This window comes from Rhinatrema bivittatum, chromosome 17, assembly GCF_901001135.1.
Source record: "Rhinatrema bivittatum chromosome 17, aRhiBiv1.1, whole genome shotgun sequence".
Classification (NCBI taxonomy): domain Eukaryota; kingdom Metazoa; phylum Chordata; class Amphibia; order Gymnophiona; family Rhinatrematidae; genus Rhinatrema; species Rhinatrema bivittatum.
In genome coordinates, this window is record NC_042631.1 from 9,442,603 (window position 1) to 9,514,691 (window position 72,089).

Genomic DNA, 72,089 nt, shown 5'->3' on the forward strand with positions numbered 1-72,089 from the left:
ATGTTGTTGTTAGAGCAAATTCAGTTTTTACTTTAACACACACAGCCGCACACATACACATCACACAGGTGTAACTGGTGTGCGCATCTGTTCTGCACAGCCTCAAAGCCTAGAAATAATAAGCAGTCCTTGCTGATTTTAAAAAAATCTCCAAATCTTCATGCGTCCTATTAAAAGAGTAGCATGCTGTGGGGAAAGGCAAAAGGGAAACGCTGGCATAAGCGAAAGCACGGTTGGAAAAACGAAAATCTAGGCAGACAAAAAGGTCACCCTAAGTACTGGGAATAACGCCTTATAAAAGGTGAAAGCCACACGACACCAACCTAACAATACAACCAGACAAGGGGAAGTTGTTTTCTTAACAAGCTAAGGATCTGCTTAGTGAATGCAGAAGTCAGTCTGCTGCACAAAGATGGTGCAATTTGAACTTGTTTGCCATGGCTTCAGCATCAAGTGCCTTCTTCAGTGTGAAGGTTGGCAAGTCCGGGGTGCCACTTCTCTCGGCTATTCTCTTTCTTTCACCCTTGTTTTCAGATCTTGACCATTTTTTTAATGTGATCACCCCAGACAGCTCTCTACTTCCTTCCATCAATAAAGGACAAACATACTCAGCCTTTTTCTCCCACAGATACAAAATGGGAAAACCTTTTAGTGCATCTAGCCCTAACCTAGCTACTTTGCCAACAAAGCCTCTGAGAATGTATCACCAGCAAATCTCATTTTTCCTTTTGGCCACGTGGTGTACCAGGATTCTTCTGTCTCTGGTTATCTCACGCGTTCTTTCGTTTGAGATCAGGTCCTTCCAATTCATCTTTAGAATTATTTCATATTCTACCTCTGAAATGATAGATGCCTTTTCTTGAGCTTTAAATCCAAATTTCTCCTTTAAGAAACTCCTTACAGATCCAAAAGTCATCGTTTTGTAAAGGAATATCAGCAGGCTGTTTTATTTCTGCTCTGTGAAAACAGAGTGCTGGGAAATGTAATTTTTCTATGGCTTTATCCCACCCTCCCTTCCCCACATTCACCCACCTGGTCTCCTGTTTTTCTAATATAGACTTTTGGAAAGTGGAGGCCTGATTTCTTCCAGCTCTACTCGGTTAAAATAGTCTCTCTCCTCGATTAATTCCACCAAATTACCAAGCTGATTCTCCAGTCATGGTCTTACTGATTTTAATCCAAAGTCTCCTATTTGTTTTATCTGTTTGTCTTGTTTGTGTGTTTTGACTAGATTGTAAGCTCCATGGAGCAAGCACAACCTCTCTAATGTCTGTCTGTCTGGTAATGCTATATAAATGATTATTGGTAATAGAAACAGTAATGCTAATTCAAGGAATAGCAGAGTTCTTTGCTAAATATGTTTGGATATTACATGAAATATAAAGATCTTCCTAATTTTCTCCATCTGGAGTTAGGAAGGACTTACAGATACAGTAAAAATAACATGGATTTTTATTATTTATAGCAGAAATGTATTTTCTGCCTAATTCCCAGAACATCTGTTCTAGGCAAATGAAATGAAACATCAAAAACACCCAGAATACTCACAAAAGAATGTTTATTTATTTATGTATTTATTTATTTACATCTTTTTACTATACCAACGTTCAAGACAAAGATTCTTATCACCCCGGTTTACATAGAACCAAATAGGAAAAGTTACAAATAACGAGTATCTTCAGAATCAGTTAGATATAAAATATAGATGAGGGAATAAGTATAACAAGGAGTATGACATAACGTATAACTCAAAACAATGTAGTAGTAAAATGTTATATGATTTAGTAGTAGTAAAATGTAGTAGTAAAATGTAATAATAATTTTGTCATATGTAATATGACAAAATATTTAATTTATTTAATAGCTTTTTTATACAGACGTTCATTTGCACATCACATTGGATTCGGTTGCACATCACATTGGAAATAAATAGAATGTACCAGACATAAATATGCAAATAAGTGCAGCAAAATTGAGAAGTGAATGATTTTATAGCTACAGTTAATTTTTGTGGCTTCAAGAGTGTTAAGTACTTAATCCAATCCAATCCTATTCTACAGCTATATGTGATGGGGGTGAAAGACTGACATGCATGGACTGGGAGAGGGACCTTGGGGTAATAATGTCTGGTGATCTGAAGGCAGTGAAGCAATGTGACAAGGCAATAGCTAAAGCCAGAAGAATACTGGGCTGCATAGAGAGAGGAATAACCAGTAAGAAAAAGGAGGTGGTTATGCCCTTGTACACGTCCTTGGTGAGGCCTCACCTAGAGTACTGTGTTCAGTTCTGCAGCCTGTTTCTCAAAAAGAATAGAGACAGGATGGAGATGGTCCAGGGAAGGGTGACCGAAATGGTGCAGGGTCAGTATTGAAAGACTTACGAGGAGAGGCTGAAGGATCTAAATATATATACCCTGGAAGAGAGGAGGCGCAGGGGACATAGGATACAGACTTCAGATACCTGAGATGTTTTAATGATACACAAACTTCAAACATTTTCCATTGTAAAGAAATCAGTAGAATTAGGGCTCATGAAATGAAACTCCAGGGAGGACGACTTAGAACCATTTCTTCAAGGAGAGTGTGAATGCCCTTCCAGAGGAGGTGGTGAAAATGAAAACAGTCAAAGAATTCAAAGGGGCGTGGGATAAACACTGTGGATCCCTAGAGGCTGGAGGATGGAAATGAAGAAAAGAGTGCATGGGGGTAACTTGCTGGTGTGGCGGTTAATACTCTTAACCAATAAGCTTGATACTTTTGATGCAACTGCACATTGCTCTCCACTTCAATAGCAGGGGGAAAAGGGGATTTGGATTCAGACAACAACCAATGAGGTTCCCCAACTTTTATGGTATGGGGAACTGATAAGCATGGGGGTAACCTGCATGGAGCAGCAAATTACTACCCTTAACCATTAAATCTTGATGCTTTTGACACAACTACAACTTCACTCTCTGCTTTGATAACAGTGGTGGGGAGTGTGGGAGAGGAATTGGATTCAGATGACAACCAACATGGGCCCTGATTTTTATGATCTGGGGTATTAATACACAGACATAAGTGAAAAAGCACAGGACTGCTTCTAAGGCCAAGTCCATAAGCAAAACACGTCAGCACTGTCTGAATTTTCAAGAAGGCTCATTGAGTAATTGCATGGAGTAGCAGTTGCTACCCTTAAGAGAAACAGGGAGGTAACCTGCACAGAGCAGCAGTTACCATAAGAAGCTTGCTGGGCAGGCTGGATGGACCATTTGGTCCTTTTCTACCATCATTACTATTCTACACTGACTTTTTCCATCTCAAGATAGTTATCCCAGAATAAGCAGGCTTATGAAAAAAGGAAAGCTAAATAGTGTCTGCTTCTCATTTACTGTTTATAATAAATGATTATATTTAGTATTAGTATTATATAGTATTAGTTTCCTCAAATGCTATCTAACCACCTAAAGAAATGTTTTCTTCCATAGAAAAAATAAAAAGAACAGTCTCTGTATTTATTATCCATCAATTTTCAGTAGCCTTAGGGAAAACAACTGTGAATATTGATTATGATTAAATAATGATATTGTACCTGTATCAAATGTGCTATTATTTATTTTATTTATTTATTTATTTATTTATTTAAACATTTTTATATACCAGCATTCGTTGTGGACATCATGTCGGTTTACAATAAACAGGTTAAGATTGGAAAATTACATTGTTGGACCCTCTCTGGAGTAATGTCTCCAAATGGGTTAGTTTTATGCCTATCGTGACAGGAATGAACCTCATTCATAAATCATAGGTGATTGTATTTTTAAATGTGTTTGCATGTAAATCACCTTGAGATGACTTTAAACAAGGTGATTCAAAAATTGTCATGAATAATTAAATAAATGTCCCATGTTCCATCTCTACTAGCTATTAAGGATTACAAAACATTCAATTTAATTTTGACCTTCTTTTCACAATTTCTTTTGCCTCTTATCTTTTATAGCTAATTTTATATTTATTTTGTTTGGGGTTTTTTTTAGTTATTTAAAGGTGACTGCTATTACATAATCTAAAGTAGAGTGCCCTAGTGTTTCACAAACCCTTCCCGCTTTTCTTTACAAGGACTGTATTAAATTTAAAAATGTAGATGAAAAAAAATCCCCATTGTTTGTTTCAACTGGATATGGTCCATAGATAAACACGGCTATCTGCCATGAAATATTGTTTGGAGTAATTAATTAAAAACAAAAAGGAAAATTAGAATCTACCCTCTAGTCACTTAATCCTGTAATAAAGAGAATATTTAAATATGTATTTAACTAGATACATTGTGAATACACCTCTTACTTTGTAAAGTTGACTATACTTTTAGAGTTTTTGTAAGTTCATTATAACTTCATTTTAAACGATGCTTATCGTATAATAAATAACCTTGGACTCTGAGGCATTCATTACCAAAGCTATGGTTTATCTGTAAAGTCTCCATCAGGTCTATGCACTCTTTTTTGGGTGATCTAGAGCAAGGCAGATAAACTTGTGAAATGTCAGCCATTTTTTTTAAGCAATTCCTGACCCTACAGGGGCAGTAGGAACAAATCGCGAGATGAACACCCATCGTTTGAGAGTGTGGAAAAGGCTGAATATCATTATGCTTTGGCAATTCACAGCTATCGAACATAATCAGATTATCTTGCATACTATAAAGAGAATCCCACATGAGAGTATTTATCTGGAAGGAAGTGAACGGTAAACATATTCAGAAACAAAGCGATTCGAATCGAAGCTTAAAGGTGACCGTGAAACTGAGCAAGGTCCCCAACCATTGTCTACATAAACCTGATAATTACACCGAATCTGTTTTTCCATGAGGTCTTGAGATGGGTCCATGTTTGAACTTGTAATGGCTTTTTAATTGGGGGGGGGGGGGGGAGGGGTGCAATTATTCGACTGGGAAAGCACTCCTCCTTTTTGGCATTTATCACTCTACAAGCTGTAACTTCCTTTTTTCATTAAACTGTAAATCATTTACTCCAGTTAAAGCAGGCGTGATTGACAGCAGAGAGCGCCCGCAGACAGATCTGCTTCCCATCCCTCCCCCTCGGAGGAAATGCGTGCAAGATGAGGATCCTGGCGACCTTTCGGCTGGCCCGGGGGAAACTGGCCAGGCCTCCTTGATGTTTTAAAGCCAGGATCTTATTCAGTACCTTAGAAGAGCAGTCAAAGCAATTATCCCGCGCAAGCTTCCCGTGAACACATCCTAGTTTTGTCTTTTTGTTTTCCCCCCCCCTCTTCTAATTACAAATATATAAAGAGAAACGTGTTTGCAAGGTCTATGGTTTAACGTCCTAAAAAAAACCAAAACCAGACCCACTTGATTTCCCTTAATCCCTACAGTCATGGTCTTATGGGAATCTTCCTTGCTTGGTGTTTGGAGTTGGTGGGTCCCGCAGGGGGACCGGATCGTGACCGGGCTGAAGGCTCGCAGTCCTGGCCAGGACCGGTTCCTCCTTAGCGGGAGCTTTGCTGAGAGCCGGAGACCCCTCTCCTCTATTAGGCAGGAACTCGGGCAAATTGCTCTGATTATTACTTTAGGGCTACAGGGGGCCTTTGGGGGGCGGTTACGGAGCGTAATTAAAAATATTTGTAGAAAGAGACTGCAGACCACATCTGAAGTCCCCACCCTCTGTTAGAATTAGACCACATCAAAAGAAGGCTGGGAGTTTTTTGGGGTTTTTTTTTCTTCTTCTTCTTTTAAAAAATGGTCCAGCAGACAACTTACAATATAAAGAGTGGGCTTAAGTTTTATTATTTGGATGTCTGAGTGGCTAAAGGACTGAACGTTGATATTCCCTCTTATTATCCTAAATGAGAGGAGGGCTAAGGTAACCCTTTGATATTTCACACACACACAATGTATTTATTTCGATCTCAAATTTGTTTCTCTACATCAAAAAGAGTCTTCTTGTATTCATGGATAAGAAACGTTTAATGGTGAGAACCCCCGTTAGGTGGAAAAGCCGAAGGCAGGAAAGATCTCTGGATGCTGGTGCTGCTAATTAGGAAAATGGTAACCATATAATGTCACCAGGATGGGAGCAATTTCAGCCGAAGTCGTTTGCATGTTCCTCTTGCAGGCAGCGGCTGGAGCCGGGGGGGGGGGGGGCGGAGGGGGGGGGCTTGGTGAACTTTTATTTCTGTGCTTCCTGCTCAGCCCCTTCATGGGGTTGGACTTGAGTCCTTTTCTTGACTTAGCTTTCCAGAGTTAATACTCTCCTCATCTTCAGGACCACAGAGTAGTCCGGCTGCCAAAAGTGGCATTGGGGAACGGGCGAGGGGGGATCAGAAGGTGGCATTGGGGAACGGGCGAGGGGGGATCAGAAGGTGGCATTGGGGAACGGGTGAGGAGGGATCAGAAGGTGGCATTGGGGAAAGGGCAAGGGGGGATCAGAAGGTGGCATTGGGGAACGAGCGAGGGGGGATCAGAAGGTGGCATTGGGGAAAGGGCGAGGGGTGATCAGAAGGTGGCATTGGGGAACGGGCGAGGGGGGATCAGAAGGTGGCATTGGGGAACGGGCGAGGGGGGATCAGAAGGTGGCATTGGGGAACGGGTGAGGAGGGATCAGAAGGTGGCATTGGGGAAAGGGCAAGGGGGGATCAGAAGGTGGCATTGGGGAACGAGCGAGGGGGGATCAGAAGGTGGCACTGGGGAACGGGTGAGGGGGATCAGAAGGTGGCATTGGGGAACGGGTGAGGGGGGATCAGAAGGTGGCATTGGGGAAAGGGTGAGGGGGGATCAGAAGGTGGCACTGGGGAACGGGTGAGGGGGGATCAGAAGGTGGCATTGGGGAACGGGCGAGGAGGGGCCGAGGGGGGATCAGAAGGTGGCATTGGGGAAAGGGCGAGGGGTGATCAGAAGGTGGCATTGGGGAACAGGTGAGGAGGGATCAGAAGGTGGCATTGGGGAACGGGTGAGGGGGGATCAGAAGGTGGCATTGGGGAAAGGGTGAGGGGTGATCAGAAGGTGGCATTGGGGAACGGGCGAGGAGGGATCAGAAGGTGGCATTGGGGAACGGGCAAGGGGGGGATCAGAAGGTGGCATTGGGGAATGGGTGAGGAGGGATCAGAAGGTGGCATTGGGGAAAGGGCGAGGGGGGATCAGAAGGTGGCATTGGGGAACAGGTGAGGAGGGATCAGAAGGTGGCATTGGGGAAAGGGCGAGGGGTGATCAGAAGGTGGCATTGGGGAAAGGGCGAGGGGGGATCAGAAGGTGGCACTGGGGAACGGGTGAGGGGGATCAGAAGGTGGCATTGGGGAACGGGTGAGGGGGGATCAGAAGGTGGAATTGGGGAAAGGGCGAGGGGGGATCAGAAGGTGGCATTGGGGAAAGGGTGAGGGGGGATCAGAAGGTGGCACTGGGGAACGGGTGAGGGGGATCAGAAGGTGGCATTGGGGAAAGGGCGAGGGGGGATCAGAAGGTGGCACTGGGGAACGGGTGAGGGGGGATCAGAAGGTGGCATTGGGGAACTGGCGAGGGGGGATCAGAAGGTGTCATTGGGGAAAGGGCGAGGGGTGATATTTGTTATGCTATAATATCTGTTATCTGTAAAGCCTGTTGCTAATTTGTTTCCCTGTAAACCGAAGTGATGTATAACTATAGGTACCTCGGTATAGAAGAATCTATAAATAAATAAATAAATAGAAGGTGGCAGGCTCATGATGCGATGGGAAACCTGGGTCTGTGGGCTCCGGCGCCCTGCCCAGTGTCCCCTTTCCCAGGACGAGCCCCGTGCAGGTGATCGGATGAGCCTCTCCGGGTTGCGACAGCACCGATAAGGGGGGGTGGGGAGTGCCCATAGCTCCACCTGACCAGAGGTATAGAAGCAGCGCGTTTAAGCTGAGGGTTGAGGGAGGAACTCTCTGCAGCAGCTCTGCCATTCTTTCAGAAAAGGTCGTTTCCCTTCGGTTACTCTCTGAGCAGTAAAAAGCTTCTTTTCTTCTGAGTTCCTTTAAAGTGAAAGAAAATCCGGCAGATACCCATTTTTTTGTTTCCTGTGGAAAGCCGCCCCCATCCCCCAGATATTGATAGTAAACGGGACAGAAATGGTCAAAGTCAATTAGCAGATCTTAGCAAAACGTCAGTTCAAAGGCATTTTTTTTTGTTTTGTTTTGTATTTCAATTGCATTAATACTCATTATCTTCCAAACCTTCCAAAAGCTGCTTTAATAATTAGTGGTCGCTTGCAATGGACATTTAATTAACCGGAGTTGATGTATTTTTCATGTAGAGGCAGTTTGATTTATCGCCTTGAGTCGCTATTGCTAAATAAGCAGAGAGGTTTGGTGCAGCCTTCCGAAGCTGCGTCTCTCCTGCTGCGAGCGCATTCGCTCCCCGTCCAAGGGTTGCAAGATTCAGCGAGGGGAGCTGACCGGGGCTTCAGGGATGCTCCAGCTCCTGTCCTGTCATCACTCACAAGCACAGCCACCAACATTGTCATGGAAGAAGGGAAGGAAAGTCCTCCTCCATTCACATCGCTCTTTTTCTTTTTCCTATTTCCAGGAGACGGCTCTTAGGCTGCCCTCGCTCCTCCCCCGGTTGTTTTTTTTTTATATATCTGCGCCTTTAGAAAAGAAAAAAAAATGTGCATTTTTAAAAGCCACTTCTCAAGCTGTTATTTCGCCCAACATCAGTCACCCCCCCCCCCCCCCCCTCCCTAAGTTGTCACATATTGTGCTGCTGGATTGATAGGAGCGAGGGAGAAGCGACGGACCCCGGGGGAGCGCGAAGTTTCCCCCTCCCCCCTCCCCCTCCGTCTAATTTTCCTGCGCGCATAATTGTTCTTCGGGGATCTCGCACAGGAAGAGCCTCTGCCCTCTGACGGGGCTGCTGCTGCTGCCTCCCTTTGTGATGCGGTTTCCTCGCTCCGAGCCCCCCGTGTGTAACTTTATCCCCCTTCGCTGCACTTTGAGAGCTCACACAAGACCTGATACCTTGTCTGCCTTCTTTTGTATCAACCGGTGGCAGATCGGGGCTATTGTTACAGGGCAGCCCTTTCAGTGCTCGGCCCCTGTCCATCAACCAAATTTCACTGCTCTCCTGACGAAACCCAGTTGATGGAAGGGGGGGAGATGGTGCTGGCGCTAGGGGGGTGGACTCCTCCGCTTTTTCTCGCTCTTCGGAGAGAACCCGATCGCTGCCTCGCCTAATCCAAGCCGCCGGACCTGGGCTCTCTGTCCTGGGGAGGGGAGGAGATCGAGCCAGATCAAGGGTCAGATCGAGCCCGCTAAGGCTGCGCGGGCTTTGCCACGTGGGGGGGGGGGAGAGCTGGCCCCCGAAGCCCTCTCGGATGGGCCCCCCTGGCCCCGTGCGCTCCCACTCCTGATCCGGCCGGGCGGCCCACGCGTGTCGGCCATGCCACGATGCTTGTAGCCGTGCTCCTGGTGCTGAGCTTGCTGGATCCCAGCCGGCAGCAGGCAGCCCGCGCGCCGGCGGCGGCGGCGGCTCCGCGGGTGCCTTGCTCCCGGGGCCAGGCGTGCGACCCCAGGCCGCGCAGGGATGCCGGGGGCCGCGGAGGGGTCTACGAGCACCTGGGGGGCGCCCCGAGGCGCAGGAAGCTCTACTGCGCCACCAAGTACCACCTCCAGATCCACCCCAGCGGCAAGATCAACGGCAGCCTGGAGAAGAGCAGCGCCTTCAGTGAGTATTGCCCGGCGGGAGGAGGCATTTTCCTAGGCAGCTCGCTTTCCAGGCACAATTGCACGTTTTATTTCTCGCTCTCTCTCTCTTTTTGTTTTAATTGCAAGAAAGTTTATTTTCAACATACAACCAAGGCGTCTGCTTTCTGATTTCCAAGTGATTGTGCAAGGGGTCACGATGCTTCTTGGCCCAGGACTTGTCAAAGCTTTCGCCATTGATGTAACTCTCATTAGCAAACAATCCCAGTCCGCGGCTTTATTGGTTTCCAATTATCTGACAGGAGAAAGGCAGGGAGCGAATTGCCCCCAATTGCTTTTGTCAGAAAGTCGCTTAGACAGAAGAAAAAGGTTGCCCCCCCCGGGACAGGGAACGAAAGGGGAAGCTCTTTCCAGGTTCCCTCTGACTTCCTGGAAGCGCAAAGGTGCCCGGACTCCAGGTCCCACCTTTTTGACCCCAGCGAGCTGGACAATAGCCGCTGGCTACTCTGGCCCCAGTGCTGCCTGCTAGCGACCCCACGAATCTGCCACCTCCGTTCCCCTTCCCCGCCGCATCGCAGGTCTCGGTCTCACCCCCCGGTCACTTCCCTCCCCGGACATGCGGCGCGGTGCCGGGAGCTCTCCTTTAACATTTCTGACCTGGACATGGGCTGCCTGCCTGCCTCTTGTCATTTCTCCTGCTCAGGCTCTATACCTACATTGTTTGTTTGTTTAAGGGAAATATGGGACTCATTATTTTCTCCCTGAAAAGGCAAATTTTAACATAGGAGATCACATTTGTCATAAAGTGAATGTCAACTTTAAACACATTTCCGTGTGATATGTGTGCCTGGACCTTTACTGGGTCTTCCCTTTTGGGATCTGTCTCCATTTAATGAAGGTGGGCTTTGTAGAAAGCCATCCTCTATCAAGAATTGTCTGCAAACAGCACTTTGTACATGTTAATACATTTATTTTCTACAGTGCAGAAAGCCCGGGCAACCCTTTTTATAGCCCTAATATCTCTAATAGATTTAAGGTTGCAATTTAAAAAAAAACTCTACAAAATCTCTCTCTTTTTTTTAGATTCAAATACTTTTGAAACGTTTAAAGCCTTTCATTTGATGACAAACAAAGATTTGGAAACCTCAATGGTCTGAAGTCGATTGAGGAAAACCACTATTTCCTAGAGGAAACCCCACTTAATCAAAGCCTTTTCAAGATAGCTTGCAGGGTTCATTGAACGACAAAAGCCGTGATTATTCTAAACAGCTGTACCGTAGTTAGTCTAAGCGTTCAAGGAAGTGAGAAGAGCTACTTCGGCCAAAAATCTGGTGACCCAGTCCAGTTTATCATGCACTTCTCAAATAGCTCCAAACAACAGCAACTGATCCTTAACTTGCAGCCCAGTAAATACTTTCAAGTTACCCTCCGGCTCTTCATAAGTACGGAGCCGGAGGAAAGGTTTGTAAAAGCAAGGAAGCACCAGTCACCTTCAATGCTAACGCGATCCCTGCCAGCGATGCGGTGCAAGGCTGGGTATCTGGATGAACCCCACAGGACTCTCTTGCCTTGGCTGCTGGCACTGCCCTGGTTTATCCTATCCCTGAGGCTCCCTTTCCAGCAGGGTGCGTGGTTCGGCGGAGAAGTCATTCGCAGCCCTGAGCCGTAGCTCTGTCCGAGGAGGCACGGCCCGGGTTTAAAAAAAAAAAAAAAAAAAAAGTCAGGCGCTCCCGTGTCCATGAAGGTCCATAAAAAGGTGGTTAGAATGGATTTCAACCTTTCTGTCTATCTAGGGAGTGGAACAGGGCAGCGCCGTCTCCAATCCGACAGCACATGCATCGCTTTAGGCACTATTTTGAGCGCTTCTTGCACACCCCTGACATTTTCTTGTGCACTGAATGCCGTGGCTTTATCTGGCTGTCACAGCAGAATTAAGTCCATAACTTCTGTTTTTTTTTTTAACTAAAAGAACTGCAAACGGGCGCGCAGTGCAGCTCTTTCAAACGTTTTCCTTTTGTGTTTCTGTAGGTATACTGGAGATCACAGCCGTGGACGTGGGGATTGTTGCCATCAAAGGTCTCTTCTCCGGCAGGTACCTGGCTATGAACCGGAGGGGGAGACTTTATGCCTCAGTAAGTTCTGCCTTCCCCGTGAGGCAAAATACCCTCTGCGCGCTCAAGGTTGAAAGGAAGCGGTGCAGCGAAGAAGCGCAAGAGTTCTAGGTCACGTGGGTTTCACTGGCACACAACCTTCTAACCTGGTCTTAAGCATGGCCCGTTTATAGCAGGAGGAAACGAAGGCAAGAGAAGACCAGACAGGCTTTCTGTGCTAGGGTGTAGGAGGGTGGGGGGGGGGGGGGGGTTCTGATGGAATTTACTGGAAAGGGGATCCTTAAACAGCCCCTATAACCGCACAACAGTACCACGAGCAGACTAGGTTATCTGATGCTTTTTACTGCACCGTCAGGTTAATTTGATGACTTAAGCCATTGGCACCTTTACAAGGGATCTTGCCAGACGTGGTGCCTTCATATGTAAAAGAGGAAAGGCGCTTTCTGGAGGTCTCAAAGCCCGGGTCAGAAAACCTGTGGCATTACATCACCTTGTTTGTTGATCGTAATCAAGATCAGTAAGGTCAATTCTTTTCTTGTGAAAAGAATCCCCGATCTGGAATTTCAATTCCAGAATTAGCACTCAGAGGTAAAAAAAAAAAGAAAGCAATCGAGATATTAAAGAAAAGCTTGTCTGAAAATTGTCATCAAGTAGACAGTGTGCTGGACCATTGTTCAGAGGCTAAAAACAGGATCGCACAGCTGGCAAGCAAAGATTTGTAACTGCAGGATTAAAGGGTAAATTGCACACCGACTCATTTCCGATTCGTGCATTGGTCAAAAGCGATCCCCCAGGCTTCTGGCAACGTGGTTTTGCCAGGTGGAGGTGGGGGTGAGAGTCCTGTGCCCTCCGGTGCTGAACTGGGGGCGAGGAGCTCATTATCAGGTGGCTGCACGTCTGCTCCATTTCCCTCTAGGACTCTGAAAACGAGATGCTATTCGGGCTACTTCCGTAATTTCATTTTATTCTTGTCCATAAGGTATCGTGCTCTTACTTTGTGACGGTATCGGAATAGTCCCGTCCTGTGAAGGTGGCCGCACAAGCCAAGCACATTTCCTTCCACAGGACTGAGGGCACAGAATGGTTTCTATAGACACAGAAGTAGGGGAAGGGAAGAGCGGGTGTTCCGCGTTACTTAACCAAACTTTTGCCCAATTCAACTCCCGGGCACACCTTATGTTAGATTAAAGACTCCCCAGTTGTATTTATATTTCCCTGTTGCACTTTTGCTTACGGCTATAGGTTTGTTTGTTTTTTTCTTTGGGGGGGGGTCAGCTGATCAGAGGAATTGCACGTTCAATTTTTCACTAAAAGTACCATCTCTGTTTCTATTGCGAGCTAACCAGCCCCGTTCCTTTAATTAAAAAACTAAAACAGAACAGAGGTCCTATTTGCCAAAGACATAGAAAAGGGGAAACAGAATTCAAGCCACGGAGGCCATAAGATCGTATTCAGGAGTTTTCTGGAGGAGCACATAGCAAAATGGAAACTGTCCGAAACATTTTAGCATTCTCCACCGGCAGGATGCAGCTCCCTTTACCAAGGTTCACAATCTTTTAAGGACTTCACCTCAAATCTTTACATCTTCTTACCAGTAACTTGTTAAAATGATAATATGAGCACCAACTAAAAAGCAAAAACAAATATCTTAGTGGCCAGTAACTCCCAAGCCTATTTTACAGCAGGGAAGTGAGTCTAGGCTTGACATGTAAGATGTGCGTATTCACACGTATAAAATATAAACCGGCTGATGCAATACCATGGGCTCGCTGCGGCGCACAGCTCCACGCATGATTGGCTGCACGTTTTGGACATGCGTCCATAACCCTCAATGCCAAACAGGGGCTAGCACATCCAAAACCTGCGTCCAATCGCGCGCGCGCGTAGGTAACAGCGCTCATCACTTGTAAATGCCCCGAGCAGGCATTACTTTCGGAGGAGCCCACAAAGCACTGCTTTCCTGTGCTTCCTCTGACTTAATATCCTAGCAATATTAAGTTGGAGGAACTAAAAAAATTAGAAATATTCCCCCCCCCCCCCCCAAAAAAAAAAAAATTAAAAAAAAAAGGGTGCCAGCGATCAGGTTAGGAAAAGGGATGCTAAATTAATGAGTGTCCATTTTCAAATTGGATGCTCGTAAAATTGAGCGTCGGTTTTCCTAACCGGCTGACAGCCACCTCTCCTGGGCGCCCGCTGCCAAGGAGGTGCTAGGGCCATGCAATTTCCCCTAGTGCCTCCTTTTTACCATGGCACCCAATTTTAAAATTAAATCGGGTGCCCAGGAGAGGTGGATCGGCATGCATTAAGGGAGTGGGCGCTCAATCATGAGCGATATTGCGACGGCCTGTCTGTTGTTAAAATCTGCAAGTTATTTTATCTAGTTTCATATGCCACAAAAGTAGAAAAGAGTAACATATTCTATATATTTACGTAATGTGAAATCCATTGGGGTCTATGATCTAAAACTTGTGCTAAAATACTTTTAGCTTGCACTCACTAAAAATTGTTCATATGCATGTTAGAAATGGGCTTACTGGCTGGACTGGTGGCTCCGATGGTGAGTGCTGCACACTGCCGTGCAGATGGGCCCCAGTTTAGGCTCGGGGCTGGGGATACTGCAGAGATAAGTTGCACCTCTCCCAGGGGGAGGAAATCATGGGCACTGCTTAAGGCTGACACTCAGTGGCCAGATTCAGGACCACGACCGCAGGGTTCTTGAAGGGGCCCTGATGGATGGGCCTCTGACCCAGGACTGGGCTAAATGTAAGTTGGGGGAGAATACAGAAACCCCTAGGTAATTGTAAATGAAGGATCATGAGACTATGTCCCCGCCCTGGTTCTGACTGAGCTGGAAGCTCAAAAACGCAAGAGAAAACTGGCTTAGTGTGCAATGTACTACGATAATGAGATGCAGTGTGTGTACATGCTAAAAGGTACACCCTAAATTTAGCATGAACAGAATCTGCATCTTGAAATCCTCTCCTGGGCATTTTACATTGACCTGAAGCCCCATGATCCAACCACCCCAGCTTCACACACACAGACACCTCCTTCCCTATCATTTCAGAGGCCCTCCCATCTTCACCAGCAGGAGGGATGTGAGAAATCTGCTGGCGCCACGGCACACACAGCTGGGGGATGCCACCTTTCGCTGCTTCAGCACTATCACAGCATGACACACGGTGAACTTCCATTAGGTGACCCCATCCATTAGTTTGATGCAGTGCCAGCAGAAGGGCTCTTACGTCCCTCCTGCCAATGACGATAGAAAACATTCCAGAGACTCGGGAAGGAGGTGGAGGGTTGGGCGAGTGGGGCAGAGGGGGAGGGAGGGGTGAGAACACCCTTGAGACAAAGCCTTCCCCCACTATTGAATGTTAGCATGTCAGCTCTGCAGGCACACTAACATTTAAGACCCAATCTGCATGGGTACTAATTTATTGGCCCAGTGGACCCTGCGCTAATTGAAATGAAGGATAGTGTGCAGGGTCATTATGACTTCAATTTGCAACTTATTTTGGCTATTTGCATGTGTGGGCATGCACTATGTTTGGTGTGCACACACTAATGCATTGCATTTGGGTTTAGTGTATTGTTTGCAGTTTTGCCTGCATGCTAAGCTTTGGTGCACCGGCCCCATGGTATTTAATAAAGCAATCTACTTAATTAAAGGTGAAGGAATGGGAAGGATTTTATATGTCTGGAAAGTAAAGCGTACCAAAGCATGCACTGTACCAAGCTTTCCCTTACCAAAATTCTGTAATCCTGTGATCAGGGGTGTCCTCTGAATGCTTTTCTTTTTGTTTGTTTCATCTGTTTAAAATGAAGCAAACAGAGAAATAAACAAGAAGAAAACAAAGTGAAAAAATGTTGGGTCTGCCCTATCTCTTCCCCTCCGCCACTACTACTAAAGCTTCCCCATAGTGACCCCTGGATCTCCGTCCAACTATTTACCCATTCCACGAGCCTAAGGGGCTGGAGCGATCCCCATTTGTTTCTGCCCCGCTAGATCTTCATTTCAAAATGGTGCTGGCGGGTGCCATTCCACTGCTGTATTCAGGTACAAGATTCTGGGCTTTCTGGCACCCACTGCTGCCCTTTTGACTCACAGAAAGGGTAAGTGGTTGGGGGAGGGGAGGGGAGGTCCAGGGGAGTGTAGGGGGGCTTTGACAGTGACAACCATTGAAAACACAATTGAAAACAAATACAATTTTGTTTGGTTTTCAAAACAAAATGAAACAAAAGCACTGCAACTGGATACCAATCCACTCAGTTTTTCAGGATATCCCTAATGAATAAATATGAGATAGATTTGCATACAATTGAATTGATAACCATGCTGACAGTATATTTTGAAATGCAGTCACTGTTTGCAAATCATATAATGTCTCTAGGCAAAGCATAGGCTTATATTTAGTTAGGATAAAGAAAGCTCAGGAATGATACCTCTTGTATTCATGTTCAATTTCTTCCTCTTCTATTTCTCTTTTGTGTGTTGCATCCTCTTTTGCCCTGGTAGAAGTTGTACTATCTTAGGGGCCGATGCAATACAGTGTGTTCAGCAGAGCGCACTGTATAATCCACAGTTGGACGCGGGTTGTATAGGCGCTAATTAATCCCCTTATGCAATAAGGGGACTAGCGCCTCCACAACGCGCGTCCAACGTGGAGTGAATCTAATAGCGCTCATCACATGCATGTGATTGAGGCTATTAGTCATTCACTCCCGATGCAAAAAAAAAAAAAAGGCATTAATAGCTGAGCGCTCTTAAAACTATTGTTGCAATATTAAGTAGGAGGAAAAACAAAACAAAATAAAGTTAAAAAAAAAACACACCAGCAGTTGGGTGCAGGAAACGGATGCTCAACCCCATGGCAGTGGTTCATTTAGGAAAACCGACACTGATAAACTCGGCGTCGGTTTTCCTAACTGGCGGATGGCCGATGCTGATCGAGTTTTCGTTAGCAAGGAGGCGCTAGGGGTGCTTGAGTGCCCCTAGTGCCTTCTTGCTAACGTGACCCTCTAATTTAAATATTGCTTGGCGCCCCCAACGGGGGCACCTGGGGGCGCATTAAGAAAGCGGGTTCTGTCTGTCCAGCGCCCGCTTTCTGCGCATATTTATTGCATCAGCCCCTTCGTCAGGTTGTCTGTGGGAGCTCAGAAAGACAGCAGGAGAGATTCGGAGAACTTCTGCTGACTGTGGGCCAATAGCTTAAAGAGTTTTACCCATTCTGCATGCATGGGAAAATGCTTAGCTACCTGCCTCCCTTGGAGAGGGATGTGATGCTTGACTTCTCTTCTCTTGCAGGACTCCTACAATGCTGAATGCGAGTTTGTAGAGAGAATCCATGAGCTAGGTTACAACACTTATGCTTCCCGTCTGTACCGGACTATACCTAGCGGAGCTGGCACCAAACGCAAAGCCAGCGCAGAAAGACTTTGGTATGTCTCCATCAATGGAAAGGGCCGACCCAGGAGAGGGTTCAAAACCCGTAGGACACAGAAATCCTCACTCTTCCTGCCCAGGGTGCTGGATAACAAGGACCACGAATTGGTGCGGCTGTTCCAAACGAACGTGAGATACAGAGAGAGCATCCTGAATCCTTCCAATCAGCGACGGAAGCGAAGACACTAGGATGGAGAATGGATACTAAAGTGCTACTAGAATCTAACAACTGTGATATAAAAGTGGAGATTTTTTATATATTTATATATATAATTTCTTTCCATCAACATTCTGTCGAAACTATTTACTTTTAGATGTTTTAGAATTATGAGGTTAAAAAATCATCTACCATATAACAAAGGTACGTTGAAATGTAAAGTACACTGATATTATTTTGTCAATGATGTTAAATTTGCTTGGAATTGGACTCTTGACTGGATGCACACTCTTCCTCTTGCCCGCCCCCCAGTCCTCAGTTTTAATCTCGTGTTGCCCGGATGCAGAGCACTTTCATAACAAGTCATGCTCTTTCCTAGTGGAGAGCTCAGCTCCTGCAAATTCCACTTCCAATGGACTTGGGCGTGCTCACAGCCAGCCCAGAGTGTACCTTTACTTGTATTTATTTTAATTTTGATGTTTCATTTCTGTTTTGGTATGCCAGTACCAATTCCAGTTCTTCCTTTTTGATACAGTTGAAATGAACAAATTGACCTGATCGCATTTCATCAAGTATTTTAGAATTTCATTAAAACCATGAAGAGAGTAGGATGATCCTTGAGTTGTTATCTTGTGAGGTACAGGAAATGCAGGAACTCTATAAGAGCCTCCAGAAAATGAAAGCTACTGGGCACAGACACTGGCAGAGTGAACCTGGACTTCTAATCATCAGATTTTATACATAATAATCCAGATTACTCTAGAATAGTATCTGTATGTAAGGCGTGTATGATTGTCATCTTAAATTTGCTATCTTGTTTGCTAATGAATCTAGCAAGATCACATAACTATATGTAAAAATCTAAATTTACTAAAACTGCTGAGCCATATCATTGAGGTAAAACAAATACTAAGGGCAAAAAAATACAAACAGGTTCTCTAATATTCAATATAACCCAACAACCAATGAGAACCCAAGAGCCATATCATTAGCCTACTATCTACAGATATTTGGATGGCCCATGCTTTTTCTTATTCTGCAAAAAAAAAAAAAAAAAAGATATTTGAGCCAACTGGAGGAGGGGTGCACAGCTTTGACACACCAGAGACTTATTCCTGTCACATAGGCAGAGGAATCACCCCAAAGATTTAATATTCACTCATAACTCTTTCCTCCAACCTTTTATCCTCTTGTCCCAGTCTAAAATTCTCAGACAGTAACTTTGATATTGGCGCATGGGCACACTTGTTTGCACGTATGCCAGCTTGCACCAAAGGATGAGACCATTTAATATCATACGTGCATATATGTGCACATGGCCTAAAATAGGCTGCATGTGCATACATCTGCGCCCAATTTTATATGGACATGTGCCCAAATACCACCTCTATCATATAAGTGGGGGGATATTAGTAGACTCGTGTGCCAACGCAATTACCCGTTTCCCCAGTTCATTCCCAATTTGCCCAGATAAAGAATAGGTCTCCCTAACTCACATAGCTAATTAGCCTTCCTTTTACTCTGTTAGCCACTACCCTTAAAACCCTGCTGACTATCCTAACCTTTTTAATTTTAGGACTTACATGCCAATCATAGCAGAAGTAAAGTTACGCAGTAGGGACTCCGGTGCGTACTTGTGCGCCTAAGTATTTACGTGCTGGCTTCATTGAGATATCCAGGAACACACATGCCCACGCTCTGTTCCTTTTCTAGAAAAAAATGTTTATGCATGCACCGGGAGATATGCGCGTACGCGGGTGCTTTTTAAAATCCACGCAACGCCTGCCCGCCCAACTTCTGCATATATCTCCTGGCTTTGACGCACACCAGGCTTTTAAAATTCACCCCTCAGTGTCTATAGCCAGCAAGTTAGGTGGCTCCAGGCAAAATACAATTACTGCCACCTGCAGCAAAAGTAAATCCCTCTGCTGTTAACTGCACAGCATAGATCCAGTGAAACCTCAACTTAATTCTTATCTTCTGCTCATCCTCCACACTTATCTCTCCATTCCCCACCAATGTTTCCTCCACATTCCTCTTTGATCCTCTTTGCTTCCCCACCCTGCCACGCTCCATTAATGTTCCTTCTTTCTATGCTCCTCCATCATCACGTATATTTGTCCCATATTCCACCCTCACACTACCCACTTTCACCAAATCCATGCACACGTTCCTCCACGTCCACTTCTGCCAATCCAGACCTTCCTCCCTTTCCCCATCCATCAGGACCACGCAAATCAGACTCACTGCACATATCAGTATCCAAACCCAGAAACACCCACACCTGCTAGTATCTTTTTATTTTTGTTTAATGGTTCTTAGTAGAAGGGGAAATGAGCCTGCCTGTTGTTCTCTTCTTGCCTGGAGCTGCTGGTGATAGGGTTCGACTGCCTCCTGCTCCCATCCTTCTCCTAGAAGTTGGGTACTTTGGACTCCCCATTAAAGGTAAGGTCAGTGATACAGACTCCACCTTCTTTCTAAAGGTCACACTGGTGCTGGATTTGTGTCCAGGAGCTTATGCCTCTTGTCTGTCGTTCTGGAGTACTCACCTCAAAGCAGTTGTTCATTTTTGGACACTTGAAGGACTGAGGCCTCTACTGCTTAAGGATGGAATTAAGATTCCTGGCTGTCCTCTACCATCTCTAGGTCTCTATTTGGAGTTTACCTGGCGGTAGACAATGCTCTTCTTGATGGTGTTAGCACCTGGGTGTCCTGATAGCCCGAGGGCTGACTGATGCTACGACCGCTGCTGAGGATTCTTCACGATAGATCAAGAATGTCTCTCCTGTTGCCCTGGTTGTCTTCTGTTGCAATGGATTCCAGAGAATGCTGAGTCTCTTTCCATGGCTGTAGAATACTGAGATGTTGCTGACATCTTTAAAAAAAAAAGTGTTCTTAGAGAAAGGCAGCATCTTTCATGTGTATTCTTCCTGGGATAGCTGGAAGAGTAGGCATGCGGCAGAGTTCCAGAGATATTAAAGTCTTTCAAAAGAAGGTTGGAGGTTGGTCAATGATTAATCTCCTGTTTGTTCAAGGTAACCTGGCAGCTACCATTAACAACAACCATATATGAAACCACCTCTTTCCTCATTTAAATATTTTCTTTATTGAAGCAATATATAGTGTATCACATCACAACTTTGGTTGATAAGTAGTGGGTGCTACCTTTTTTGTTAGAGTTGATTTACCTTTTCTCACTACATGGATTTTTTTTTTGTATTTTTTTGGAATGAAGATGAAGCAGAAAACTCAGGAAACTATTACAGTAATCCAAGAAGGAGACAAAGATGGCTTGAACAAGAAGACAGCAGGCACTGAAAGAGAAGAAGAAATAAACAAACCTCTAGGTCTCACTATTGAGTCAGAAAAGAAAAGTGGGGTAGAATCTATAGAGAGAAACCTAGGAGCTGGACAGGGGGTGTGGCTAGTCCAGTAATGATGTCACAAATTACCTCATCTTGCAAGAACAGCAGAGATGAGCTCACATGACAGCTGTAACATTTACCAACATCACTGCACATGGGGTATAAAAGACTTGTAGTGGTGTTGCAACTTTCTTTTATGGTATAACTCCAGCAAGCTTAGACTGTCTGGTTAAAAGAAATGAGAAAAAACTATCAGCTTGTCTTCTGAAGGTTGTTTTTGTTTTTCGGGTTTTTTGCTGGCCACTTATACAAGCTGGTCAATACAACCACTGGAATATGTCATTTAGCACTCTTTGTATCTGTGACCCATGTGCCTTTCAATCCACAGAAACAAGTTATTGTATCTGATTGTAAAAGCTGCAAATGCTATTTGAATATTTGGTTGTTAGGCAATCTGGAAGCTATAGATCTAACAATACAGATTTTACATAAATTAAAACACATAAGAGCATTTCAAAATAATGAAGATAAGCAATGTTAAACACAGAAGATGGCAACAAAGAAGGATCACTTGGTCCACCCAGGCTGCACATGTGTGCCTGCCTACTGGGCATCAATATTTGATCCTCTTTCTCCCTTGCGCTGCCAATAAGATCCCTTGATACCTGTTCCAAGCATGCTTGAATTCTGCCAATATCTGTCATTGTTTGGCTTATAGTCATTTTTCCACTGATTATTTTTTGTTATCATAATGGAATTCCCAGGAAAAATAAAATAAAAACTGAAAATGAAGGTCCCTACTTATGGCACAGGCCATCCACCATTTTGATGGCATTCGGAACTGTCTGCACCTTATCAATGCCCTTTTGTAGATGTGGCCTCCAAAAAGTTGACACAGTTCTCCCCAAACATCTATATAGAGGTAATAGTATTAACATAAGAACATAAGGTTTGCCATACTGGGTTAGACCAAAGGTCCATCAAGCTATCCCTGTTTAATTCCAACAGTGTCCGCCAGGTCACAAGTAGGATCTCAAGGGGTAGATAGATTCCATGTTGCTTATCCCAGGGTTGAGCAGTGGATTTCTGCAACTCCACCTTAATAATAGTTTATGGTCTTTTCCTTCAGGAATTTATCCAAACCTTTTTTAAATGTAACTATACTAACAGCTTTCACCACATCCTCTGGGAACAAATTCCAGAGCTTAATTATACACTGAGTAAAAAAAATATTTTCTCTTATTAGTTTTAAATGTATAACTTAGTAACTTCATCATGTGTCCCCTGGTCTTTGTACTTTTTGAAAGTGTAAACAACCAATTCACATTTATTCATTCTACTCCACTCATTATTTTACAGACCTCTATCATATCTCCCCATAGCCGTCTCATCTCCAAGCTGAAGTCCCTTCCTACTAGTGATACCTTTAGGCATTCAAACATGCTCTTAGCCTTCTCCACTTATATTGATTTGCTACCTTGAGATCATTAGAGATGACATCCAGATTCATGATGACCTTTTAATAGGCTTTTGAATCTTTCAGTGAGGCTTGCATTCAAGTCTTCAGTTTCTTTTTGGCAGATCTGAAGGATTTTGAAACTTGAAGAAGCTTAAAGATAGATATATAGATAGATAGGTAGATAGATAGATAGATAAAAAAAGATAATACCATATCAATCTATCTTCTCAGGTCACCTTGAAATATGGAAACTTAATCCTGCAATTCTTAAAGATTCTGCATAATCTGCAACTCTTGAATCTTGACACCAAAGGGTTAAGAAAACCTGGATCACATTTAAGTTTTGCAACCTCTTTGAAATCAATTATCTAAATAAGAACACATGTGGGCAAAAGCACTAGAAATGCCAGATATCCTGATTCCTTCCTCAAAAGAGAAGCAATTTTTCTAGATTTCATCCTCAGGCTAAGCAAACAAGTTGCAAATGGAATAAAAGTATCTGCTAAGCCAAAGGTCACAAGGCTTTCTGGTAGAGTGCCAAAAAGTCATCAGCATCTCCCTAGGAGATGGTGGCGCTCTGCAAGAGGTTCCCCTGCTGACTACTTGTGCTGAGGGGAAGGATGGCCTTGAAATACTCATTGTTGCCATGGGGAATCCTGCTTCCATATGGAACGCCCATCCCCGACTGAAGTAGATGTTGGCACCACAAGCTTTTTGAAAATTCATGGGCCAGTTGTGTTGAACTGGTGCATCATGAGATCATTACAGCTGGCCCACAAATTTTAAAATACTCACAGTGCTAGTGCTTCCATCTGCTAGGGACCAGCTTGCTGGAAAGCATTCATTTCCATGCTATCGAGTGGTGCACATTTATGTATTTATTATTGAAAAATGTTATATACCGCAGTCTACAAACTGTTGCCTGTTGCCATTTACAGTAAAAATATTCATAATAACATAGACATACATAAAAAATAATAGACAATTCTGCATTGACAGTAATTTGGCTTAAATAGCCAACCCCCAGCCACATGTTGGGGTTGTTGATCTCTGAATTAACATGACTTCTAACAATTGTATTTATGTATATATAAGATCCTATAGGTACTCAGGGAAGAACCAAAGAGCAGAATTAGGCACCTGCTGGATGAATTCTAAAAAGCTTCTTCCATGCACCAATTCCAAAAGAGGCAGTCACCAGAGATATGAACTTTCAACAGGACTCCGGAATGCAGAGATACTGGGAAAAGACCTCCTCAAGGCATAGGGTGATCTGAAATCTTCTGAGACCTTACAGATCTTTTAAGAATTGGATTGTACAGATCCTCATATGGCATGTCTCTTATTTGGCCCTTTGTTTCCTTTTTTTGTATAATTTGAAGCCAGTACCAACCAGGTGTCAGGCTCAGGCCGGAAATGTAATGGTCATCAACGCCCATATGAGAACATAAGAACATAAAAAGTTGCCATACTGGGTCAGACCGAGAGTTCATCAAGCCCAGCATCCTGTTTCCAACAGTGGCCAATCCAGGTTACAAGTACTTGGCAAGTACCCAAACATTAAACAGATCCCATGCTACTGATGCCAGTAATAGCAGTGGCTATTCCCTAAGTCAGCTTGATTAACAGCAATTAATGGACTTCTACTCCAAGAACTTATCCAATCCTTTTGTAAACCCAGCTACATTAACAGCACTAACCACATCCTCTGGCAACAAATTCTAGAGCTTAATTGTGCGTTGAGTGAAAAAGAATTTTCTCCGATTAGTCTTAAATGTGCTACTTGCTAACTTCATGGAATGCCCCCTAGTCCTTGTATTATCCAAAAGAGTAAATAACTGTTTCATATTTACCCGTTCAAGTCCTTTCATGATTTTGTAGACCTCTATCATATCTCCCCTCATCTCCAAGCTGAACAGCCCTAAGCTCTTTGGCAATTCCTGATAGGGGAGCTGTTCCATCCCTTTATCATTTTGGTCACCCTTTTCTGTACTTTCTCAAATGCAACTATATCTTTTTGAGATGCGGTGACCAGACTTGCACACATACTCTAGGTGTGGTCACTAAGAATGCAGTGTCCTTGGTCATCTTCTTCTGAAAAGGGGAGGGTAAATTTGTGTGTGGCTTTCTATCCTTACAGGTTGTACTGGTTCTGTTCTTTATAGATTTAGGTTTTTATTAGCCAGCACCCTGCATAGAGGAGAGGAGAGGAGTAACCTAGTGGTTACAGCAGGAGCTATAAACCTGTAAAACCAGAGTTCAAATTCCACTGATGCTCCTTTAGCAAGTCACTTTACTCTCCATTGCCTCAAATACAAACTTAGAGCCAAACCCTCAAGAGCGTATAAAGAATTGGCATTAGGCACACCAGGCCCTGCAAAAGGGGTGAACCAGGGGCATGGTCTGGGTCTGGGTGGAGTGGGAGCCAGGACAGTGCCATTAGCCACTGTCTCGGGGAAGCGTGCACCAGCAGCCGGCCAGCACGCAGAGGTTACTTCTGCTCCGGAGGAGCAGTAAGTAATGAAACAAAAAAAAAAAAAACGGAGGTAGCTAGGAAGGGGTTGGGGAGGAGAGGGGACAGGTTAGGTAGGGGGATAGGGAAGCCCTAGTCGCATCGCTGCATGTTGCCTTTTAAAATCTCCTCTCCCCCCACACACGCAGAGGAGGCCATCCACCTGTACTCGCACGTGTAGACATTAAAATCTGCATGTGGCTTTGAAAATCTGGCCTTGGGCTTTTATTCCTCATAGACCCAGAATGGGAGAAAACCTTTAGTAAATAGAGGCCTTGGATTGTAAGTCCTCAGGGGACAGGGAAATACCTCCAGTACCTGAATGTAACTCACCTTGAGCTACCAATGAAAAGGCCTGAGCTGAAATAAAACGTAATTTGTTACTTCTGGGCAAATGGTGATATCTGCATGCACCTCAGCGCAGGTAAAAGTGCTGGGTGTGCGTTGTTCCACAGCATGTGTCCCTACGTATCAGAACATGAAACGCACAGATTGCAATCTCAGGTCTATGCATTTTATTTTCCAGAAAAACAAATTCTGCCCGCACACAAAACAGCTGGAAGTGCCTACCTGCACTTCGTACCAGTGCCACGTTCCTAAAAGGAAAACCTTCGTTTCCAGACCTGCAGCAAGGTCCCTGGATGCAAAGCACCCATGGACGTCTTCCCGGGGCAGACAGAAAAACTGCCCCTGCAAAAATGTTAAAATCGTGATGGTACATGTCACAGTAATCTGTGAAACCTGTGTGCACTTTCAAAGTAGTCACTGAAGTCTGTGTTCAACGGGAACTTATGAGCGTTACGTTTTTCTGAACGATACTCGCACAGGTCTTTACTCACATAAAGTTGCAGCTCCTGTTGGAGGGGGTAACCTACACGTGTACACTTAACATGCACACTTTTTAAAATCAGAGTATGCGCATAAATGTCAATTCAGTATCTTTCCCCCTCCCCCCCCCCCAATGCCTTTCCTCAGCCCTCATAACAGGATGTGTAAAACTGGGGTATGCACAAACGTTTATGCACAGTGAACCAAGTCAATTTTAAAACAGTCGTTTGCCCACCTAAAACCAGGTGCCACACATGTACATGGTTTTGAAAAGTACCCTCTCCATGTCTAAAGTGCCAGCACTGCACATGGCACTGCACACAATAAAAAGCACCCTAGTACTTGATGAGTTTACAGTTTAAACAGATGGCTGTAGCCTAGGAAAACCTGAGAAGACGTTGACTTTTCTAGTTTGTGTCAGGTTCTGGGCTGCACTGCCGCTCATGGATAATGCATTCCCCGATGTTCTGGTTCGAGCAGTGGCTGAGACCAGGTTACCACTAGAATACCATGTAAGAACATAAGATGCGCCGTGTTGGATCAGACATAGGTCCATCAAGTCCAGAAACCTGTCTCCGAGAATAGCCAAAATGGGTCAGTAGGAAGTACCTAGCATGGCTCTTTCTAAGGGACATGTGTCACTGCCATTGGTTGCTGCAGTCATGGTGATTACATGGATGTTGTGGCAACCTCCGCGGCCATGTTGGCTCTGGTGCACGTGTTTTCACCCAAAACAGCACGTTTACACACGACCCGTGAATGTGCTTTCTCCATTGCCGGACCTGCCTTATGGAATTCTCTTCCAGTTGACTTGAGGCAATCAGATTCAATTAAACTTTTTAGGAAACAAGTTAAAACCTTTTTATTTAATTTAGCTTATTTTTAACAACTTTAAACTGTAAAAATGTTCATTTTGTTTTATTTACAGATTTTACTTATTTTGTGATGTTCTTTTTTGTTTTATTTGTATCTTAGACTGAAGACTTTTATAATTTTATGATTGTGTTTCTATTTTAACTTTGTTTAGTATTGTCAATATCATGATTATGTACGTTTCTTATGTTCATCGCTCAAGCCTTTTTTGTGTTGGGCGATTCACAAATCTAATAAATGTAAATGTAAATTGTTTCAAAGAACAATTCAAGGTTAGATCATAAAACACCACTTACCACATGGGAAAGAGGTTGAATTATCAAATTTGGACATCAGACCTGACATCATGATTCGGATCCCAAGGTCTCTCTAGCTCAGCATCCTGCTGCAACAGTGGCTAGATTAGAAAACAAACAAACAGATAAAATAAAAATAAATAAATAAAAACAGCATAGAACAAATAAAAAAAGCCATTGGTCTCTGAGAAAGGAAAATTAGATTTTCCAATCAGTTCCTATTCCATTTTAGTGAGATTATACCAGTAAGCACAATAACCAATGGCTCGGCTCGGCTCTACAGTCCCTGCCACCAAGTAACAAGTGGTTAATTGAGTGCTTTTCAAATGTAGCAATCCTACATAAATCTTTTCTCATTTTTTTTTTAAAGTGATACTACTGTACTGAACTTTACTAAAATACATAATCATACATAGATTAGAATGACACATGTTGTGTCTTTTTTTTCCATTTTGTTTCAGGTTTTTCTGCTTTTTCATTGTATTGTTATTTTGGGGGGTTTTAGTATATGCCCTAAACTATTTCGTGCATGCTACATTAAATGGTTTAGTGTGTGCTAAGGGAATGTAGCATGCACTAAAACTTGAAAATAACATACAACAAATATGTTTTTATTTTATTTACATTGAACATAATAAATGACAGCAGATGTTTGTCTGAACATGACACAAAATGACACAACATATGTTGCTGATGTTTTCATGTCATTTCCAGATAATTGCACACACTTAATATGTCACATATAGAATTGCACACATGTATGCAGTACATGAGTAGGCGTATATTATAGCTACAATGAAGGACTTAGTTTATATGCAGTAAAATTATAAGACACTGGCTTACAGGTTCGTGATAAAGGGAAGGAAAGGGAATGGAAGGGGCAGGATTGGGGGGTGGGGGGAGAGGAGATGTAGCCACCTCACACATGTATGGCAAGTACTGCAGTGACCTCCTGTGGCCAAGAAAGAAGAAGAATAATAATAACAATAACAATAATAATTTATGAGGCTGATATTCAAAAAAAGCTGCATGCCTAAATTTAAACACCCAAGTTAGGCTCATGAGTTAAGTTCCTATTTTTCATCAAACTTAGCAACCTACATTTTCAGCTAAATATTCACCTAAATTTAGGATCCCAAAACTTAAGGACTTAAATTGAAGCCTGCTATTTATTTGCCTAGATATAAGCTTCTAAATTAGGTACATTAGGTGTCCAGTGCTGAAAGCTCTTCCCCAACATCTCTCAGACCCTGTAGCCACCTATGGCCCAATATTCAAAGATATCCGGTTATCTAAATTATGCAGATATTACTTAACTGGATAAATTCAAAAGGAAATTCAGCTGCATGGCTATACTGTTGAATATAACCAGATAAGTTCTAGTTATACGGATAAGTTATATCTAGGTAACTTTAAACCTGCTCAATAGCAGATCTAACTTATTTGGTTATCTTAACCGGATAAGGACGAATATAGGCACTTATCTGGTTAAGATAATCAGACAATTAGCACCACCCATTGACTATCTGGTTATCTACTTAGCCAGTTAAGTGGTGGCTGCTGAACATAGCTGGACATTCAGTGGCTTGACTTAATCGGTTAAGTCCTACTTATCCAGCTATCTAGAGCTAAACGCACTTTCATTAATGGGCCCCATCTTTTTAAGATCCTAAATTTAGGAGCCCAGTGAAACAAGGATCATAAATTAGGTACTCAGCCATGCTACATTTTCAAAAAGTCCAATTTAGGAGCCTAACCTGAAAAGTTAGGAGCCTAAACCCTTTGGATATCAGCCTCTATATTTATTTTGTGCCCTTCATTCAAACACTGCCCTAAAATGCTGCAAATCTCACACATCAGAAACAACCATGCAGCCACCTCTATGAGAGACGGCTTAACAGTGCCTATTCAATACCTGAACAACATGAAAGCTGTCACATAGTCAATGGCAGTACTAGAGATCATATATCTTGACTTCTGATTTGTAATGAAATGCTCTGATCACTAAACTAAAACTCATCTATACTGCAGATCCCTGAGCACTACCTCATTCTTCTTTTCCTGTCATGCCAACTTTAATCAATCAATATTTGCCTCCATAAACACAATGTTTGAGTCTACTTCAACTCAGCAGCATGCTCAGTCAGTCCAAAGGGCTAGATTAAGCTGGGACTCAAAGTCAGGACTTCCACTTGGCATTGCAAAATGCTAATCATATGGCCACTAAGCCAAGTTAACTCTGTGAAACCATCTGTGTTTATTCTAGCATTGTCTGTTCCTGTAGACCAGTATATGATGTGACCCTGTCACAAGGCAGGGATTCATTTCCAAGGTGCTTCATTATTGCCCAGAATATTTTATGAGCATCCATTGATTTTCTGTTCTGGTATTCAATCATGATGCCTCACTCTGTGCTCTGTATTTTAAACTGTACTGCATAGCACTAGAAAGTGCTGCTGACAAAGGGAATTTAACTTGATTCTTGCCTTGCCGCAGTATGTATCTTGTATCCTTTTATAGTCAATATATCATCTAGCACTATAGAAAGGATCAGTTGTATATCATCTTTGGCATCTCTGTATATAAATACCCCATATACAGTCATGTCACACTGTATTTTATCACTTTAACACACATAAAATATACAAAACACCAGTTTAAAAACCCACCCTCCCAAAATGTTTAAAAACATGAAATACATACAAAACCCCCAGTTTTTCTCTGTATATAAGACATAGGTCATGCATCTCTCATAGGCAGCGATTACCAGTAGTTCTTTGTTTTCATATGGTTTTGAGCAAACGAGACAAGCAAACATACAAAACAACCAATGCAGAAATGGTAGTAGTTTGAGATTTTTGGTATGGTGGCAACTAGGCCATATTTCATGTTCAGAACCACATAACCCCGCTCTCAAAAGCACATGCACTGAAACTGTTTTTGCTCTTATGCTGGTTCATCAAACATTCTATACAATGCGGGTGATGGAGAAAAACTACAGGTGTGACATGATTTAAAATGATCAGATTTGTTTTCAGTTGTCCATAACACTGGTGTCATTATCAAGAGGACAATTATCAGAATTTATAGCATACTTAAGTTTAGACATAAAAGAATTTGAGGGCAAATACTTATGAAATACAAGCACCATCAATGGTTTTGGTGATATAATGGAATTGGAAAAGTATTAGTGATTGACTTCTGTTCCCTTGATACATAGTTTGGGTCAAACTTTTGCACCTTTCTGTTAAGTTTTCAGTAAAAGATATCCCAACTCAGCAAGATATCAGTTTTTCTCTGGCGCCAATACAGCTCTAAGAACTCAGCCTTCATGTGCATAGACTATGTATTGTCCATGTTTGCTGTTTGCATCAGTTTTATTTTTGGCATTGTAACTCAGTGATAAACCAGCATATTTTAGATAAATCAGCATTTTTCTATGTTTACATGAAATATTTCTTTACAGAGAGGGTGGAGGATGCACGGAACAGTCTCCCTATGGAGGTGGTGGTGACAAGGACAGGATCTGAATTCAACTCTATAAGTCTATTCCTCTATAAGTCTATTCCTCTTCCTCAATGTTCCCCTCCCCCCCTGTCTCCCCCCCTCCCCTCCCCACTTCCCCCTAGCCTTTCCCCGGATCCCAGTTATTGCACTAACTCCTCCCATGCGCCTCAGGTGTATTCTAATTGTCAATTTCAGCATCCTATATGTACCCCTCTTCTTATAGTCTGTATCTTCACCTATTTTAATAACATGTTTTCAAGCTCATGTATCACCACCTTTCATGTTATCTAATATCAATTATCCTCCCTGTATCATATGTACTCATTTTGTTTTGCCCGTATATTGTATATCACATCATTTCACCATTAATATCATGATCATGTACGCCTCTATATATCATGTATATCTATTGTCACTTGATTTTACCATGTATATATCATGTATATATCATGTATACAATGTATGTATATACCATGTATATATCCTATATATCCTATATTGTGATTTTATCCTATATTGTTCCTATCAGTTTCTCTCCTTCCCTATCCTTTCTCACTACTGTCCTCTTTCCTCTCTGCTCCCTCTCCCCCCTCCTGTTAATTGTATTTTCGATCTTTTGTTAAACAGTTACAATGTAAACTGGCATGATGTTTCCCACGAATGTCGGTATATAAAAATCAACAAATAAATAAATACATAAATAAATAAAATAAATAAATAAATAAAATAAGAGAGCATGGGACAAGCACAGGGGATCTCTGAGGAGTGATAGGGACTGTAAAGCTGAACACTTGGTGTGGATGTGCAGACCTGATGGGTCATATGGTCTTTTTCTGCAATCACATTTCTCTGATTCTATATTGAAATTTGCAGACATGGAGACAAACATCACCCCTCTCTCCATTCATTGTGTGACCTTGAGCAAGCAAGGATCTCTCTGGGATCAAAACTAAGACAGTGCTGCAATCTTGTAACCATGGGACTTCTTGGAAAGTGTAGACAGAGAATTACTGTCACTTCTCACCTTAGTGCTGTGAAGCTTAAACAGTAGTTGGGATCATGAAACAGGCCACACTTATAGTATTAGATGAACTTAAAAGGAAGAACTATGAACAAGACAAATGATCCTTCACCAAAGTTGTAAGAAGGATATTGCTTCCAGCTGATGAACTTGAAAGACATTGGGAATTTTGTTTAAAAATGGTCTTGCCATACCACTATAACACACCTGAGAGCCAGAGGTTGCTACAATAGAATAAAGAGCCACTCGAATAATAACTGAAATCAGGGCTATGGTGGTTTCATAGAAAAAAAAACAAAAAAATTCCCTATGACCTTCATGAAGACCAGAATTCTTCAAAGGGAGAAAGGAAACGTTTGTTGCAGTGGCAAGGAATGATTCATAGGGAACAAGAAGTGCACAAGGGCTTGAAGTTTAGGGATAACCTATTCCTGTTTTTAGCAAAATATAATTTCCCAATATGCAATGATGGACTTGAAGTACCTACACTATTCAGTGTTACTAAACTCCTTCAAAGCAGGGATTTTCCTGCAGATGCTATAACCAGAATAAAGCAATAAAGTTGTGCAGTATACTTTACTGGCCAATTAATATGAGCCTCAGGTGTGTTGTGAGGGATGAGATCAAAGGGCAAGAAGCTTCAGTCACTTGCGAAGTGTGTTTAATGATGTTAATAAAACAAGCCAAGGAATGCCTCCTTGCCACCAGTGTAGGGATCATCTGGACTTTCTGAAGGAAGATCTGCATTTCCTGTGCAGGCCTGTGTCTCTTCACCAGAAGACGGAAACCACCACATCCGAGCTAAAAAGCACAGAGGTGACTGGCTTAACCAGATGGGCATGAAAGTTGTGCAAGGTTGTCTGTGTCTCATGGTTCCCATCAGGATGAAGCTCCATCAATCAGGTTCTCTCTATTAAACCTCTTGGTCTGAATTTTGCAATAGACAATTGAGATTAAAAAATGGCTGATAGTATTGGCTTAGGATCAAAACATTACTGGGCAACTGTCAGTAGACGGAACAAGTACTTTTGTACCTCAAGGCCTTATAGCTGTTTGTTAAATTGAAACTACTCAAGTAGCTTCTTTTTGGAATTGCCTGCAAGGTAGGTGGGTACAAAGTGCCTGTGTGCTTTGCAGCTGCTCTTGCTACAGGCAGTGGAACAGGAGCAAGACACCGGGCTTGCATTAAAAAATGCATCATTCTTTTTAATTTGCAAAAAAGTGATTACAGTGAGATATAATTGCTATTTCAGAAAGCACATTTTTGCCTAGTTGAGGAGTTTCTTCAACTAGGCAAAAAGAGGATATTTCTGTTATATTCTCTTCCACTCAACCTATCAAAGTGTATTAACTGGTGAGTTTTGCTAATTTTGGAAAGTTTTGGCAATATGATGCTCAAATGAAAGACAGCATTATGTTTATGGGCACAAGGTGGACAGATAAGTCGTTATTGCCTGTTCTAATAATAAAATGCCAATATTTGTAAGAGGAGCTACCTGGCATATTCCTTGTACATCATGCAATAAATCTATCTCATGGAGAGTTTTCTGAAATTAAGAAAATAACTATAAACACATATAGCAGTATAAAATGTATTTTAGTTTATGTGACAGTATAAGACTATCAACAACTTGCAGGGATTGTTTTCCCTCTGCTATTTGAAAGTTTCATGGGTCTGCACCCATGGTAATGTGGAAGCTTACTTATTGTGTGTTGTGATCCTGTCCTACAGAAGAAAGACAGCAATTTATCACCAATTAAAATTATCAGCAGCTAGAGAAAGGGATGGGGAAGGAACGTTACCTGCCTCAGTCATGTAAATGGCAAACAGATTCCTTACACATACATTCAACTTAGGGGATTCCTGACACCATCACTTGTGGGCTGGGTGATAGGAAGAGCAGCTGGCACCACTCTGTCAGTATTCAGGTCCTAGAGAGGGGGATTGTAAAGTATTTTTAAACCCTCCAGTGGCCGGTCCTATATCCTACAGCCTTACAAGATCCTGCTTTCTTCCCTGGCAACAGGATGTGTGCTGGAATGATTAGCCAAGTGAGCTTGTCACAAAACTATGTAGAGCAATTTCATATGAAAGTCACAGACCCCAATGTACTATTCTCACTTAGATCAGCAATCTTCCATTATTGTACAGACAACATTGGTTATTTTGGTTGTCGTATGAGCCGTAGTAATTATTTCTGAGAATCATCTAGTTTTACCTAAAATTACAAATTTACCATGTTACAGCCCTGTCTCTTAACTTATTAATATTTAGGGTTATTTGGAAAACAGTAGAATTTTATAATTTGCAGTTGTGTGACTTTGCCTAGCCTATTGTTCAGTTCTGAGCTCTCCTTCATCCCTTTAGGTACCATATAGCAATAGAAAAGCATAGGAGAATAGCAGGGGAGGGTCTGTAACTTCTTAGCATTTTTTTTCTCCAAGCTCTTGAGGAATATTTAAATATTCTTTTCATGTATTTATACAGCTCAAGTTATTGATAGAATGCATGTGGCATGGGGAGCAGTAGCACAGGCCATCTCAGGAACTAGAAAGTTTCCAGTGCCTCTTAAAGAAGAACTAAACCCAGAAGAAAGATTTGTTCATAGTAAATGATGGCAGAAAAAGACCCAAGTGGTTCATCCATACTTTTTTTTTTTGGTTGGAGGGGGATGGGTGGGTTAGTAACTGCTGCTCCTTCTGCTAAGGGTAACCTCTTATGCATTGGGCTACATATCAGTAGATGTCAGAACCATAGGGATACTACTGTATAAAAGGAAATAGTCTAGGAAGAGCACTAATGACTTCGGGAGTGCCCTTGACCTGTAGTGAGAACATCACTCAAGTAATGGACAAAGGAGCCAGGAATGGGCAGGACTGTGGTTTTCCCCAATGGTCGGATGATGCTCACCAGGTCACATTTTGAGCTTCTAAGATTTAGGAGATGACCGGTAGAGGTGGGCGTTCAGTTTCCAAGTCCGTACTGAGGTTGCATGCCAGAGATCAGGATGCTTGCCGATCATGATGCAGTCACTTGCTCACTGGGAACCGAGCTGAGAACATCAAGCCATACAGCGTTGGTCATTAAAGGACAATAGAAAGCAATACAGTGACCTTTTGTCATTAATGATGTGGGCTAAAAATAAACCAGAGGATGAAAGGCCTATATTTCCTTTGCCAATCATTTAAACACAGTTGCTCCACACAGAATAGAATTTGTATAAGAACAGAAAGATTTGGTGAACACCCTGTTGTGTTTTATGACATAATAGCCCCTCAACTTTTCTATTACTTTCATATAATTTCAAAATGAAAAGAAACAATAGCTTAGACCTTGACCCTGCTTTTCAAATTGCTATGGTAAAGTGCTGAAAAGAATAGGCGCTATCAATTTCATAAACTGCAATCTGTTGAGATTTCAAATGGGTTTACACCAGCATAGCAGAAGCAAAGTATTGTAGCAAAGGAGCATAAAAAAGCAGCTGCATGTCCAAGGAATCCCATTGTCTGCTCGCTGCTGCCCTGCCTTTCAGTCCTTCTCCACATTAAATAACATCTGCAATACAGTATTACAGAAGTACTAAAAACAGGATAACCAATAACCTTCCAGAGTCCCAGAAATAGAGGTACAGATGAAAAGCCTCTCCTACTTGACCCTATTATCTTAATCTCTTTTGAGGTGGGGTTTCTGAGTAAAGATTCCCCTGGCGATCATGAGCATCTCCCAGGTATAACTCTGGAGACATTCTTACCATTTCCAAGACTGATAGGATCTTAGACTGACTCCAGCGAGTCACTGGCAACTAACGTAATACTTTTATTGCTGGGGAGTCATGGTGCTAGCCGCAGCCTCTCTTTCTCTCTCACCACCAACCCTGCAAGGCAGCAGACCCCGCTCTAGCTCCTCCCCCCCTTCACCTCCTACACATGTGCAGCATAAAGCAAACCCACTCCAAATGCAGAATAGGTGACCACAAATTAGAAACAGAAATATGTAGACAAAAATGGAATTTGTTTGCTTTGCTGTCCAGTCTAACTTCACTCACTCCCCTCCTGTTACCTGCAGATAGGAGGGGAGGGGAGCAAGAAGACAGGAGGGACTGGATTAGGGAACAGAGTGGCTCTTCTTTGCTTTGCTCTGTCTACTCCACACTCACCCCTGTTCCCTGCCTGGGGGGGGGGGGGGGAGGAGCTGGAGCAGGAAGTACAGAGTTGTTCTCTGCTGCCTGAGATTGGGGGCATTGGTAAATAGAGGAATCAGGGCAGAGCGAGGTGTGCTCATGCATTGATAATAACGTTTCCTCGCCTGCTATGCCCATACGTGAAAACAGCCCTGCAGATGATGTCCCCTTGGACCTGATGCTTGAGGCAACTGCCCCATTTGCCCTCCCCCTCCCCCCCCCCCCTCCTTCCAGTCCTGGCACTGAAGGAAGACATTAGAAAGAAAGTAACACCTGGGGTGACTTGGGGGTCATTAGCAGAATCATAATTGTGTTGAGGTACAAGGATGTGAAGTGACTGCCCAAGGTCACACAGAGTCATTGGCAGAATCAGGATTAGAACTGTGAAGTAACTTATCCAGGGTCACAGTGTTTACTGTGGAGAGAATCTGAATGCGTATCTCAGGATTTTCCCTAACTTGCATTTCAGTGCTGTAATTACTAGAGAATTAGACCATGCCTTTTTTTTTCTTTTAAATCACTGAATAAAATTATCTCTATAGTGCTTTTTTTTTTCTAAAAAAGAAAGAAAGAAAGAAAGACAGAAATTGCTTATTTATTCACTTTGTCTGTCAACTTACATCAAAAAATGTTTCAGGATAGGCAGATTTACATTAAAAGTAGAAACCAAAATAATGTTTTCCCCTCTATCCCAAAAATGACATAAAAAAAGACCTTTTCCTATTGAACTATGGATTTAGCTCTAGGAAAAACTTGCTCACGAGAATTGCTCAGCAAGATTGTTTTCTAACCACTTAGTCTAAACTAACTGTTTGCATATTCTGGATCCTGACAATAAAAGAGCATCCACATAAAATGTCTGTGGTGAAAGGTTTTAAAGGATCCTTGACGGAATATTTTGGATGTTACTCACATAAGAGCATGTCACAAAGATTTACACTGCTTGGACGTGTTTCTTAATCCCACCAAGGTCAGCTCCTCCTTACCCCTCACTGGGCAGGAGCTGCTGACTTGACATACGTGAATATCAGCATATTCCATGCCATCTCTGTAGTCAAACCCAAGACAGGAAAATACCGCCTTGCATTGGAAACCTCCCAAGTCTGCAGCCAGACACCACAGTGTGTTCAGAAAGGGGTCATTTGCACAGCCTTGATACTGACAGCGCAGCCATGAAAGCAGTGCGGCATCGTCAGGTGGTGGCTGGCAGAGGTGCTCTGGCACCTGAAGTCTGTGCATCTCCATTTGCAGGTGTAGAGCATGGTATTGATATGAAAATGAACAGGGGAGACATTTTTCCACTCCAAATTTACGGCTGCTGAAAAGCAAGGACAAATGTGGTCACTTTAGGGTCAATTTGTTGTAGTCTAAGTGCCAGGTTTAGCCCTGTATTTACTAAAAGTTTCTTCCCATTCTGGGGGAACATGCTTAGGGAGTTGGGCACCTTAACTGGCCTCTGTGAAAACTGATTAAAGCTGACGAGCTAATAAAGTTAGGGACCTAGGTCCGTATTTGACCACTGAACCTAGTTAAGTTAGCCGGGTACATCTATCTTAAAAGCCAGATAGACCTATCCGGCTACCTTTAAATCTGCCTCCGCTCCTCCCCAGATTGCCTACCACCTGCCCAGCTAGATTCTAGCCAGAAAAAAAGAGTTATCTGGCAGGAGTTTAGCTGGATAGGTCATTGAATATCGCAGCTAAATCATTTAGATGCAGAGCTCTTCACATGTGCCCACATACACTGGAATTTTAAATTGTCCCTGCCAGTGTGCATGCACCACTTAAAATAAGTCTAGAGTGTATACGTGTGCTCCTAGTTTTAAGCAATTAGGCGAGGAAACGTTATTATCCTGTCTTTCCTTAGGACTCCTCACCTTTTACATGTGCAAGTGAGCACATTTTTTTTTAATGTGTAAATTTCTTTTATTCATTTTCAACAGTAAATAAACTAACATCAGCTTCACTGGTGTACTCTTCAAGACCCCAAATTGTCTCTACCTCCCCTCACCACCCTTCCCCCAGGTAGCCTATTGCACAGGAGTTATCAATGTATATTACTCTCCTCTCCACATCTGTCAGTGCTAACTTTAGAACAACTATGGAGGTACCTTTATGTTAGCAGTCATTAAGAAATAGGCTCCTTGCTCTATGCTGAAAGGTCTGTAGATATGGATTCCAAATTTGCAGAACAACTTTCTTTTTCCAATAAAGATCTGTCTTATCTACATATTTCTCATATATATACATACACATGTGATGAATTTGATTTCTCCACTGAGTAATCGTCAGAGGGGTATCTCCCAGTCAACAGTGTAGCATCATCTGCTTTGCTTCAGTTTACCTACCGAAAGTCTAACAAATTTCTGCCCAATAGCAATACCAATTAAATTATCCAAAAAAAAAAGCATTTTAAATTGAAATGTTAACAATATCCCACCTAATCCACTGAATATAATTTACTACAGACTTCCAAAATCAGCAGATCATTGGACACCTCCGAAATTGATGGCCTAGAGTTCCAACTGTTGCGTTGCATTTAGTGCAGCTGTCCGACAATGCTATTTTCATGACACACTCCAGTTTTTAAGGAATGTAGTACCGCACGAGAAACGTATTCTGCACCTCTCTCAGAGGCCGATGCCATACAGTGCGCGCTCAGCCTAGCTCACAGGTCAACGCGCAGCTGGACGTGCATTTTGGACACGCTAGGCTATGACCTGATGCAATAAGGGGAATAGTGCGTTCAAATGCATGTGTAGCTAATAGCGCCTCATCACATATAAATGCCATGTAGATGAAGCTGTTGGTTATTACCCCCAATGCAGAAATTCACAGTGAGCCCGACGCGCACTTTTTAGCACAGCAAATTTAACGCCTGCCCCGGAGCTGGCATTAAAGTCTTGCTGTGCATCAAGGGCTCAACTAAAAAGCAGAAATACAGCTGTCTGTCGTTTTGCTTTGTCTGCAGCTATTTTTACTAGTGCATGCAGGTTTTGTTTCTGCCATCTTTTCTGTGACAATATTTTTTTTTTTTAAAGCGATGGAGCGTATATATTCGCTTGTACTGCTGCTTCTAATCCCTTGTCTCACCTAACCAATTCACTTTTTTCTTTCTTTTTTTTTTTAGATTAGGCTATGCGCCTGTAAAGAGAAGTGATTACAACATGCAGGAGCCTCAGAGGGAGCGAGCTAGCTGACATCAAGGCACACGGCTCACCACAATCGTCACTGGACACGGCAGGATAAAACGGATGCTCATATTAAGCGTCCATTTCCCCAACCCCCGCCCGGCCACGTCTCTTGGGCGCCCGATGCTTTGGAGTGCTCGGGATGTACAATTTCTCCTGGCGCATCCTTTCTAGCACGGCGGCTCATTAGATTATTGCATCAGACGCCCGGGAGAGGCGGTGGTGCGCGCGTTGGGAAAACGTTTTACCGCACGTCATATTACATCAGCCCCATCGGTTCTGCATTGCCAGTGACAGACTGTGTTCACGTTAAACATTTCACATAACGGTCTTCAGTCATATCCAGCTCTAGTTCAGTGCTCCAAAAAATAAGCTGCAAAAAATAAGCTCCAAAAAATAAGCTCCAAAAAATGAGCTTATTTTAAAACAAGTGCGCGTGAAGGAAATAACCAGTTTGGCCTATTATAGTCCACCGGTTTGCCCAGTCTGTCTCTAGGTCATCAGCACCCCTTTGGTTCTTCAGCCTGCACAACCCCCCAGTTTACCCAGACCCCTCACCCAGTCAATAATACCTGACCAAGAGCAAATATGCGCAGGTAACAGCCCAATGCGCGCTGCATTCGCCAGATTTAAAATTGGGATTTATGTGCGTATACGCTGGCCCCGCTCTGGAATGCCTCTGATATGCACCAAATCTGCCCCCTTTGTTGATTTGCACGTTCTGTTGCTCACACATGCACATATACGTGTGTACTTTGCTGCTTTTAAAATAAGGGTTGCTCACGCTCGGCCCACATATTCGCATGTATAGGCGAATATGTGGCCGAGGATGGATTTTAAAATCCACCCCTAAAAATAGGCAAATCAGTTAGACTGTTAAGAAAAAGCCACTTTCTCACTAATCACTACTCAGCCTGACTGAGGCCAGCGAGGCATTATTTATAGCATCCAAGCCAGCTCATTTTCAGATAGTGCCTGATACCACCCACCAGACTGAAAAGGACTCACCCAGCAGAGATCGCTCTGCGTGGAGCGCAATGCCAAGTGCCAACCTTCTCCAAGACATCAAAAAGCCACAGAGCATCAAGGCTGTTTTTTTTCCGCTTGGGCCAAAAGCTTGGATGGGTTCTTAGCCTACAGATATGCAATATGGTTTCCCCCAGCCGGCTCATTAATGCTGCCCCCTTCATCCATAATCAATGAATCCCCAAAAGCCTCAGCAAACGTGAATGTCGGGGTAAGATGAAAGGCATCCCTTGGCTCCCTTTTAGAGGAACGGGATGAGACAGTATAACAAGTAGACTGGTAACCAGAGAATGACCAAGATAGAAAAGCACATGTCATATGCAGAGCAGGTAAAACAAAGGCGTGTCTCTTGCCTTAAAAATGTTATTATTTAATTACACAGTGTTTAAATAATTATTCCTTACTATATTGTCCACCCCTCTTTTTTGTTGTAACAAAAGACAGAGAGAGAATTGCCAGCGTGAAAAAGTCCATATGCATTACAAACAGAATGACATTTAGTTCTCTTATTGGACCCGTTCTGGTGTTTAAACACATTTTGATCCATATTATTGATGTCTTTGATATTTGCCCAGTGCTCTATTGTGCCCTGGCGCTTCCATACTCCACTGCTCCCAACATATGTCATCACAGCATGGCCCCGTATAAAGGGGTTTTGATCAGGGCAGACATTTACAAGAATTTTCTATACAGGCACTCACAGAGATCAAATAGGCCGACCAGGATTGTGTGCATAGAGCCGGCCAGGGTGCAACACTACAGAACTCAGTGGACCCTGGACAGGAGGCTCTCCCAGCCACGCCAGGGCCCCCAGTGCTGCCCGCATTCCAGTCCAGCCCCCCTCTAGCAGCCGGTGCCCCCTTGTCATAGAGAATCACCCAGATGTGAACGTGAGAAAGCCTCATCATGCGAGTCTATGGCTGACTGGCTAGAACTTACCTCTTTGCCCAAGTTAAGTTAAAACTTTAATTTTTTTTAAAAGAAGCTTCTGTTTTTGTTAAAAGTAAGAGCTTATAATGAAAAGGGCCCACTCTCTCTGCCTTCCCCATCCATACCAGGATCAAAGTGCTTCAAATGCAATATTGTCCTCCATCTGGCAGAGTTTTAAAACTTTTTAAATGCAACAGTAAGCAGAAGACATCAAATTACTGATGCTTAATTGAAAGACACTGAGCGGTAAATGCACCCACTTTCCATGTCACAAAGTTTGCTTGGAACTTTTAAAATGTAAACAAATATTAAATGATTCTTCTTTTCAGTGCATGAAGTAAGACAGATGCAGCACTTTAACACTTGGGCATCCTGACAGCAGCAGGTCAGCAGCATAACTGCAGTGTCCTTTGGCTCAGTGCAACAAAACACCCCCAGTCTTCCCTGGACTTCAGCCTGCTGTAAATGCAAGGCAACTCCCTGTTCATTTAGTGGTTTATTCCAGTTTGGGTCTATAGCAAAATGACCGCCTAAGGCCCTTCATTTTCACTACCAGCTGTATGCTCACAGACAATATTTAAAGACATTTTCATTTTTATTTGAAACATATATATATATATATATATTCATAGAAGAATAAACCAATGTAAATAGAGTTGAGACAAAGAAGAAAAAAGAAAACATTACAATAAAGAAATATATTCACTGCATTTACATGTCAGTCCACGATTTCAGGGGAACGAGAGTCACAATCTCAATTATCACAAAGTTTCTAAATCAGTAGAGAGGCAAAAATGCCAGCAAAGTAATTTAAATGAGTTAAAAAGTAGATATAATTATAACAGGTACAGCAGAAAAGTTACAGTCAGCCGACCTTTAATTAAAAAATGCAATTAACTGGGATGGCACAAAAAATATACTTACCAGAATGATAATCACACATTTGCATGGGAAATTCAACCTGCAATATTCTAAATAATAAAAATGGTTTCCTTCTTTTTTTGTGTTGCCTTTGCCATGTCTGGAAATACACAAATTTTACAGTCTAGGAACTGGGTATCACAGAGTTTAAAGAACAATCAAAGAATCCAGTCTCTGTCGGGCTCAAGAACCAAGCTAACTAACAGAGTTGCTGGTTTAACAACCTCAACCTCATGCTTTTCCAAGGCTTATGTTAAGTTAAAAATATCAAAGGAGAGTGCAGCCTCAGAAGACTGAGCCCCACCCTCCTTTTTCACAAACAGAGGCAAATAATATACATCTTTAAAATTTCCAACATATATATCTGAAACATCTTAATGGGTGAAACCCTAGACATGTTTGGAAATTGCTATGACACATTCTCTACATTTTCAAGCTTCTGCACTAGTTGACTACTTTCATGGGTCAGAAGGTTTTCTATTTCTGTATTCTTTTCCAAAGAAGTGTCGATCACCACCAAATGCTGGTCTATGTCCAAGACTTTATTTTCAACAGACTGAAATTTTCCTAATGAACTTTGTAATTGGCTAGAAACATTTGTAGTGAAAGAAGATTTTAAAGCTAAAATAGGTTCTGAAAGTACTTCAAAATTGATTACTGGAGGTTTCTGAGAAGCTTTCCCAGGTGGCAAATTGAGCAAAATATTCCCTCCAGGGTTTGATTCCAATAATTCTACAGAAATATTCTCTCAGTCCAGTATCTTTTGTTGAATGCTGGCAGATGCTGGAAGCATTGTCTGCAAATCTGAAATGTCACCATTTCCACTTTGCTGGAAGAAGATGCCAGCAGGCTCCCAATGGAAGTGGGAGTCAGACCTCATCCCTCCATGGGGTGGCCTGGAGCATCCATAGGCATAACTTGAATCCCTGGGCTGAGTGAAAGTTTGCCCTCAGAGAGGGCCGGTGGTTCACCTTCCCTCACCATGCCTTCTAGGAGAGGCTCTCTGGGAGGTGCTAGTATCTGGGTGACAACCCCATCAATTGGCCCGCTAGAGCACAGATGACCCGGAGACAGAGGAACTATCTGGATCTTATCTTTATGCCTTCTGTCCATTTCACCACAATAATAGACCACAAAGAAGAAAAAGAAAAGGCAACATGGACAAGCATGTACAAGTATGGTTTTTAGGCTAGCACCATGTTGCCCCTTCCAGCTGGGATGAGAGCAGACATTTTATCTTAGTAAAAAGCATCTTTAGCTCTTTAATTCACATCTTGAGTTTCTTTAGCTATCATAATCCTGCTTTACTAAAACCAAGAATTGAAATAGCAGACAGATATGACCGAACAGTTTTTAAATCTGAACTTTTTACCTCTGTGTTTCAAGGGGCCAAATGTCTGGAGATTCTGGATTCAGAAAGCTGATATGACTGATTTGTATTTTCTTTTACCTTAGAGCTTGACTGAACAGTGGAAATTAACCTGAACCCCCTTCAAACTGCAATACCGAAATCCATAATCCATGGATGGAATCACAAAACACAAAAAAGAACCAGGGTACACTATATAGGAAGTTCATGTCCCACAATTTGAAGATCACAAAATTCAATTTACATTTTCTGATTGGTCCAAATAGCACTTGAAGAACTAGAAAAAGCTGTATTTTGATCCCTCCGCCCTGTATTCTTCACATATCTGCTTTAAATCAGCCCACAAGTCTTGTCAGTCCATAAACAGGTCATGCAAACCATTCCTCCAAATTATCTGCAAATCACAAACTGTGGTTCATAAATGATAAATTCTACCTAGATCACAGGATGTGACTGCAAAACTTCCAGAGGACCACTAGTCTGGAGATATTTGGATGGAGGTTGGAGTAACTCCAGACCAAAGAATGGAGGATCATTAGTCTGGAGATGGTTGATTGGAGGTTGGAGTAACTCCAGACCAAATAATAGAGGATCAGTAGTCTGGAGATAGTTGGATGGAGGTTGGAGTAACTCCAGACCAAAGAATGGAGGATCACTAGTCTCGAGATGGTTGGTTGGAGGTTGGAGTAACTCCAGACCAAAGAATGGAGGATCACTAGTCTCAGATGGTTGGTTGGAGGTTGGAGTAACTCCAGACCAAAGAATGGAGGATCACTAGTCTCGAGATGGTTGACTGGAGGTTGGAGTAACTCCAGACCAAAGAATGGAGGACCTCCAGTCTCAAGATGGTTGACTGGAGGTTGGAGTAACTCCAGACCAAAAAAGGGTTACAGCCAAGTAGCTTCCATTACTTCCAGTGGGAGCGATGATTTTGGCACATTTTGTATCAGCTTCCTCTTCACTTGTTGGTTGAGTCAGGGGGGAAATCTTTACTCTGCTTTTGTAATTTTAAGTCTTAATTTATAGTATTGTTCTTGGTTTTGTTATTCATGTATGATGATTTGTTTGAGTGCTTTTCATTTTTGTTTTATTTTTGTTGTGATCCACTCTGAGCTGGTATTGTAAATGAGAACAAAAGTCAAATAATAAATAAACACTTTTTGTGCTTATAGAAAAATAGGAAAACAAAATTCAACAATCATCTACTTCTATGGTTTCATGCAGCACCTCAAATAACATTTCTTGGCCCCCTCACCCTAATTTTAAACACTGGATAATTGTTCTCAGGTCAGAGCTACTTCCAAAGGACCAATGTCATTTTTCCCACTAGGGACTATCCTAATCTAAGCGTAGACTTCCTATCTCTCTATCCTTGTTCAGTCACACCTTAAGGCATTCACACTTGTATTATTGCATGCATTCTCTGTTCATGCAAATATACCTGATGATTGGGCTGAGCTGGGTAGGGGATATGGAAATAGAGGGGGGAAACGTGCAGATCATGGCCCCCTTATCCCAATAGAAGCCAGTGCTTCCTCAGCCCAGTTCCAGATGTTGAGGGCACCGGGTAACGCAAATATATTACGCAGTTCAGAATGGGAGCTGGCCTAGAAAGATACTAGAAATAGGGAAGAGAAATATTCATTTTTCCTGAGATTCCCAGGGCCTCAGAGACAACTTTTTAAATGCAGGATGTGATTAATTTTGTCCACTGTCACCAAATAACCTGCTAGAAACAGTTTCTAAGGCTTTTGGTTAGGCTTAAGTTTTGGTTTTGTTCTGATTTCTGCTTATGCTAATACATATTTATTGGAATGCTTGGTTTTATATTTCACTTATTTGATGTACGTTTTGACCTGGTTTTTGTTTTATGTGGCTGAATGTAGTCCCGTCTATTTTGGTTCTATATTTGATGTCTTTGTTTATCTGTAAAATTGTATGTTTATTGTAGTTGTCAGCTGCAAGGCTTTTCCGGACCGGCAGATTAGAACTGTTTGAACGAAATAAGTCCTGTCGGGGAGAGGGGTGAATCAAGCAAGCCCAGAACAATTACATTTGGGACGGTACCAGCGCTTCGAATGCCACAGGAAACTGCTCCTGCCTTTGGTGTCCGACCCATGGAAGCACTGCTTCGCCTTCATAAACCACCGAGAAGAAAGGAAAAGCCGCGAGGGGGGAGAGGGTTACCCTGGGATTTTGCCTACATTGTCGGTTTCTGTAAATTGGGACAGAGGAGCCGACCTGGCCTGGGAGGGAGGAGGGGAACTGGAGCAGGGCTGCTTCTGCCAGGTGATGCCACCTCAGCCCCACAACTGCCCTCTTCTAGCCCCCATTTAGCGACACCCAGCGATTTTCACACCTAGGTGTTTTTTGTCATCCCCCCCCCCCCCCCGGGGCAATTGTGCTCTCTCCTCCCACCTTTCAGCCACAGGGGATCTTGTCAACTTGTTAAAAAGAAAGAAAGAAAGAAAGAAAGAAGTCTGGCTGTAGAGAAGTTTCATTCCCCAGCATCGCTTCTGGTGAAATGGCTCTGAAGTTTGCCCACCTGTGGCTTTCTGAGAACACAAAGACTCAGACTAGGAAGGCACTAGATAGTGCCTAAGAGACATTTTTAGGCAATTCCTGCAGTCAGGGAATTGTAAAGCAAATCTTTTGACAATGTGAAGTTAGGGAAGAGTAATCCGCGCCTTCTACTGGCTGTCGCTGCGCTCCCAGTAAGACAAGGTCCAACTTCCTTTCCTCTTAGAGATATTGCTTTCAAATGTTTTCCATTAAGCAGAGAAAACGACCTTGCATCATCATTTATTCTTTTACAAACGCCCTCGCCTTTTCTTTATTTTACAGGATGCTTTCTTTGCATTGTTAAATGCAGAGTGTTTTTGTTATTTTATTTTATTTTTTTTATTATTTTTTTTAAAGACTTCTTTCATTTTTCCATGTCTGAGCCTCCCATGCAAAATCTAGTTTGGCTTTTAATGAAGGGAATTTTTTAGGACAAAGCAAACTGTAAACCATGTCGCCTGGATACAGCAAAAGACCAAATTCCTCAGATTTCCACAAAGTCAGACATTGTGTTGAAAGCGTGTTGTGCATTCTTGTGATCTGTGTTCTGCATTAGCATGTGTAAGCATTAAAAGCTTTATCTAACCAACGCAAAATGTGACATTTCTTTTAAAGTTGGTCTTTCCTGGTAGGTTAAAAAAAAAAAAAAAAAAGGCAGCCCTCTACAAATTACCCCTCAAGCCATTTGAGCTTGTTTAGCATCAAGGGGTGCTAATTTGACTTGTGTTAAAGTAGACTGAATGCTGCATAGAGCAGTAGGTGGTGATGTAATAGGTACCAAACGGATGGATATAAATATCCTGACGAGGGGTAAAGAGCTATGGCTGAGCTGATATAGTAGATCGGCACTTCAGAGAAGCCTTCTCCAGCTCGTTTGGGATCAAGTTGGAAGCCATTTTCCTTGACTGGATCCCCCTCCCAGCGCACCTCCTCCCCGTAGAAAGAAAGTCTCCATGCAAGCTGGCAGAGGAAACCACCGGACTGAGCGCTGGGTTTCTTTGATCTAAGTATAAAGTGGTATTTTTAGATCCCCTGCACCACGTGTGTCCCCATGTTGATCAGGATGACTCTTCCATCAGCCTTCTTGCCAATCTTGCTCCTGGGACTGGTTTCGGGCTTGGTGAGCTGCTTCCCCTTCGCCTCCCAAAGAAACGAGACCCTGGAATGGCACTGGGAGACCTTCTTCTCTCGGTCGATGGGCAGGATCCCCGGGGAGAGGAGAGAGAGCAGTCGGGACAGCGACTATCTGCTGGGCATCAAGAGGCTGCGGCGTCTCTACTGCAACGTCGGCATCGGGTTTCACATCCAAGTCTTACCAGATGGCCGGATAAACGGGAGCCACAACGAAAATCGATACAGTAAGCTCAAGTTTTGGGTTTTTTTTCTGCCAGTATTTGGGGGTGGGTAGGAATGGGATCTGTGCTCATCTCGAGCCCCAGATCTGGACCTCTTTCAGGTAATGTGACATTCGCTGCGACTATCCTAGACTTCGGTAGGACAGCAGGAGTTTTTGGGAAGTCAATCTACACCCGTTCACCCCCTATTCTGTGCCCGCTGGAACTTTGCTGGGCATCACAAGAACCCAGATCATGTCACTGAGGGATAACGTAAGGTGACGGGAGGCAAGCCCTTTAAGGGCTATTTTCTACATTATTCGTATCATTAAGGTTGTCTTCCTGACAGCAGTGGTGAAAAATAATTAACTACTGATTGAAAGTTCGCCCCTTAAAGAGTTCTGCCAGGGCTGTGTGCATAAAAATAGCATTTTTTAAACCTCAGGAATATGCGTGTACTTTCAGCACGTTTTAACGCTGGGCTTTAGAGGCATTCCAGGCGGCGCTCAGAATTACGCTCGCAAGCGGCTATTTCCTAAGCAGCATCCACGCATAGGTTACCGAACTCGTCCAACACTTTCCCACCTGCTAACTGACTGTAGTGTGCAATTGAAATCCCACTTGTCTTTTGTCTGTAAATGAAGTTTTTTTTTGTTTTTTTTTTAAAGGTCTGGATAAACTGGTGATGCCATATACACGCACAGTTCATAAACCACCTGCCTCCACATTTCATTTTGAGTTATTATGGGTGAATTGTTACAATTATTTTGCACCTAAAATATACAAGCATTTTTTTTTAATGAGAAGAGAACGTATATGTGTTCCTGCATTACATATATATCTGTGTGCTACAACATGCGTGTGTACTTTTTGGGGCAGAAATACATGGTATATTATAACTGTACAGCTCCTGCCGCATGTTATAAAATACCAGCATAAGTTTCTGCTCATCCACTTACATGCGCACCGCAGAGTTTTGAAAGCTCAGCACTAAAAGTGTCTGAGTACAAGACACTTAAAGCCAATGCTTTAGATTAATGTAACATCTCTGTATCCTGCTTTAAATGCTGTCAATGGCAGAAAACCATGCCCTGGGTACACATGTGACAGGCAGAGTGTTCTCCTGGATGTTCATAACCATCCCCTGATTTCTCTCCTACTTTTGTTTTAAATGTTCAGACAAAAATAGGGGGACTGTTTGTCTAGAATAGGATTTCTGGAAATGTGCCTCTGTGCCTGGGGAGGGTCTCTGCCCTGAAGGCAATCTTGCAACCTTTTCTTATTAGGAGGCTCTTATTCAGATGCTTCAAACATTGCTGTTTCATTTTGTAAATTTTTTATTTTTGTATTTCTTTTGCCTGGTTGGTAGAAAGGAATCAGGTGTTTGCATATCTCAACATCTGGGTGCTGGCCGGCTGCTTTTCTTAGGGGCTTTTCCGTGCGACTTGGAATTCCATAGGCGGAAAACAAACCGACAAGGCTAGGTCAGTGCTGGGGGAGAAGCAGCTGTTAGTGACTTAACCCCTTGGCACCCTGTCTCTATCGGATACCCAGCTGAAACAGTAGGATTAGGACTCGGACACAAGGAGGACAAATACTTACCGATTTCACAAACTTCATGTTGCTCTTTTTAACAGCAGCAATAAATCACAGACAGGGGAGGGGGTAGGGTCAGCCAGAGCCATACTGCTTATGGGTAACCATAATGGAGCAAGCAGAAATAATTGTACTGAAATGGGCCGCCTAGCTATAAACTTTTAAAAAGATTGCCTAACAAGCTGGCGTCCTTCTGGTCCTGTTGGAGGAATTAGGTAGGTCAGCCGTGATTCTGCCTGGATGGACCGGAAGTGAAACAGGTTCAGTGTGCCTGTGCATCATTAAAGATGAGAGAATTAGAAGGGAATTTCTGTGCTTTGACTACAGCAGTACACAATGATGCCTCTCCCTTCTCTCCTCCAGGTCTGCTAGAAATCTCCCCTGTGGAAAGAGGTGTGGTGAGCATATTTGGGGTGAGAAGTGCCCTCTTCTTAGCCATGAACAGTAAAGGCAAACTGTACGGCTCTGTAAGTACCAAAAATGAGCTAATGGGCTGGTGGGATGTCTACAGCATCTCCGGGTGACAAGTGCTTGGGTCTTTAAATTGTACAGACCCGGCCGTCAGCCTGAAACTTCTGGGCAGCATTGTCAGTCCTAATCACTGCCTACTTGAATTGCCTTGTCAGTGTTGTTATTGTGCAGGGAAGACAAAAGGGGGGAATGGGGAGTGAGGGGTTTGGTGTTAGAGGGAGTGTGGGGTGGGGGTGGGGGTAGGGGAATGTTTTTTGGGTTTTTTTCAGATCAGTGACTGTGTGTCTTTGATGTTCAGAGCATCCAAAGTGTCTGGAAATCCAGACACTTTGGATTTCCAGCCAGAGCATGCACTTATGTCTTCCTTAGTGCAAAGCCAAAAGTAAACTGCAGAGCACCCATCTGGCATAACAGGCCCAGATATTTCAGTAAACTTTAGATGCAAACTTTCCTTCTCCATCACCCCACCTTCTCATGACTTCCCCACCCCAAAATGATACCCTCTTAACCCCCTCTCCAATCTTCCCACTGCATGCAGGTAGTACCTGTAATTTGCAATACTCTGAACCATAATCTGCTTCTGCGAAAGGTGAACAGATAAATATGATGATCTGCAGTTTGGTAGTTGCCCTGCAACAATATTATCTGAATAGGTGATAACACAATCCTCTACCACTGCTCCTTATCATTTCTAGAGTCATACACAGTGTTCTACAGATTCACATAGGATGCTTCCTAGTATATAAAATGTCTAAATAAATAAAATACTTTTAATCTAGCCAAGACACACAGAGGAGGTAAATCAGAGACATCGAGAAGTGTATTTATTCTAATACTGCCTTCCTAATTCAATGTATCCTTTCCCACTCACTCAAAAAAGCAATTATCAAACCTATTCTATAGAAATGGATCAAATCAAAACAATAATGGACAACTACCACCCATACTCCAGCCTCCCCTTCTTTTCCAAGCTGGAAGAAAAAGTAGTCTATCTCCAATTCCTTAACTACCTTGAAGAATGCCATATCCTACATTGTCACCAATCCAGCTTCAGGAAAGACCATGGAACTGAATCTATTCTACTGGCTATCTCCAATAGAGTCCAATATCATGTTGATGAAGGCTGTGACTCCTTCCTCATCCAATTCTATTTTTCTGCCACCTTTGACAAGGTTGACCACCATCCCCTGATTTGACACTTAATAGTCATTGGCATTGTATGTACTGCCCTTAATTGGTTTTAATCTTTTCTATCAAACAGAACACAATTGATCACTTGGGTCAAGAAATCCTCCAAACCTAGAGTCCTCATGTGTCGAGTGCCCCAAGGTTCAGTCCTTTCCTCAGTCCTTTTCAACATTTACATCCACCTGATCTGTGACCTCAGTCAGACCTTCAACTTTAAGTACCAGCTTTTTGCTCATGACATTCAGCTCAGCCTCAACAATTATCTTGCAGCAGAAGCCCAATAGTTTAACAACCAGAAACTCAAATTGAACCCCTCTGGGTCAGCCACCAAGGTTATCTCTTACAATTAACACTTTACCTGTTGGGTACCCTGTTACATCCCAAGGAATCAGTATAGAAACTCAGCATGAAAGCACACAACTTCAAGGTGGTATAAAACTGATTCATGCACCTCTATCAGAGCTGCAACTATGCAACTACCTTGATAAACATAATCTGACCCCAGTAATCTATGCACTAATCACCAGCAAAATAGACTACTGCAATTCTTTATTCAATGGCATCTCACAATACAGTACAAAATGCCTCCAGCTCCTACAGAGTACAGCCACAAGAATCCTGGTAGGAACGAAACAGCAGACCACATAAACCTACACTACACCAGATGAACCACACTAGCTACCCTGGCACCCAGTTGAAAGTAGAATAAAGATGAAAACATTGTTTTGTCTTCAAATGCGTGAACAAACAAGCCCCAGAATACCTCTCACAACTTCTTTTTTTTCTGGTGCAAGAGAGTCTGGCACAGGCCTCTGCCAGACTATCCTGCACCAGACTTTGGGCTTTCAGCTGTTATGCACCAAAAATGTGGAATATGATACCATTTATCCTACGACTTGAGCCCAACTACCTCACCTTCAGGAAAAAAGTTAATGCATGGCTTTTTAGCCAGACCTTCCAGGCAGAATCATTCTATTTCCCCAATTCGTTCCCATCCCCCCCCCCCCCCCCCTCCCCCCACCCCCCCACCCCCACCCCCCCCCCCCCCCCCCCCCCCCCCCCCCCCCCCCGATAAATAGCCTTCCTTTTACCCTGTTAACATCAACCGTTAAAACCCCACTGTCTAGCCTAGATTTTTTTATGTTATTATTTACCCGCCATCCATAGTAGATGTAAAGTTACATGGCAGGGGATCTTGGAGCACGCTTGTGCATGTAAATACATGCACATTTCATGTTAAAGTCATAAGAACGTAAGATCTGCCATACTGGGTCAGCCTAAGGGTCCATCAAGCCCAGCATCCTGTTTCCAACAGTGGCCAATCCAAGTCACAGTACCTGGCAAGTAACCAAAACATTAAACAGATTTCAAGTTACTATTGCTCATTAATTAATAGCAGTTTATGGATGTTTCCTCTAGGAACTTATCCAAACCTTTTTTTAAACCCAGTTATACTAACTGCCATAACCACATCCGCTCGCAATGAATTCCAGAGCTTAACTATGCACGGAGTGAAAAATAATTTTCTTTGATTTATTTTAAATGAGCTACTTGCTAACTTCATGGAGTGCCCCCTGGTCCTTCTATTATCTGAGAGAGTAAATAACCAATTTACATTAATCTGTTCAAGTCCTTTCATGATTTTATAGACCTCTATCATATCCCCCCCCGCCCTCAGTCGTCTCTTCTCTAAATTGAACAGCCCTAACTTCTTTAGCTTTTCCTCATAGGGGAGCCGTTCCATGCCGCTTATCATTTTGGTCGTCCTTTTCTGCACTTTCTCTAGTGCAACTATATCTTTTTTGAGATGTGATGACCAGAACTGCACACAGTATTCAAGTGCTGTCTCACCGTAGAGCAATACAGAGGCATTATGACATCCACCATTTTATTCGTCATTCCCTTCCTAATAATTCCTAACATTCTGTTTGTTTTTGACTGCCACAGCACCCTGAGCTGGCGATTTCAATGTATCATCCACTATGATGCCTAGATCTTTCCTGTGTCGTAACTCCTTAGTAGAACCTAACATTGTGTAACTCCAGCAAGGGTTATTTTTCCCTATATGCATCACCTTGCACTTGCTCTCATTAAATTTCATCTGCCATTTAGAAGCCCATCTCCAGTCTTACAAGGTCCTCCTACAATTTATAACAATCCGCTTGCAACTGAACTACTCTGCATAATTTTGTGTCATCTGCAAATTTGATCACCTCTCTCATTGTATCTCTTCCCAGATCATTTATAAATATATTAAAAAGCACCAGTCCAAGTACATATCACTAAGGCACTGTTTACCTTTTTCCACTGTGAAAACAGACCATTTAATCCTATACTTTGTTTCCTGTCTTTCATCCAGTTTGCAATCCACAAAAAGACATCACCTCCTATTCCATGACTTTTTAGTTTTCCTAAAAGCCTCTCATGAGGGACTTTGTCAAATGCCTTCAGAAAATCCAAATACACCACATCTACTGATTCACCTTTGTCCACATGTTTATTCACCCCTTCAAAAAAATGTAGGAGATTTTGTGAGGCAAGACTTCCTTTGGGTAAATCTATGCTGGCTGTGTCCCATTAAACCATGTCTGTCTAAATGTTTTATGATTTTATTCTTTATAACAGTTTCCATGATATTTCTTGGCATTAACAATGTCCACACCTGTTGTACACTCTTAACCTTTGTAGCTGCACCTTTCCATTTTTTTCTAACTAATTTTCTCATTTATATCAAAGTTTCCCTTTTGAAAGTTTAGTGCTAGAGCCGTGGATTTACTTATCGTCTGCCTTCCAGTCATTAATTCAAATTTGATCTTGTTATGACCACTATTGTCAAGCGGCCCCACCACAGTTACCTCTCTCACCAATTCCTGCACTCCAGTAAGAATTAGATTTAAATTGCTCCCTGTCTCATCGGTTCCTGAACCAAATGCTCCATAAAACATTCATTTATTCCATCCAGGAACGTTATCTCTCTAGCGTGTCCCGATGATACATTTACCCAGTCAATATTGGGGTAATTGAAATCTCAACCAAACAAGAAAGAGTCAGAGGTTACCCCACAAGGTGAGTATCAACTAATAAACAGAAGGGGAACATACCAAAATAACCTTATCGATAAGGTGAATGATTGAAAAGTCCGGGTGCTCTGCATCTGTGTTAGCAGATGCACCGAGAGGCTTCCTGACACCTTCGCTAAATTTTAGGCTATCCAGTGTGTATATTGTTATTTTGGTATGTTCCCCTTCTGTTTATTAGTTGGTAATGAAAATCTCCCATTACTACTGCACTACCAATTTGGTTAGCTTCCCTAATTTCTCTTAGCATTTCACTGCCTGTCTCATCATTTTGGCCAGGTGGATGGTAGTATACTCCTATCACTATACTCCTCCCCAACACACAAGGGATTTCTACCCATAAAGAATTGATTGTGCATTTAGTCTCTTGCAGGATCTTTGCCCACCAGGACAAACATTTCAAAATGTGCTTTTTGTTTGAATTAACATTCTGCTTTTCAGCTGACAGGGATAAATTGGAAGCTTTTAACTCTGGTCTTTAGTTATAGGCTTATGGACTACTTTTCTTATTAATGGAACCTCACTGTCGGGATGCCCTAACTCTAATGCTTCATTAGTATTGTTTGAAGATACCTCCCTCTAAACCATGCGCTGCTGAGCGACTGTCGGCTTTCCCCTTTGTTCTACTTTAAAAGCTGCTCTATCTCCTTTTTAAAGGTTAGCGTCAGCAGCCTGGTTCCACTCTGGTTAAGATGGAGCCCATCCCTTCAGAAAAGATTCCCCCTTACCCAAAAGGTTCCCCAGTTCCTTATAAAACTGAATCCCTCTTCCCTGCACCATCGTCTCATCCACGCAGTGAGACTCCGGAGCTCTGCCTTCCTCTGAGGACCTGCGCATGGAACAGGGAGCATTTCAGAGCATGCTACCCTGGAGGTTCTGGATTTCAGCTTTCTCCTAAGAGCTCATGCCCCACTCCTTTTTTACAACTTATTTGTGCGTGTGTCGGGAGATTCTTGTGCACATGGGTGGCTTTCAAAATCCACTCAGCGCGCACTGCCCGGACATACTCACATATCTCCCAATTTTGGAACACGTTGGGCTTTTAAAGTTCACCTCCAAATGTATAGCTAATTCAAATGTTACTTTCTGCTAAGTTATTTCAAATGATATCGTCTGTTAAATTAATTCTGTTGTAATCCACTTCAAAGCTATTTATAGTAAAAAGCAAAATATCAAATGTCAATAAATAAAACATGGTTAACACTAACAAGGCTTTAAGCAGGAAGAAACAGGCTTTAAGACATAAAAGTGGCCTCAAAAAGGTGGGTGGTTAGATGGGATTTGAATTTGGCCAGAAAAGGGCCATGAGGCACCAGCTCAGGAAGGCCGCTCCAGGCATAAGGCACAGGGCAGCGCCAGTGGGTGGCAGGGGGTGGTGATGGAGGAGGATGATACAAAGAAGGAAGGTCTTGCAGAGAGAAGAGGAGAGGAGAGGTAATGAGGAGCTGCAGAGCCAAGGCACTTGGTAGGTGAGCAGAAGCAGTGGGCAGGATTTTAAGATGTACGCGCGGGCGTACATTTCTGCGCGCAACCCGGCCACACAAATGTACACCCGATTTTATAACATCTGCGAGCATGTTATAAAATCTGGGGTCGGCGCGCGCAAGGGGGTGCACAGTTGTGCACCTTGTGCGCACCGAGCACTAGGGGAGCCCCGATGGCTTTCCCCGTTCCCTCCGAGGCCGCTCCGAAATTGGAGCGACCTCGGAGGGAACTCTCCTTCCCCCCCCCCAACCTTCCCCTACCTAACCCGCCCCCGACCTTTATTTTACGAGTTGTGCCTGCCTCTGGGCAGGCGTAGGCTGCGCACACCGGCCGAGTGCCAGCGTGCGATCCCCCGCCCTAGCGGCCCTACGGAGGCCTCTGGCCTCACCCCCGCAATCGTTCAGTGTCAGATGTTTCATTATACAGCTGCTTCAGCTGCACATGTATCCATCTGTGATGGCGAATTTGCAGGTTCTTTCATATTTTCCATGAATGTAATAACAGCAGCATAAGTGGCACAGCCATCAGAATGGGGGTGGAAACGGTACGCCAACTTGTCTGTTCAGAAAACACTGCTAGCGAATCGTGATGCTCGGAGGAGGCTTGAGTATCTGTTTCACTCCCTGAACAGAATCCCTGCCACCTAATCCTCAGTGGATGTTGTCCTTCCTTTAAATTGTAGCCTAAAATCCAGAGCCTCCTACCTGACTTCCATGTACTGCAAGCAAAGAATCACATTTTTTTTTTTGACAGACATCATCATCATCATCATCATATGTACAGTGCCCTCCTCTGGTCTGTCACTAGGTTGAGGTGTGCAGCACACTTGACACCTGACACCTTTCAAATACTTTCTATGATTCCTAAAACCTGTTATCTGTACCCTCTTGTTTGATGTAATTTCCAACTTTGGTTCTATGTAACCTGACGTGATATGTACTAGTACAGGAACATCGGTATATAAAAGCCTTAAATAAATAAAACACTGGCATGTTCAAACGCTGCCTTCTGGGAGATTCATATGTACAGTCTTGTAACCAAAATATTTGAATTTCTTTAGTGGACAGACCCCATTATCATAAAGGTGATTTGCCACTTATAACATACTGTATGTGAATTAATTCACTTAAAATATTTTATTTTTCTTATCTTGACATAGGAAGACACAATTTTGTGTCACTATCTCATTACATCAGAGGCCCTAACTCCTTATCTAAACTTACTGAGGCCGATAGTCAGCACTAATTGTCTAGCTACATTCGGACTTAGCCAGATGAATGGTGATACTTAAAAATCACAATTGGCTAATTGCCTCCAAGTTATCCAGATAAGTAGTCAGCCAGATGCAACTTAGCTGGATAAGTTGGAGGCATCCTGTAGGCCTTCTGGGGCAGTGTTAAATTAGCTGGATTAGTTATCCAGCTGCCTCCAATATTCAGAGTTAGCTAGATAAGCTGTTCAGTTATCTCCAGTTGTTCCACAGAGCAGACCTAAACTCTGTCGGATAAACTTATCCAGCTATCTTTAAGATGGTTGAGTAGAGTCAGCAGGGCTACTATGACATTGAACATCATGACCAAGTTAGTTTACCCAACTAATTGCTGGCTGAACAGTAGCTGAAAATCAGAAACCCCCTTTTCTAGACTGATTTTTACAATTTCTCCAGCACTAGAGGGGAATTAATTTTAAATTCTACCATTTCAGTGGCCTTATCCTCTATGGATGTCACAGTGACTGTGTCCGCACTGGACCACGTTGTTAAACCAAGGCCCACCCACATAAAAACAGCCTTAAAATAATGAATGAAAATTTGTCACCAAGAAAAAGTTACATTTTTGTTTTTTTTTGTCTTGTCTTTTCTTAATTCCCAGAAACATTTCAGCCAGGAGTGTAAGTTCAAAGAAGTCCTTCTACCGAACAACTACAATGCCTATGAGTCCGGAGTGTACCCTGGAATGTACGTAGCTCTGAGCAAAAATGGGAAACCGAGAAAAGGGAACAAGGTTTCCCCTACAATGACAGTGACACATTTCCTTCCCCGGATCTGAATGCACTCACCACATTTGCCTTAGCAGAGGAAGACAAAAAAAAACAAAAATGGAAGGAAATCTTGGTGCACTTTTCTTACGGAGTTTTATGCAAGAACAGGTGTAAAATATTTAAATTAATTATTTAAATTTGTATATATTGCTAAGAAAAAATAATTTATAGTTTTGATTTTTTTTTTTAATTTCTCAAGGATGTATTTGGTTTACTTAGAGAGTTTCTGAATTGCTGATTATTTAACATTTTTTTTTAAGTTATCACAGGTGTGCTGCTATAACGTGTTAAAACAGGTGAAATTGGATTCCTGTATTTGATTTGCACTGTTCACTATAGTGTACAGTGTTTGTCAGTCTAGATGTATCTGTTTGTAAAAACAGTTAAGGTCTTAGTCTTTGAAAATAAGCTGTGCAAACTTGCATAATCTCTGACCTTCCCATTTAAGTGAAACAGCATTGGTTTCAGGGATGTGCATTTGTCTGAAATCAAATTTACCACTTTCTTTCAATTAATTTTGAAAATGAAACAAAAGAAAAACGAACAAAATTGTCCTTTTTCATTCGTTTCATTTTTAAAATAAGTTAAGCCTCAGCTGAAAATGCTGGCCCCCCTCCCCCATCCCCCACTCTTATGACCAATTCCCAGATGTCCAGCAATCTGGCTCCCCTCTATCTCCTTACCCCATCCAGGGGTCTTCACGGGCAGGAGTGATCCCCAATCATTCCTGCCCCACTGATTCTGTCTTTCAAAATGATGCCTGCCAATCTGAGGTTGGGATCAACGTGGCCTCTTGGTTGGCTAGCACCATTTTCTTGGGGAGGGAGTGCAATCTTAGAGGAGAATAGTCATATCTGGGGGGGGGACGACTTTTTTTCAGTTTTGCTGGGATGGACCCAGACCCACTTTTTTTTTTTTTTTTTTTTTTAATTTTGCTTATTTTTTTTTTTGTTTCTATTTTTCAATTCGTTTTTTGTTCTTTTATTTTGAAATTCTGAATAAATGAAACGAAATGAATACGAAACTAAATGAAAAAAGCAAACCACAGAACAAAATGTAAAAATGCTCGGTGCACACCCCTAGTTGGTTTACTTGTCGTACAGAAAGTGCAGTCAAAGTACTAGCCCGCAATCTGTTTTTAGACCTGCCTGTGTTGATCTTTGAACTATTCTGCAGTCAATCTTTGTTAGAACCATCAAGCAGAGGAATCCCTTTAAAGCTATAAAAACTTCAGTGCTTCTCTTTATAGATCAATAAGAGCACAAGTGACTTTTCATCAGTTTAAAAACACACCCACACTCACACATATTAGACCCCTGTATACTCGCTTTAAAATTGATCAGAACCAGTGTTAATTTTTAAAGGAAGGCCTGTGAAAACTTGAAGTGTGTGTGCTCATTCTGCACACAGCAAAAAAAAAAAAAAAAATAAATAAATAAAAAGTCATATCACAGAAATTAAGTATAAGATGTTTACAAGCAAAGAAATAGTTTGAACACATTTTTAAACCTAATTTATTACAGAAGTGGAAGGTATTTCTTTCAACCCTTGATCAGCTGAGTTTGAAGAGACTGACCCCATCTTTGTAAAAGTTAATGCAGTGTTTTGAAGGAGAACTATGCTGCTGTTTTCTGTCTCTCATTCCCTTCAAAGTTATTTAATTTCTACCTCACTAATTCTTAAAACCAATCTCTTCACAAAACCTGCAGGTAGCTAAACAATAACCATAGCCTCTTTACAGCTGTAATTCTGGGGTTGAGGGTCTTCGAGTTTTCCACAGATGCAAATGTACTCAAGACAGAGTCCAAAAGTGCCTTACTGAGCCTTGTCACATTTGAGCTATCTTTACCCAGTGATTTACTTTTAGTAAGGATAATCATGGTGAAAATATTTCCAGACAGCTGTGAGACAGCACTCTACGGTATCCAGTAACTCTATATTTTTCTTTATATATTTTCCAAATGCACCCCTTGTCTCTAAAGCTGAGTGAGAAAGCAAAGCTATATGAGGAGCACCAGGGGAGGATCTCAGCCAATAGGGCAAACATTTTGAAAATACGAGCACCGTAAAGTTTTCACAGGGCTGCCTGGAGTTGCAACGGGGAATGCTGAGATGTCTGCTCCAACAACTTAATATTTCCCCAGGGCAATCACCAATCACGCCTCCCTGCCTTCGGTACTCCAAGGACTGTGTTGGTGGTCAGTGGCAGGTCCTGAGACAGCAGCAAGCTCAGCATTCCCAATTTTATTTTTTTTTTTAACATTCCTTTCAAACATTATTTATTCTGTTTCTCATGGTCTTCTCCTAATGTTCTGAACCACTAAGGCTACGCCATAAAATTCAGTGAGATCAAGACCTTGCGTCAGTGCACAGGTTTGGGGGAACCGACTCTTGAAGGGCAGCGAAGGACACACGATGGCTATTCCAGGAGGCATGTTTGCTTGCGGGATACGTAGCTTACGGAGAATCGAATCAATTTCCTTCTATCGATTGCCTGGAATGTCAGAGCTGTCTGCTGCTCTCGAGGACTGGCGTTAGCCCCTTCGGTTTAATTGCAATAGGAAAAAAAACAATCTTCCAGCAACAAACATGGTGCTTCAGGTGCTCTTCCACTATGGGAAGGAGTGCTTAGATATTCCTGGACTTTTTGTGTCTCCACCTCTATCTTCTGAATGCACAGAATAAATCCAAATCTCCTGCAAGACAAAGGAGAAGTGGACTGAGGTGTGAACGAACCAAGCTTTCTTCAAAACTTTAACCCCATTGTCCCTCTGACACCCTTACTGATGGCCATCCCAAAGTAGTTCCTCCTACTGATATTCATGTGATAGTTGAGCTTTCAGCATTTATCAGAATTTGTCTGTAGTTTTATACAGGTACTGTTCAATATTGTGGTGTATGTGCTGTGCACATTTAAAATGTCTAATAAATGATAAATGTTTACAACTGTAAATTGCAATTGAATGTAAATAAAGCCTGGGCGCTGGATTTTGGCAGGAAGGACTATCGCCTTTCCAAAGCAGCTTTGGCCAGGGCTCCAGGGCGCCCGTATTTCTGCAGCTACGACAAAGGCCACAAAACTCTACCCTTTTCGTTGCCCAGCCCCGGAGGAATCGCTGGAGAGCAAGGTCGGGCACAGGCACACACAGATATGCACCTCACCTGCCCTCTCCTCCCCCTCCCCCCATGGAGAGGGAGAGAGGGCCGGTGCTCTGGGCTGTGTCCCCCCTTGGCCACCTGGACCTAAATTTGAATTGTGCTGCAGGGTTGGGTCCATGCAGCTGAAACCACCGGTTGGTTTCTAGGCAGCAGAAGATGGCTGCAGTCCGAGGCACCACTGCGGTGCTCCCATGAGAAGGCTGCGCTGCTGCTGACATGCTGTACTGTTCTGTGGATAAACTGAGGGCTTGCCTTTCTGTTCTGTTAAAAAAAAAAAGGGGGGGGGGGTAGAAAAAATGGACTCTTTGGAGGTAATTTTCAAAGACTGATGTAGGGTTGTGCGTATAAAATTGGCACCTACTCACCGGCGGAGCGCACTGTTAACCCGCGCGCGTTTTCGAAGCGCTAGCTTTACCCCTTATTCAGTAAGGGGTAATAGCGCGTCAAAAACGCGCGTCCAACCCCCCCGAAACTAATAGCGCCCGCAACAAGCAAATGCATGTTGATGGCCCTATTAGTTATTCCCGCGCGATTCAGAAAGTAAAATGTGCAGCCAAGCTGGACATTTTACTTTCAGAAATTAGGGCCTACCCAAAAGGTAGGCGTTAGTTTCTGCTGGCACTGGGAAAGTGCACAGAAAAGCAGTAAAAACTGCTTTTCTGTTCACCCTCTGACTTAATATCATGGCGATATTAAGTCAGAGGTCCCAAAAGTTAAAAATAATTTAAAAAAAAAAAAAAAAAAAGTAAAAGCGGCCCATGGCTTGAAAACCAGATGCTCAATTTTGCCGGCGTCCGGTTTCCGAACCCATGGCTGTTGGCGGGTTTGAGAACCGACGCCGGCAAAATTGAGCGTCGGCTGTCAAACTCGCTGACAGCCGCCGCTCCTGTCAAAAAAGAGGCGCTAGGGACGCGCTAGTGTCCCTAGCGCCTCCTTTTACCATGGGCCCTCATTTGCATGCAGGCCGATACTAAATCGTGCACACAGGAGAGTGGCCTGTGCATGTGCCAGGAGAGTGGATGCTCACTCGCCCGCTTTCCCGTGACTTTTACTGTATCGGCCCGATAAGTAGTCCCTTTGTACAGAAAGTGAATTTTCAGAAGGCTGTGAATGCATGTGCACTGTTGCTGTAGGTAAATATGTGCAGAGAAAGAGGGTACTGCGGCTGTGCTCTGGGGCATGATTTCAAAGTAGGCACACATTTACATATTTTATAAATGGAATGCATGCACACTTTTACACCTGCTAATCAAGTCATGGATATTAAAATCTGACTTCCCTTTTGTCTGCAGTATTTGGGTGTAGGGGGTCTGGAGCAACTGGTAGAGGGTGTGAGTGAACTGGGAATGGTCTGCATCAACTGGTGGGGGTGTTGGTGAACTGATGCTTGGAAGTGCACACACATGCAAGTATTTTCATAAACAAGATAGATGCACACATCAGCCAACATTTTAAAATATCTGCCTCTGTATACACTGAGGTTTACTAAGCACAGATGTTACAATTATTTAACATGTAAACTACATGCACACTATGATTAAATATGTGGATCTGTCCCTGCACTATAAACATGTGCTTGTGCTTTCGGGATGGTGCTATGCAGTATTCTATAACCTGTGTGGGTCCTGCTGAAGGGTTTATAAAGTACAACTGTAGCTTTCGGTGCATCCAAGTATGCACTTCCAAACCATCATGCACTCAGGCATCAAGCCCTAAAAGCATAATTTATCCACTAAATAATATTTGCAAATGCAATTCTTAAAACCACAGAAACCAAAAACCACTGCAGCTGCAGACTGAATTTGAGGATGGAAGCATTTACTCCCCAAAAACCATGGTGTTTTACAAAATGACCTAACACCTCCCACCCACCTTTAAGCTGCTGAGGGTCTGATTTGTACTTCAGAGGTATCTGATTAGCAGCCAGTGTGTGTGAGCTTATGTTAATTGGTTCAAACATCCCTAAATCACTTTCATTAACCTGGAGGAGACAGTGTGAATGAGAGACAGCAAAAGTCAACATGACATGGGGTGAGATGGCAAATGATGAGAATATAGAAGTAGGATTATCTTTAGTAATATTTGACTAATTTATTAAGGGTTGATGTTCTGCTTCTCTCTGCCAACACCAGCCCGGGAGAAGCTAACCTCATTCTATTTCAGAAGATCAGCAGGGTTAGGCTTGGCTACTACCTAGCAGGGAGACCACCAGGGAAGGTGGTGTAGGCCGCAGAAGGCAATAGCAAGCCACTGTAGTATCCTGCCAAGAGGCACTGAAGTGATGGAGCTGGGACCTGTCAACACCCACAAATGGGTAAAAAAAACCAAAAAAAAAGAACATCACATTTCTTCCTGGGCAAAGCAGCTCAGATTAAATATAAGTCCATGCACCAGGTGAAGGATTGGCTGAAGCACATTAACAGAGGTAACTATCATCTCAGCAACATTAAAGATCACAGTCCTGAACTTTGCCAGTATTTCGGTAGTAAAAGTTCCATAACAACACAAGAACTGCCAAACAGGATCAGACCCTAGGTCCATTTGGCCCAGTATCCCAACACTGAGAGCAACAAATGATTACATGTAAAACTGTACACCAAAAACTTTCAGTAATAACAAAATATATAGTTTCATGGGGCTATGAACAATAATCAAATCCCTTTGTTAAGGGATCTGAACCAAGTCATAATCAAATCACACTTACAAGGTGTATTGTTGAGGTTTGCCTCCTTGTCTTTTTAGATTGATCCACTAAAGTTTAAAGTGTAGACAATATTGATATGAAAATAATACATCTTGTACTCGTCTCTTGGGTGCAATGGATATGCCTCTTAGCCAATTGATACAGTAGACAAGGGTGAAAACTGCCAAGTCCAAATCCTTTGAAATTAATATTGAAAACATGTATTGCCTTGGAACCAGATTTTAGATGAGTAAATTCTCTTCAGCAGTTGTAGAGTAGGCCAGCATTTGATCAGATGGCAAACTACAGGAAGCAGCCGCCATAACAGGCCTGTAAACACTCTAGGTCCAATATTCAGATATCTGGCTATCTAAGGAACTTATTTACTAAGCATTTTCTCATAGACACAGAATGGGAGAAAAGCCTTAGTAAATCAGGTCCTAAGTTAGCTGGACATAACTTAAGTGGCTAATTTAGAAGGGATATTAGGCAGCATGGCTATGCCGCTAAATAATCCTGGATAAATTCTAGTCAGCCGGATAAGTTATATCCGGCTAATTTTAGGCCTGCTATCAAGCAGGTCTAACATATTTGCTTAACTTAACAGCTTGATGGTTCTAGGCCTAGGTTTGCACCTGAGGCAATCAAGAGTAAAGTGACTTGACCAAGGTCACACAAGGAGGAGTTCTTAGATTTTCTGAGTTTCAAGTCCGTACTAACGTGTCCACAGATGGTGAGGTCTGGATAACTGGTCCCAGTTTCAGCATCTCAATAAATTTATCTGGATTCTTTGACCTCAGCAGGCCTTCCAAAAGGTGAGTGAAGAACTTGGTTTTAAGTCTGAACCACAATTAAAGTTGAAAAAAAATCAGCTTATGATCTTACCATGGCGTACCCATGATGGTAAGATCGTCAATATGGCCACTCCTAAAATAAATTTCACTCACTCATGTAGATTAAGTCAAGTACTATATATGACCAGCACTGTGTGTTGCGAAATGTATAATCTGTTGAGAACTCAGTGCAGATATGGCAATAGAATATGACAGTAACCTTGAAACAGCCACGAGAGCACACATGTAGGTGCATTTGCCGGCTTGCGTCCATTTCATAACATGCACTCATGGTATAAAATAGGCTAAACCGCGTACACATGCGCGCACAAATGCCACTTGTATCTCATAAATGGGGGATTTTAGTAGACATATGCGCCGACACAATTATCAGTTTTCCCAGTTCACCCAGTTCATTCCCAGTTCACCCAGCAAGGGATAGGACTTCCAAACCTCCTAGGTTTTTTAATAGCCTCTCTTCTCCCCCCCCCCCCCCCCCTTTTGTCCCTGGCCCTTAAAACCCTGCTGACATGCCTAGAAATTTTTATTTTAGGACTTACACACCATCCATAGCAGAAGTAAAGTTACACAGCAGGGTATGCCTGCGCGCTTTTGGGCATATAAGTATTTACTTTCCTTAAAGCATGTTCTTGTCAAACACATCAAGTAATAGTATATATCTGTGGGTTATTGCCCAGCATAGCATGCAAGCAAACTAGAAATAAACATGCATTCTGGGAAGCTCGACCATTTCAGGAAGTCTCTATCCATTCATTTGCAAAATCAGTATAATTCCTAGCAATTGAGTTAGTAACATCAATAGCAAAAACCAACACATATCCCAGCAGGGAAAGATGCTAACCTTCACACATAATTTGTTTCTGCCACCTTGGTGGTGTCCTCGCAGAGACACAGTAGGTGGAGAGCAAACCATGGTTACTCATCGCGTCCAGCCCACAGAGAAACACTTGAGAAGATCCATTAAGGAAAAGCAGTTTCCTTTTCCACAATAGCTTGTTTGCTTCGATGACCGAGCTCTTCCACAAGGAGCTCATGCAACAGACAGCATAATGATTAGCAAAGCTAACAAGACATGTGCAGTGCACTACTTTGAAAAGGTCATAAACAGCCGCACAACAAAAGGAGTTGGACTGAGCTTGTTCACGGGATAAAAAAAAAAAAAAAAGAGTTCAAAGTCTGGGGGGGGTTTACAAAATATGATATTGTACCATTTCACTTTCTCCCTCTGTTCTGTGGGCCTGGTTCATCAAGGTCTTCTTTTCTCCTAGACACAGTAAATCAGGCCCAATGTGGGTCGAGCAGATTCCTTAAAGGGAAGAGTTATGCAGTCCTAGCCCCCTCTTCTAGTATTAAGCTGAGAAGTGCAGGGGTCACACTTGGTCCTGGGGGCTAAGCCCTTGCACAGTCGAACAGCCTCAGGCTGTCGATTCTTCTACAGTGGGGGAAGAGATAGACCCCCAGGTTCCAAAGTGTAAGGGGCCGAATCTCTCAGTGGGTATAACATAGGTGGATTTGGGTGCCGAGATAAATGGTGTGGACACTCTGGGTGGGTGTTCCAGTATAAAAATGTTACTGCTGTAGGTCTTCACCAAAAAAAATCATTTGGCACCATGGTCACATCCATGTCCCCAAGTTTATTTATGTATTTAGTTGTTCCCCCAAGTACCATTGATGAAAGTGCTCCTCGGTACTGGTGCTCTGGCATGGTTGGAACGACAAGCACCCCAAATGTTCTGGGGGGCCTCTTGGATGTGGTGGGATCCCTTTCCACACAATAGCTGAAGTCCAGATGCATCGCAGGTTCTCCAACTCCCAATCCTCTTCTCTTTTCCCAGGGTGGAGACTCCGATGGGCGTCTTCAGATGCCAATAAGCATCTTACTCTCACTTTTCCTCTGCAGATGGTAACTTGGGATCTTTCCCGACTCTTAGGCAAGAAGGGAGTCAGACAATTTCCTCTTGAAAACAAAAAAAAAAGGAAGACACATCCTCTCAAAATACTCCATCACTCAGAACAGAGTCGCCCCTCTCCGCTCCCTGGGTGTGATATGGAACTGTAAAGCTTTTCTTATCCTAATTCTTCCCAGAGGTGGCGGGGGGGGGGGGGGGGGGGGTTCTTCCTTGAGCGAGGAGAAGAGGATCCGGAAAAAATAATATACCAGGAAGTAAAAATCCTCACCAAACTACAAAAACTGGGGCATTGAGGCCAAGTAGGGGAGCAAAGTTAAATCAAGTCAACTTGCGATGCCACAATTCTTCTCCTTCTAACACCAGCTCTGCCTGCTTTTCGGCGACAAGCGTTCAGCAGTCCAGCCAGATTCATGAGGGGGGGGGGGGTGATGGGGGAACTGGTACAATCCTCTCCTATAACTTAGCCCTGGTAGAGATTCCAAGGGGGGGGGGGGGAGGGGGTCTGTACACTGTTTTCAGTTTAAAATGAGTGAACTTTCCATATTCAATTGTTATTACTGAAATCTCATTTGGAAAGTGGGCGCTGGATCCCAGGTTTTCTTCAGGATGTTATACTGAGTATGAGCCATCCCAAGAGGAGGGGAACCAAAAGGGGACAATTAGCCACTTGCTTCAGAAAGAAGGTGGTCTCCCTACTGGGAATAAGTGGGTCTCACGATGGTAGAATAAGGTCTGTCCTACAACACCCCCCACCCCAGTCCCAGGCCTGCAAGAATCTCTGAACAGCCCTGTACTGCATGGCAAGCTCATTACAGGAGCTGCCTTCTCCTGGAGACGTAGGGGCCTCCTGATCCCAGCTGGGCTCACAATCCTATTCCCCTCCCAGCAGGGTCCCGTCCACAGAGCTTTCTTTCCCTGTAGGATTTAAGGTGGACCAGGCTAAATGCCCCATCCTGCACAAGTAAAAAGGAGAAGAACAGGGTCACTTCATCATACCATGGTTTCTGAATTCAGGGCTCAGCCTGGTTTTGTAAGGTCGAGGAGATCAATTATCTCAGAAACACTGCAAGGAGGGTAAAGCAAGCTGGGCAGCCCAGAGTTTCCACAATCCAATTCTGAATTTATCTCTGAACTAAAGACCTGCCTCACTAACGTGCCCCAATACCCTCGATTGGACATGCGTTTTCGACACGCTAGCGTTACCCCTTATTCAGTAAGGGGCCAAAAACACGCCTCCAACCCCCCACAGGAGCATGGCCTGTGCGTGCGGCGGGAGAGCGGGCGTTCAGCCGATCTCCCGCGGACTTTACTGTATCGGCCCGTAAGGCTTCTCTCCCATTCTGTGCCTACGTGAATAAAAGCTAAGTGGCTCAGGCCTTAAATCTAGTATAGTATTTATTTCAGTACATTTTCTATAGGTGGGGGCACTAGAGAGTGCCATAGGAGACGTTTTCGTTCCTTAATTACCACTGATTTTTAAACCAGGCAAACTCCCGGGCGAACCTCAGTGAACAATGCCTGCATGCAGAAATGATGACCTGGGTCTGCAGTTTGTGAATCCCGCCCCAGGCTTCTTTATTAGTTTACCATCACATGTTCATTATCCTGAAATTATGAGATATTCCTCCCACTAAAACAGGCCTAGTTGCTTCATTTGATGTTTAAAAAATTAAGATGGACGAATTCCTAGAGCTTAATGGTATTAGTAAGTGTTCAAGTTTGTCCCAACGCTTTCTTGACAGATGATCAAGTTCAATCCTCTTCAACCTATCCTCCCCCCCACCCCCCCCCGGCAGCCCCTCTCCCCACACCAGGGCTCGGGCACCTGTTTATGGTGCTCCAGAAGACAGCGGTAATCCCAGTGCAACAGTCAATCAGTGCCATGCCACAATTTAAAAAGAAAAGATTCAATAACAATGTCTTCTTAACGCCAAGAAAGTGAGTGGAACAAATCCTCTACTACCTGTCAATTTGACTCTCACAAACTCCAAGCTCAGCTCTGCAATCAGATTATATCCTACAGCATGCCTAGACGACTCCTTTAAAGCGGATTAAAACAAAAGGCAGTCTGGAAGACCTGGATCGGCAGTGGCAGTTGCAGAATGGCTCCCAATTTATTAACTTACATGGCCAGGTGCAGGGGATGCTTTACATTTTCTACCCAAGGCCTTTTCACTGCGAGGCCCTGAGATGCCAGGCAGAACGAGACCGAGAAAAGTCCTGTAAAACTGGACTTCATCCCCGGTTGCTGGTTTGAGTTTTCTTCTCAAGTATCCCTCTTAGCCAGGAGGTCTTGCACAAACTTATCACCTGCCACTACATTAATCTGGATTTGTTTATTGAAGTTCTGCAGAAACCGCTATCTCTACAAAGTGGCCTGCATGCCCTAGCTAACTGGAGAGCCGCTGTGCTAAGTGTTATAACAAAGAAGGAGCATTCCCAACAATCCACAGCAATAAGGGATATCAGAGGTAACAAAGGAGGAGCAGGAATCTTTCGAAAAATCTGGAAGCCCCGTGCCATGCATGACTTCTAGGAAACAGGCATTCTGCAAAACCTGGCGATAGCTTCTCACTTTCGCAGATACAGAAATAAGCACAAAACAGGATTACCAACTAGCCTCTTCATTTAACATAAACTCAATGCAGATTCAAATGTACTGAATTGCCCTTTTATTAAGTTAAGCCTCATCTGCACACGCATTAAACTGAATGGACTTCCTTCACTGTTTCATTAGCCAGTCAACCAAACACTTATACACACAGAAGAAGACATGCAAACAGCCCTGAGTTCTCGCCTAAAGAAGAAGATAAACAGAAAGGTAAAAGCAGGCTCTAAAATTAAATACTGAACAAACAAGTCTACAGATGCTATAACCCAAATTGACCCCTCAGTGACAGAATGTACAAAGGATGCAAGTTTTTCAGATGAGGTATTAAGATAGCAAATACTCCAGATGCACAGTTATCCTTGCCCCAGAGGTTCTCAAACTCATGAGCTTCTCACAACCAACCAGAAAGTTCATTGGTCTCTCCATTTTTGACCCTGTCATAGCTGAGATACGTGGCCCCATTACATTATCCTTTATAAATTATGAATCTCATTCCCTACTCCTGTTGCCCGTTTTTCTTAGAAATGTCAGCTTTTGGCTTGACCTCCTTTTGAAGAGAACCTTCTGGAAAAGAGAAGAGGGACAGGGCTTTTATGGCTTAAGAATATGGGCCTCCCTGGAAGAAGGTGGAGCTTTCCATCCAATGACCATGGTGTCAGTTCAAGGAACAGTCATGACAAGTCTCTTCATAGTATTAGTTAGCTCCATGTTACAGCTTTGATTCTTGAAACCCTTGAATCAGAATCAGCTGGGTTCCCTAGGCAGCCAATGACCTTCCCAAAATAATCTGCTTTGAGACAAAAGCAAAGGTTTACTGTTCTATAAGACAAGGGAGTGAAACCCTCTGAAGAATGTACATGGAATCCCATAGAAGAATCTTTGAGTTAAATTAAGATGTCTCCCAAATCGATACATAGGAAATACAACATGATGACAAGCAACAAAAGTTTACAACATGCAATTTCAGAGAAGGGAAAAAAAAAAAAAAAGAAAAAACATGGTATTTGTAAGGCTTCTCTGTCCTGATGATCCTTTGTAAAGGCAGCTGTGAAGTGGCAGCAATGTCTGTTTATAGGAAGGGGTGCAGGCTTCCAGATGTTTAACTAAGAAGTCTATAGACATCAAAAGAGCTGAAGTTCAAACCCATACCTGAATACCCCCTTTATGTATTTCAAAGAGAGCATAGGTGGAACTTTTCCTGTGATTATTATCTTGTGTTACTCTTTAATACAAAATATGGATAAGTTTCGATTTTAGCCTTTGCTTTCATTAGATGACAATAATGAGATTACTGAGGTAAAGATTACCTACGCTTAACATAAAAGGTTTAATATGTAATTTACTGTAGGATGGTGAGTAGATGTAGAGGTAAGTCTCTGAGAAAGCTAATACACTTCAAGGGGATGACAAAAACTGGAAAATAAAGTTTTGTCAGTGATTAAGAAACTTACCATTTATCATCATTTGGAGAGCAATTTTCAGTAGTTCAAATTTTCAGTGAGGACTTAGGCACACAAATCAGCTTTGAAAATTTGGGAGTACTGCCGATACGCGCACAGACGTATGTACGGGAAATTAGACCTGCTTTCAAGCAAGTGTAACTTATTGCGTGTACATTTACACACATTCCTGCAAAAACCGCAAGTGAAAGCGTCAATGGTTTCCCTGCCCCATCTCCAGCCCATCCCCCAGAACCACCTCTCACTAGTGCAAGAAAGATAACCCCAAATTGTGTCGTACGAGTAGTTTCCCTCAGATTCAAACACACACACCCCCCCCCCCGGTAATATTTTCAATAGCAGATTTATGTGCCTAAATCTGGGTTTATATGCATAAATCCTTTTGAAAACTACCCCCTAAATGTTCTAACTGTTCATATTAGCATATCTGAGGATAATCACATGCTTAAGAATGTTTTTAATCTATTAGGTATTAGCTTCAAATGCTGCCATTGAAAAGACACTAAAGAAAGCTCATGGCGCCAATATCCTTCCTTCAGGCACGAGAATACATCTGTACAGATGTACAATATACAGAGGAATAAGTGATAAGGTGTCAGATTTAAGATTTGGGCAAAAGTAGATCCTAAGGTGGACAAAGAAGCCCATGGATTTCTTTTCTGGAAAATTCTGAAAGAATATGATAAAATCTTCTTCAAAAAGCGCGGTGGGACTTTTCTTCATTTCTTAAATTTAACCTTTGGAGCAAAAGTCCCACCGCACATTTTGAAGATTTTGTCTAGGCCCCTATATCCATGCAGACTTTAATTTCCAAATTCGTGGATGTCATTACGTGCGTGGTGGAACGCGGCTCTTTCGTGTGAATAAGGCAAAGCTGGCGTGGGTCTTATTGGGTTTATTGGAATATTACGTGTTGGATGTGATGAAGAGGAGGAGGAGGAGGAGGGGGGGAGAGGGAAGATGTCAAGCCACAGATAAGAAAGCACAAGGAAAACTTCTTAACTGATAATAATGCAAACTTTGGCCACTGGCTCCAGAGAAGCTCTTTTCTAAAAAGTCCTTTGTTTACTGCTGCATTCTTTCCCTACGTTTGCCAGCTACAGTAATCAAAGATGTGTATTATTCTATTGCGGCACACACAGAAACCCATTATTTCCATGTACAGTGGTCCAGAAACAGAGAAAATGACAACAGATAAGAACCCCCAAGCCCATCTCGTCCACCCTGCTCTCCTTTTCTCTTGCCAGCCCACAAATCCTATTCCATCTTTGCCTCAGGCACACAGAGACATAACTTGTAAAAAGGCCAAGCAAGAAAGAGCCATTGACTTTACATTTACACATACAACATTTTCCAGAGAGGGGTTAATATATTCGTTATAAACATCCTTGATTTTGTGCCACTGATGAACTGTGTTTTCCAGGGTATAATATGACAAGAAACACGTTGGCTAATACTCCGGGCTGGCCAGCACCATTTTAAAATAATAACCCAGTGGGCCAGGAGCACCTGGGGATTACTCCTGCCCCATTTAAAGAACAACAATGAGGTAAGAGGCATTCGGGAGCCTTGAATTGTTTTAAATTTTGTAAGAGAGGCAAAGAGCAGTGGGGGGACCCCAGGCTCAGGTTGGTGGCTGCTCAGTGAGGAAAAATGAACGATACACAAACACAATTTTATTTGTTTTAATTTTCTTTCATTTGCCAAATGAAATGACATGAACTAGGACATTTTCTTAACTTTTTCTGTTTCATTTCAAACAACAGCACATCCCTACACCTTAACTACAATCTACACTCAAGCATGCAAATACAGATCCCCGCTCTCTGCCCTCAATGTATAACACCACACAAGCGTGCACGTACACACACACACACACACCCTTACACACACACACACACACAGCCTAACACACACGCACACACACCCTTACACACACACACACCCTTACACACACACACACACCCACACATACATACACACACACACACACACACACCCTTACACACACACCCTTACACACACACACACACACAGCCTAACACACACGCACACACACCCTTACACACACACACACCCTTACACACACACACACCCTTACACACACACACACACCCACACATACACCCACACATACATACACACACACACACACACACACACACATACATACACACACACACACACACACACACACACCCTTACACACACACACACACATACATACACACACACACACACACACACACACACACTCCACTGCTATTAGGAAAAGACTTTTAGAAGCTTTATATTGTTACTTCAGCATGACTTGGGAGGGGAAATCACTGCAGTCTGTGCGGAATAGGAAAAATATTAGGAGTGTTTCCACCACACTAATCTAAGGCTGACCAGAACTCAAAACTTCTCAGGCATGTTTCGTAGGTGTTTCCAGTTCAGTTTTTGTCTGTTTCTACTTCACATTTGTGCTCTGCATAGTAGTCCCTTATTCTGTATTTATTAGGGGTATGCACTTACATTTTTTTTTCATTTTCTTTTCTTTTGTTTTTCATTTCTTTTATTTTGTTTCAGTTTGTTTATTTCAAATGAAATTAATCAAAAACAAAAGATAAAGCAAAATGAAAGGAGGGGGCCAAGATCCCCTCGCTCCCACTGGAAAAATAAAACCAGTGCTGGCACCACAAAAATGTTAAAAATAAAGCCCCCCACCCCAGATCTGCTTGCACCTGCCCTAGACCCATCTTACCTCATTATTGGGTCTTAAGAAATACAAATACAAAACGCCATGGGATAGGGGGCGATGTCCTTTCGTGGATTACA

General features: G+C 42.9%; 2 protein-coding genes across 2 annotated transcripts; both read left to right on the forward strand.

Annotated features, from left to right (window-relative positions):
* Positions 1–8,937: 8,937 nt before the first annotated feature.
* On the forward strand, positions 8,938–17,924 carry FGF3 (fibroblast growth factor 3). The gene is made up of 3 exons (XM_029583167.1): positions 8,938–9,669; positions 11,676–11,779; positions 17,067–17,924. The coding sequence occupies exons 1-3, from the start codon at positions 9,393–9,395 to the stop codon at positions 17,391–17,393; spliced, it is 708 nt and encodes a 235-aa protein (XP_029439027.1). The 5' UTR covers positions 8,938–9,392; the 3' UTR covers positions 17,394–17,924.
* Positions 17,925–46,265: 28,341 nt separating this feature from the next.
* On the forward strand, positions 46,266–57,493 carry FGF4 (fibroblast growth factor 4). The gene is made up of 3 exons (XM_029583184.1): positions 46,266–46,759; positions 48,695–48,798; positions 56,424–57,493. Exons 1-3 carry the CDS (start codon positions 46,453–46,455, stop codon positions 56,598–56,600), a joined length of 588 nt encoding a protein of 195 aa, XP_029439044.1. The 5' UTR covers positions 46,266–46,452; the 3' UTR covers positions 56,601–57,493.
* Positions 57,494–72,089: the final 14,596 nt, after the last annotated feature.

What these genes read in the sequence shown, in the direction of transcription:
- FGF3 (XM_029583167.1), top strand. Translation starts at nt 9,393, where the DNA reads ATGCTTGTAGCCGTGCTCCTGGTGCTGAGCTTGCTGGATCCCAGCCGG. An exon ending in GGAGAAGAGCAGCGCCTTCA is followed by an intron (nt 9,670 to 11,675) that starts GTGAGTATTGCC and finishes GTGTTTCTGTAG; the next exon opens with GTATACTGGAGATCACAGCC. An exon ending in GGGGGAGACTTTATGCCTCA is followed by an intron (nt 11,780 to 17,066) that starts GTAAGTTCTGCC and finishes CTTCTCTTGCAG; the next exon opens with GACTCCTACAATGCTGAATG.
- FGF4 (XM_029583184.1), top strand. Translation starts at nt 46,453, where the DNA reads ATGTTGATCAGGATGACTCTTCCATCAGCCTTCTTGCCAATCTTGCTC. An exon ending in CCACAACGAAAATCGATACA is followed by an intron (nt 46,760 to 48,694) that starts GTAAGCTCAAGT and finishes TCTCTCCTCCAG; the next exon opens with GTCTGCTAGAAATCTCCCCT. An exon ending in AAGGCAAACTGTACGGCTCT is followed by an intron (nt 48,799 to 56,423) that starts GTAAGTACCAAA and finishes CTTAATTCCCAG; the next exon opens with AAACATTTCAGCCAGGAGTG.